The sequence below is a fragment of the Argiope bruennichi genome, chromosome 2, assembly GCF_947563725.1.
Source record: "Argiope bruennichi chromosome 2, qqArgBrue1.1, whole genome shotgun sequence".
NCBI classification, from domain to species: Eukaryota; Metazoa; Arthropoda; class Arachnida; order Araneae; family Araneidae; genus Argiope; species Argiope bruennichi.
The window spans coordinates 119,988,901-120,039,531 of NC_079152.1; the positions used below are offsets into that span (position 1 = coordinate 119,988,901).

At 27.9% G+C, this 50,631-nt stretch overlaps 1 protein-coding gene across 1 annotated transcript; it reads right to left on the reverse strand.

Moving 5' to 3' along the window:
* Window positions 1-22,132: 22,132 nt before the first annotated feature.
* On the reverse strand, window positions 22,133-42,212 carry LOC129961819 (syntaxin-16-like). The gene is made up of 9 exons (XM_056075398.1): window positions 42,066-42,212; window positions 38,162-38,250; window positions 36,741-36,759; window positions 36,558-36,591; window positions 35,977-36,083; window positions 35,193-35,355; window positions 32,287-32,396; window positions 30,086-30,235; window positions 22,133-26,517 (listed from the first exon to the last, which is right to left on the reverse strand). Exons 1-9 carry the CDS (start codon window positions 42,162-42,164, stop codon window positions 26,335-26,337), a joined length of 954 nt encoding a protein of 317 aa, XP_055931373.1. The 5' UTR covers window positions 42,165-42,212; the 3' UTR covers window positions 22,133-26,334.
* Window positions 42,213-50,631: the final 8,419 nt, after the last annotated feature.

The window sequence follows — 50,631 nt, forward strand, 5'->3', positions numbered from 1 at the left end:
GCCTTCGATCTTCAAACGTAATAAAATTTGTTTTTACATTCAAGCACGAGAAGAGAAACAGTGTTAAGAGATATACAAACTAATAAAAAATGTCATCTTAACTTTTCTCATCGTATTTATAAAGAGGATTTTTTTAAAGCATGTTCTATACATTTTCAAGGAAAATATTGTATACTTTTTAGTTACTGAGTTTTACACTTGTGTTGCCACTCCTTTTAGGGAAAATATTAAACGTATTTTTATTCTATATCAAAGTTTGTCGCTCAAGTTAAAATCATATATGTACATTACGAAAAAAAAGTGATAATATGAACACAATAATCAAAATTATATCAGTTGAAATAATTTTAAAATTTTAAAGTGGCAAAATAATTATTTTCCGGACGATTATTTCTATAGTTTATCTTCGGAAACATAATAGGCACGGAATCAAAAAATTATAAACATAAAATGTTCGGTGAAAAGTTCATTTTGAATAATTTTAGCGCACTTAATGGATGCCAAAGGGAAAAGTGTGATTTCATAATAAGAAAAAGAAATAAAAAATTAAAATTTTGATTATATATTATAAATGGAATCTATATATATGGAAAAATATAAGGAAATCAAGGATAAATTCCTCCTTTTTTTTTCGCTTGTGTGGTAGAGAAAGATAAAATTATATTAAAATTATTTAGTTTTTTTAATGAAATAAAATTCATTATTTATTATTTTAATAAACATAAAATTTTCCTATTCTTTCCACAAATCTTTTTCGCATGTATTTACAATGAGAGTTACAATTACTTAAATTAATACTAGTTAATACTTTATATATAATAATAATAATAATAGTTAACACTTAAATTATGGACTCACCGTATACATATTAAATCAAAATTTATACTTGTATATACTTTTATAACCAATGGAATCTGTCTTTCCAACCCTTTCTCGCATAGTCTGTAATAAAAGTGCGATCCGCTCCTTCCTCCTCCTCCTTATAAAATTGTAAAGCTTAGAGAATAATAGTTACGTAATACTGATCTTTGGCGTGAATTTGGCATTTTTTCTGAATCCACCATATGATCCTTGGCGATTTGTTTGGTGATTAATCCTTGGTATGCGGTTAATAGCACCCAAATCTCGAATCTATGTTTTAGCTGCGATTTTTCCTATCGGTTAAGTTACAATTATAGTCATAAAAGCACATACCAAAATTCATACATTTAAGTCATCACGTTTTTGAGTTATTAGCTTACTTGCTTATGAAAGTATGCCAACAAAAGGTCAATCTCTTATCGGATTTAGTTCAAAATTTGGTACATATCTACTCTTTCACTGTTCGAACACCCAAACAGACTTCATCTAAAAGGGTGTCTTTTAAAATTTGATCGAAATTTACAAAATTGATGGAAAGTTCACCTATCAAATTTTATCTGTCTGGCTCAAAGTGTTTTGGATTTATCTTTGTCACAGACTGACAGACATGATGCCAAAAATGTGTTTTACGAACTCAGAGAGAAAAACGTGGAAATATTTCAAAATCTTCTATCTCGAATTTTTTGACGATTCATTCGATACTTTCTCTATACTTTGTATGGGAGAAAATAAACATTGTCATTTTCAAAACTTTAACAGATAAGATTTACAACTTCCTCATTTTTCATTGTTTTTGTATTCGTATAGACTGATAAACTCCAGTGCAGGAATGCAAAAAATAATAAAAGAAAACTTTTTTGAGGGTGAAAAAAACAAAGTCTTTTTAACACATTCCATCTTACGCCTTATATATCATTGAGCAAGAAGATACATAGTGGATCTTTTTTGCGTGCCCCATTCTTACCCGTTCGCAGCTGCTCTTGTGTTTTTTGTTCGCGGCTTCCGGGTATGCTTCGCAGAATGTGAGAAAATTTTCCGGATCAGCGGATGGCGATTCGCGAAAAACTCTCCGGAGAAACACAAGAACGACTCCTGGTTTCTTTTTTTATTATGTTTTTTCCTCTTCCTTCTCACCATGGCAAAGAGTAAGAATTGGTAGTTCTGCGGTTCCCTGGATGTCATCCATTCATACACTGTAAAGCGGGGACCGAAACATACAATTTTGCTGAGTGTTTTCTCAATGTATTTGTGTACAACCGATTTCAGATGTGATGGGTTACATTTTGTCCTAAAATATTTTACAATAAATTTTCTATGCAGAACATGCGTCAGAATTTAAATATTTGCAATAAACTGTAATCGGTTTTAATAGTTGTTGTCAAAACAACATTAAACTTATTTTTGACCTAGGTATTGAAAAGCTTCTGAAAATATGAGCATTTGTGCTTATGCACTTCCAGTTGTCAGACAATAAATATTAAAATAGAATATTATGCCGCGTCATTTAATCATATAAAAACGATGTATGAAGTACAATGTAAATTGTCTCATACATGGTATTAATGTATGATCAAAATGACATTGTGATTTGTCTCAGTATTTTATGTTCCAGTAATGTTTTATTAATTGTCTTCTTTCAAATGTTCTTTTGGCTTATTCCTTTCTCAAGTTTCATGGGATTGAAGAGAGTGTGTGTGTGAAAGAAAGTGTGTTTTTCTCTCTGTGTGTGTGTGTGCCAGTGTGTGCACTATATAGCAAATACACTAATATCTTAAAAACGTTCGAAAATTTGTTACCATCCTATGAATTAAAATAGTTAAAAAATTAATTAAGTTATATTAAATTATTTGCAAGCCTTTGGTAGAAAAATAGCCCAATATAATCCATTTTAACTGTTCGAAAATTATTAGAATGATGTAATACGTATTTTTAAATAATGAAAAAAATTATAAGTAATGTAATAAACATAATATTGACAAATTATTTAATATTTATATATTGTAAAGAATGCAATTCGGTTAACAAAAAGTCACTACAATTTACAACTGTAATGTAATCGCGATCGTGTAAATTTCTTCATCTTAATCTTTTCGATAAATAATAAATTAAATGTTCCAAACTTTAAATAGATTGCCTGAAGCTACATCTACGAGTATCTCTCTATTCCTGTACTAAATTCCAAAAATTTCAAAATAAGCGAAATGTGTGCTTATATGTTATAACTGTGTTGAGTCTTCAAGGATTTATCATTTCAAATCGCAATTAAACTCCAAAGTTCCTTACATATTTATTATTACCACCTTAGAATAACAATAAGACAGGTTCTTTGAATTCTTTACTTGATCCATGTTTCATATTCCCACTTGTCTTCCATGAACTCTTAATTAAGGAATTTAATCATCCTGTGAAATTCCAGTCGTCCAATTACATCTCTTTCGCAGAAGTTTATCCCGTAGGGAAATTCCATACTGTAAGAATAAAACGTTCAAAAGCCTCCAATCAGAGGGCAACTAACTTTGTTAAGGAATAAAGTATTCCGAGTTTGGCTTATGTTTAAGGGGAATCTGGAACTTTTCCAATACATGAAGCATTCATCAATTCTCTGTAAAGAATCGTTGACCGAACAGTCTAGACTTATCGAGCGATTAAGAATTCGTTTTATGCCTTGAAGGAAGGAATTAATAGCTGGATTTTAGCAAAATTTCAATAATCTTCTTTGTATGAAGATTATACAGATCCTGAGAAATGATCCTAAATGAAGGCATGAATTTTAAAGATATCTTATGTTGAATAGAAAGTTGGGTTTAATTTGATTGTTTTCCGAAATGTATGCCCATTTAATCTTTTATCTATCTTTAACTTTTCATCAAATGTTTATATGATATTCCTTAAATTATATAAGATAATGTAGAAATACTAAGATAGGTGGAAATGGCCGCTTCAAATCAGAATTCCAACTTATATTGGGCTGCAATTTCTAGATCGTAAAATAATGACAACAGTACCAGCGAATATCAACCCAATATTTTCAAGGATCCGTTCTTTATGCGGGGTTGATTACCTTTAAATCGGCCGTTATAGAACAAACATACCCAAGCGTTTACATTATGATACTTGAAGAAAGGAATAATAACTTGAATGTCATCCATTTCATTTCGCCTTGTCTCAGAATTATGAGACACGCCCCTAAATCGCTTTCGTGTAGTTTCAAAAAGAGATGTTAATATAATTTAGCTAAAATAATCGTAAAATTCTATGAATGAGTTTTTAACATCTATGAAAATATTTAGAATTAGAAAAAATGCTTTTGATTTATAATGCAGAATATAATATATGATTTACTTCATATTTCAAGATTTCAGTATATATATATATATATAAGAAATACATTATTCCACTTATTTCTTTATAAATATAGATGAAAATGCCCTGTATGATTGTGTAAATTTGTAAATTTTAAATGCATGGCTATCAGCGTATTGTGAAAATATTTTAACATATCCCCTCAGAGATATTTGGGTAGAACTAATTATCATTTTCTGCAAAAAGAGCAGAGTAGGGAACGTACCTTATTTTTCATTACATATCAATACAACTTTGAAAAACAATAAACTACTACATTCAATGTTAGCTGAAAACATGACTGAATAGAAAGTTTTCAAATGTTCCCCAAATAAGAAAATATAATTATCTCCCATTGGTAACAAATGTTTCCCAAAAATTTATTGTTTATAAAACGGTAAGTTCCATTTTTTTAACTTAAAAAGAGGTCTGAAAAGTCTCGACTAAGGGGATGTGGGAGTTGTGTTTTTCCTTATGCACCCTTCCAAATTCAGAATAGTGTAATGCAGTTTGCCTTGATTTATTTTTCGTTGAAATGTACTCAGAATATTATAGAAGAACCAGCATTCCATAATTTTAAAAGGATTGATTGTAAAAATTTTTTTTAAAAAAATTTTAATGGTGGATCTTGAAATTTTTTTTCATTCAATAGACATTTTATTCGTGACTTAATTTCACCCCTTAAATTACTGATTTTTTTCAAAATACAATTTTTAAAAAATTTTTTTTTTTTTACTTTAGTTTTTGGAATAATGGGAATAATGCTTGATAAAAACCATATTTAATAATACTGCTGTTGCCAGATGAAGGACAACTAGCGTTTAATTTTGTGAACTATATTGTTTTATATAAAATTTGCAAAGAAAGTGTAGGAACAGGTTGTGAGTAACGCAACTTATCATCGCAAGTCATTGTGGTTCACAAGTAACTAAATATTATAAATGATTGTAAATGTTAAATATTTGTTTAGTTGTTATAAGTGTTCATGTTTGTTTTAGAAGTAATTGCTGCAAAAATATTTTAAATATTGTTTTGTGTAAAATGAAACTGTTTTTCTGCTGTTGCATCTGGCAACGAAGATTATGTTGTTATTAAAAATAGAACGAGCTAGATGCTCACTGTCACTTGGAATTCACGTAGTCTGTGTTTTGATTTTATTTCCTTAAAAACTCTTTCAGTCGTTGGTCGTAATATCCTAAAATAAGAAATATTTATTTTATGTTGTAACGGGCGTTTACAATCTGCACTTTAAAACGCAGAGTCATACGCAGATAAAAGAAACAGCTAATTGCCAATCTGCATCACTAAGCTTTTGCTCAGAAAATTTTTTAACAGTGGTAAATGTAGCTTTAAATACCGTATTTTTCAAGAAGTAATTTTTAATTGAACTTTATAGAAATAAATGTAGCATTATCAATCGTGCAAACACAATAAAATGGACTTGCAATCAAACATGAAAAACATGAAACCAAATTCTTGGTTTTCATTAGCACTCGTGTTGCCATGCACATATAGTAAATTTATTTAATATATGTGACTGCGTTCACGATATATTTTTGAAAAACGTTCAGAAACTGTTATGTTTTTAAATATTTGCATAAAAAGTGTTGAAAAACATTTATGAAATCAAAATATACCAGTTAAAAGACAAAAGTTTTTTTTTTTAATTGGAAAAAGGTCATTTTTTTGGCTAAAAAGAGGTATAAAGAAAAAATCTTCTAGTTTAGAGGTTTATCAAATGATTTGCTTAAAAGTTTACAGATAAGGAATATCTAGTTCCGTAACTAAAAAAAATAAGCTGTATTTGTATCCATTCTTTAAATATTTGCATTAGACTGATAAATAACACGAAATTTTCAATTTTTTTTTTCACATTGTTAAGCATTAAAACACCCATGAAGTATTTCTAAATGAATAGATTACTTTCTTTTGTTCAGAAACTGCAGAACATATTGAGATATTATTATACCAAATTTGAACAAAAAATATGCATTAGATTTTAATTTATGAAGTTTTTCGTAAGAAAATTTTATATATATTTTATATTTGTGAAAATAGCATCTAAAGATATAAAACAACATTAAAAAGGATGTAAATTCAAATATAAAAATCAGTGTAGCTTCTCAAAAAATAGAACAAAATTATAGCGGTTGTATAAAGAAACTTATTCAAACATTATGAATATTAAATAAAAGATTAATAGTTTCGCAAAAAAGTCGACTTTTCAACGTAGTCACCTATTTTAATAACATTTTCAGAATATGTTCTATAGGCAACAACAAATATTAGGGCATCAATCTTATTCTTGTAATATTTTAGAAAATATAACTGGATATGTCGCTGAAAGGCACCTTACGGCATGTAAGAATTGTTGGATTTCTCTGTAGAATGAAAAAAAATCTCATTTTAGAAATCCGTAATATTTATAATGATTGCTTTATTTATTTTATTTGCTTTATTAATTTCTTTTATTAAGGAATTTTCTTTATTAATTTTATTAATTACCTCAGAACACTATCTAATAATTTGGAAGAACCAAAAAAAGTTTAGAGAATTCTCACTTCCTAGGATGATGACATTCCTCATAAACAACATGTTTATCATGCATGAATTTTTTCTCTCAATAAGATGAGCATACCAATACTTGCTAAACTCATCATATCTATGGAGCAGTTTTCGCGTATTAAGATAATTAAATTCCTCATAAACATCAAGCACAGTTGGGCTGATTTTTTTTTCTCAATAAGACTAGCATCCTATCTAATTTTTTTTTATGAAAATCTTTTGTTCCTTTCGGAGCTAATTTACACGCTGCATTAATAGGTTCATAATATTTATTCTGGTCCTTAGGCGAATCATAAATTAAAAAGTCAAACTATAAATATGGAAGAGGATATTTAATAATTGAGCTGGGAGTTAAATTATATCAGTTGTTCATCTTAGGAATTTCATTTACAAAAGAATTTAAGTTTTGGTAATTATGGTTTGATTAACGCATTCAACTTTTCATTAAATTGAAGCAAATGAACAGGAGTTAACAAGCATTTGATATCATAATTTCAATTTTTTTTTTAATTGCAGTAAATGGAGACAGCATTTCTATCACTTAACCAGTTAATTGTTTTTAACGTCATGAAAAAAGTACAGCATTTTCCATTATGACGAGTTTATTAATCATGATTAATAAGTAGTGACAATTTTCAGTTTGAATTACAATTTTAGTAAAAACCCAAACATATTCTCAAATTTAAAGATGTTTAAAATATTTTGAGGCCAAGTCGAAATAAAAGGAACAAATAAAAGATTATTAATAATTATTATAAAAAATCCACATAAAATATGAATTGTTTTTCTTAAACGTATCGCTGTGTTGTATTAGTCATTCCAGAAGCAATTAGGCAATCATAAAAACCACTTATAGACTTTTCAATAAGTGTCGCGCCTGGTAATAGAAACCGCGATGAGGATCATTTTATACCATGCTTTGCTCAATATCATTCTCTATCATCAGATTAAAATAATAAATTAATTAATTATGTTTATTTTCGTTCATATGCAAAAAATGTATGTTAGTTTAAATAAATAAATGTGATTATTGAAATAAAAAATAAAAGTCATTTCATTACAAGATAATTTCCTATTACACGTACTCTGTGTTTGACGATTACACTCATCATCGCTAAATTTTTGCGACACAATTTAGATACGCATTTTCCAAAGAGGTCAAAATAGTTAACTGGTTAATAGTTTTTTAGGAACTGAATTAAAAGAATTTTAGTAATTGCTCTGTGAATCCAACTTTCAACTATACCTAGTTCCGGAATGTTCAGGAAATAAGTAAATAATCTTATTTACTTATTTTGCAAAATCTATATTAAAAGTTTTGCTAGTAATTAGAGAATTATTATGCATTCGTTCATTTTAAAGCAGCAAGGATAGTACAATTGTAATACTCTTGATAAATGATGATAAAGATACATCCAAGGCACACATTTCTCTTTTTGAGCTGCGATTACAATCGAGATGATTAAAAATAAATACATTGCATTACAACAAGAAGCAATTAAACCTTAACACTTCATTAGCACCACTGTATGGAGAATAAATTGAATGTAAACTTTAGGATTAAAACACATATAATAAAATTTCTTATTCAAATAATATAGACAGATCTCTTCTGAGACCGCGACCACGAATTGCTTTTTCGTACACGTAGTATAGAAAAAGTACAGTGATCGTCAAAAAATTTGAACTCAAGATTTTGACGAATCTCCAAGTTTTAGATCATTATGAATTCGAAATACACATTTTTTGGAAAATGTCTGACTGTCTGGGACAAATATAACACAAAACCACTCTTGACTGGACAGATGAATTTTTATCAAATTTGTAATCAAATTACTTTATCAAATTTTATCAAATTACTTTATATCAAATTTGTAAATTTCTATCCAATTCTGGGGAAAATTCCCTCGCAGGAAATTTGTCTGCCAGGCTCTTCAAATATAATTATCAAGATAACGACTAAAAGAAGAAAGCTAGATAGATAAAATTTGAAACCCAGAATTAACACGTATAGTTCAGATATCTATCAAATTTTGAACCAAATAAAACAAGAGATTGACAGTATGTTGGTCTGCACTTTTAGATATACGTATAATCGTGATAACTCAGAGACGCAATGACTTAAACATATCAAATTTGGTATGTGATTTTGTGACCACAAGTGCAGATTTTAGTCAAATTTTTGATTCAATTTGTTGAGAAAAACGTGTCTAAAACACAAATTCAATTTTTGGAGACTTTAACACATGCTAGGAATGAATCGCCAAATAACTCGCCAAGGTTGACATGATAAATTCAGTAAAAATTCTAAATCCACGCCAAAGGTTAATATTTCGTCACTATTGTATCCCAATTCCATGCACGGCGTTCTCTCAGATAATACCTTTATTAGAGGGTATGCAAGAAAGTTTAGGGTGATCACTCCCCCCTGGATTTGATTATTAATTTAAGTGAGTGCTTTGTATTTTAAGAAATTGGACAACGAATAGACAAACCATTATAAACATCTAATTAGTTTTTGGATGCCAAAGGAGTGTTAAAGGTTAGGTTTTACAGCAAGGACAAACAGAGTATCTGCATTCACTCTTAGCATAAATGTAATAAATTTGATATTTTGCGATTTTTGAAAAACTTTAAATCCTTGATTTGGACAGAAATTCAGAAGTAAATAAATAGAACAACGGATATTAATTACTGTTTGTTGGATATTAATTTGCCAGTATAGATACATCTAATGTAAATCGATTAATTAAAAAATGCGCCTTCTTAAGTCGTCTATCTAATCCTCTATTATGATAAGTTATCTAGTCCTCTATTATGAACTTTTCTTTTTAAAGTTACTAAACTTCTTAATAGTTTCGTGAAGCAATCTGTGGCATTTCAGATTTCAAAACCCAATAGCTTTCGCTCCATTCTAAAATTATTCATAAAAGCATTCGCTGATAATATTCTCGATTTCTAAATAAAGCTAAGCAATCGCACTCCCCAAGCGCTTGGGAGAGTGCAATCTGGGCTATCCATATAGCAATCAAAGTCATTATTACCCCACCGGAGTCAAAAGTCCGATCTTTTCTGATTCGAATCCGGACAGATCTCTTGCACAAATAGATTCCTCGATCTCAGCTGAGTTTATCAAGCAAACAGATTCTTCGGGGGTAGGGGGGAGGATAGAACAGTTGACACAAAGGCCGTTGCATGACAATAGCCTCGAGACAAACATACCCGAAGCTGTCCCATTAAGTTGCAACTGGACCGCCCTTGCACGGGCAGGGGTGTCGAATTTTCAGCGAGGGGTGCATCGCGTGACTCAGGAGTGGGTCGTCTAAAAAAGAGGGGGGTCGTTCTGAATCAGAGCAGCCCCCAGATTCCCCAAACCGGACACTTTTGGGTGACACAATGACTCATCTGGGAGAAATGAATAAAAAAATCAACAAAAAGTGCCGCAGTCCATTGTTAAAAATCGGGAGGTATTCGACATGGGAGGAGGAGGGTGGAAATGAAAAGGGGGTGGTAATATTTAAAAGCCGAGGGCCGGAAGGAAGCGATTCATTTGGGTCTAAGTTGAAAGTCGTTGTTAGGGGAGACCAACCCCTGGCAACTACCCCTGTCCCCAGGATCTTCACGATGGTAATGAAAGATACAACAGATTTTTTTTTCACCCTTTCGTCATCATGGTGTCCAATTAAGCAGTCCATTAGTCTGCACCGTTGCTTTATCATCTCGCCGAGGAGCTTTCTGTTGGAGAGAACGGGTGCAAAAGTAATTCGATCGGTTAAGGACTGGCAGAAACAATTGGGATTTTTTATTTAACGAGATGAAAAGGGGGCAGTTCCGTTTTTATTTAACAAAGCGCGTCATTTAGCGAAATGAGTGAAATAACTTGTAGAATAGAAATTATTCTGAGCTGTTACGTTTAATTGTATAAAATGATGGAAGTCCATAAAAATAAATCAACAATTCCCTCGCTGAATTAGACTTTTAATACAATTCCAAGAATCTATCATTGTGATTTCAGAACATTTAATCTCTGGTTACGCGATTCAGTTTCCTTACTGGGTAAACAAACCAATAACAGAAGGTAATAAATTGCAAAAATTTTCACAGCATCTGTGAGAGATATCAGTGTGCACTATTAATCACGCTGAATATGATTCCACATTATTGAAAAATAAGTAATACATTTTAATGGATTTTATTTCAATGACCTCACTCAAAATGATACCTCTAAGCTCCGCTTAAGAATTAAAGAATGTTTGATATTTAAATCTGCAGTTAAATCTGTAATTGCAACATTATTAATAATTTAAAAAAAAACCCTAGGGCACTTTTGGATATTTTTTACATTCTTAAACAGATTGGAATAATGGCAAATGACTCAAATACGATGAATCATCTGATTAGAAGTTTAAATAAATTAGTACGGACAAAGGTTAAACAATATTAATCAATATTACATTTTCCATAACTCATATTTCTGTTTATTCTACTTATAACTTCTGTTACTCCATTGCAACTCTTACTTGGTATGAAGGTGCATAGACATTGGCATGACGTCACACATTGATGGTTCAATTTTTTTCTTAGTTTTTTTACGAACTGAAAATTGAACCGTCATCATTACTTATAATAAAGCTCAATGTGTGTGTGTGTGTGTGTGTGTGTGTGTGTGTGTGTGTGTGTGTGTGTGTGTGTGTGTGTGTGTGTGTGTGTGTGTGTGTGTGTGTGTGTTGCTATCTGGCACAGAAATACCATGGGAGGTGGAGATGCAAACCTCGGAACAATTTTCTTTTTAATTTTAATTCAAATTTGTGTGAAATTGTAGAGTTTTTTCAAAATAACTTCCATAAATATTGCAGAACACACATACAATACAGAAATGATTTTTACATCATCTAAAAATTCAAAAGAATATTTTTTCTATGGCATCAATTTTTCCGTATAATTTTTTTTCTATTTTTAATCAATTTTTTAAAAATATTCTAAGCTGAATTTCCAACATCCGTATAAAATTAAAATAAATTTAATTTACTTGAGTTCATTTTACATTGAATGAATAAAATTAGCTTTTATCAACTTGTCGCCATCACTTTGATATGTTTCTCCGCGGTCAAACGCGTTGTTATTGTATTATTCAATATTTGAAGAATTCAGCACGTACTTAAGAAACTATCGTATTTTTGCACCTAAAATATTCCCCATGGTCTTTCCTGTAGAGCGCCAACACACACATTCACGTTTATTATTAGTGGAGATGCCTTTTATAACGGGTTAAAGTTTGCTATATTTCATTTATTTCTGAGACAAAATATATGTGCCAACTGCTTGGGATTCGGTTTTAAAATCCTTACATACCTGGCACAGGTGCATAAATTAAAGTTTTGAATGATAATATTATTTTAAACCGGCTTCCTGGCATAGGGGTAGCGCGTTTTCCCCATGATCTGGGCGTCCCGGTTCGAGTATGGTTGTTCTTCGTCTGTGTTCTATCTGTGAGATGTGTGAATGTACCTCCCTGTAAAAAAGGGCTGCGAAAGCGAATGTGAAGTGTGAGTAGCTAAGACATACTCTTCGCCCTAGTTGGCGCTGCAAAAACAAGAGACGCTCCTTCGGCTTAAAATCGATGACTTCACCAGCGGGTTTGTCTATGACAAGTACCATTAGAAACAACGACAATAATTTGAATGTTATCGGTGATTCTACAAGTCGTTATTCTTTTGCCAATTATTGAAACTAAATAATTTTTGTAATGTTGGATTTTTGTGTAGAAAATTTAAAAAATGCAATATTCGTTACTAATTATTGCTTTTATTTAGGAGGCTATTATTATTCGTTATAATAATAGCCTTCTATTCAAGCAATAAATGCCTCCTGATTACTGATAAAAATTTGCAAAATTTATAAAAACATAAATTTATTTTCTGCAATAAATGTCATGAAACAACGTTTCGATTAAGTTGTTGAAAATAGTAGCAGCAAGGGAGAAATAAATTTACAAGAAACGAAATCTAATAGTAACTATTCTTCCGTTCATATACTCCAAGATTATAACCGGGAACCAAAAACATACAGGGATCAAATATCAACGAGAAATGTTATTTATAACACTGTTAGAGGTCATATAATTATCATTTGAGAACGTTTTGTTAAATAACATCCGAGAGCAATTATTTTTGACGACAGGCACAAACTACATAACAATTCTTTTGAAGGATAGAGAAAGTTTAGAAGAGAATACATTTCTTTTCGTTACAATTATTAAAAAAATCCACCAATCCTTATTGTGTTTTTTAAAAAAAACGAGACTTATACACATGCGTCACAGCAAAGGCGGATATTCTCGGCCCACTAATAAGAATCGTTCCATCGTACTTTGTGAGTTGAGATAAGTCTCTTAAGTTGAGGGTTGACCAAAGAATAAGTTGTCTAAATTTTATGAATGATTAATAATAATCTTGTGTTTATGTTGTGTAAATTGATATTTTTAGAGAAAATCCGTTCGGTAAATGCGCCTTACAAAGAAACTCGATTATATATAATGATGCTTTGTACTACAAAAAAATTATGAAACATAGATGTTTAAACACAGCAGTAGTATATACAAAGATAGTATTTGCAGTAATCAATAACACACAAATAAGTAAAAACAATCTTTATCATACAACCACCACAGCATGTTATCGATCAAAGTGCGGCAAGAGAGCTCACTCTGTTATCCGCACTCCAGTTCCCTTGATACTTTGTTCCGAATTTACATTCAATCTTTTAACTGTAGGTTTTAACTTAATGTGGGAGATATATATGTCCCATGAGTAGTAAAATAGTCTCTTGGAGAGGGTATTGAATATTCTAAAAGGATGCATCTTGAGATCTAATAAGAGATATCATAATTCTTGTATTTTCTAAAACCTCCATTTTTGCTGCCAAAGTCCACAAATCCTTCGCTAAATTATCAAGGTCAGGGTCATTCACTTGACATCCATTCAGCATCCTTTAAAATATCTATAGAACTTTCTTTCTTACAGGATAGGACTAACTGCACAAAAACTAATATTACAAATTTGTAAAAATACTTTTTGGTTAGTTTAAAACAGCAAGATGTAATCATAAGAACAATTTAGTGAGAGAATTATTTTAAAAGATTCTAACATTTAAAAAAAATGCATATTATATTAATCCTTTCATATAAAATTTTTCTTATCAAGCTATAGAAAATTCTTTACGAATCGACTATACAATTAGTGTTTTTCAAACTTAACTCGGCGAATTTTTTTATTCCTTTTTTTATCCTTTCGGGTAATTTGATGGAATTTTTATTGACTTAAACTGAGTAACTCCAAACGATTCTTTCTTTCTGGAATTGATGTCCATCCTTCTTTCAGTAGTTCGTTTTCCGTTCTTTATAATTGAATAGAAATGTTTTTTATTGTGTTTTTTCGGTGCCTTATCAGTTGATTTTTCTCTCTTCTTCTTCGCTTCCAGCTTTCTTCGGAAAAAGCAGATAAAGAGAAAAGAAATATCGGAATAAAAGAACTTTATTTTTATATCGCTGAAATTGTTAAGACAAAAAAGAAGCGCTTTCAAATCAAAGGCACCAAGGGAACATCTAAAATAAGATCAACTTGCTAAGAAAATACACGGGAAAACTTTTTCTTAGATCGAGTACGGATTTTGGAAGGTTGCTATGCTTATTGGAAGTTATTGCTCGAGTTTCAATAGCGCTGGTTGAAAATAAGCCTTTCTCGCTTTGTTATGAAATTCTTGATATATGTGATAGAATCTTACTGTCCGAAATTTATCCGCTATTCGTCGCAATTTCCAAAAAACTACATCTGTTTTCCTTCGTACTTGAAGTTTAGAATTAATTCCTGACTTAATTGATTATCAGAAGCAAACAAATTTTAACTTTATACGACGTGTAGAGAAAGTAACTGAATAGTCAAAAAATTTAAACTCTAGATTTTGATGATTTGGCAAATAAATTGTTATTTAGGGACCCTATATCTACAATATTCATCATTATGTGCTTTATATATAGGGGTCCTGTATCTATAATATTCGTCAATATATGCTCTATATACAGGGACCCCATATATATATATATATATATATATATATATATATATATATATATATGGGGGGGAAGGCAACGACCAGCATTAATATGTGAAATATATTTATTAAGATCAAAGGAGAAAAGATAAAACATTACTACATAGAACATAAAAGATACATGATCGTGAGCTGCACGTCTTGCAGTCTCACTGCCCAACTCTCGTCTGCCAATAATGGCGGGAAAGCATCACGTGATTAATGACGTGACGCAACATGGCGCCATACGGGATACGAGATCTGTCAGCTCTTCCCACATCGGCCATCATGACAGGACAGGCGACCTCGCCTTATGGTATACAGTACATTGAAGTAAATACATAAAACAAACAGCAAATACAGGAAAATAATAATATGTAAAATTGAAATATTCACAAGATAAAACAAATAAAATAGTCATACCATCCGTGACAGCATAAGTATATAGCAATACAATAGCGTGCACTGGAAATATCGAATAACTAACTAAAAATGAAAATAATATTAGTGTTGAACATATAAAAATATAATAACACAAAATAAACAGAGAAAAAAATCAAAGTCTATATCGTCCAAATATACACACACAAAAAGAAGGCAAATAGTTCTCTTTTTCTTTAAGTAGTGTTCAGTGTTTTCTTTTGAAACAAAATTTAAGTGATATGTTCTATATTGCTGGACCATGGTTTCATATATTCTGCACAAGTTGAAGTTTTCGATGGTCCATCGAAGAAATCACACTTTTCAACATCGTATGTGTCGTTTGCTTTAATTTTGATCACTTTATATGGTCCGAGAAATTTTTGTTTCACTTTCAGACCAGGGCCAAATTGAGTGCGCTTGATTGCGACGAGATCATTCAATTGAAATTTTTGAGCATGTTTCCTACGCAGATTGTAGGTACGGCGATTTTCTTCTTGGATTTTGAGGATTTGTTGTTTTGCATCTTTACGGAGCTCATCACGCTGTTGGAGAAATGCAGACTGGATCTCTTCGTTGACGATTTCGACGATTTTTCTTTAAGCTTTAGGTTTACTTTAAAGGAGAATAATTTAGATAGGTTTTAAAACGCCATTTTGAAGCAATATCACAGCCATTTGGAAGTGATCTCATCCTTCTGAACAGTGATCAGGGGACGAGGACCGCATCTCAGCCAGAAAGCCCTGCAGAAACTTCCACATCACATCAACAAATAGACATCTAATACAAGGTAAATTTAATATTTATCAGAGATTAACATATAGTAATTATTTCAATGGGAACTTAAACCATGCCACAAAGTTAATAGTATTAAAGCTTGTAAAAGCACATATGATCCTTTTAAAATAAATAGAAAACCCATCAATGGCTGTAATACTGCTATTAAAATAATTATGGATTCAAAATAATTTCTTTTAGGAGAAATTCCAGTCATGGCATATATAGTTCGAGCATCTTAAAATGGCACCATATGTGGCGTAGCTTACTTTCTAGTCATCAGCATTTAATGTATCGACCTACATCCCATGATTATTGACACTAATTGCAGTGGCAACTCTTCACTTCACAAACGAACAGTGCTGAAAGGAGTATTTTACAAAAGGATGAAATTAAAATGCAGTTCTTAAAAAACAGCATTTCTTTTATAAATAGCCTCAACTGTAAAAGTGCAATTATTTGAATTGCATTTTGGAATATATCAGCATATCAATGAATGACTTCTGAGAAAAGAAAAGAAATATGTATCAAGCCTGATACGTTTCCATCGGGGCAAGATAAAAGGGAAGCTAAAACCAAATTAAAACCTGAGAGAAATTTCCTTATATTCTTTTTTTAATTTTTATTATTTTTATTTCTATTTTCTTTGTTCATCGAATTGTCAGTATGGAAATGTAACTTGATTAAAAACGAAAAAGAATATTTTGAAATAATTTTAAGGGACTGAACAACTCAGTAACCCTAAAGGACCAATCGCCAATGACTAGCTATCTAGTCCCAAAACAGGATTTCCTCTAAAACTAATCCAAAATAAATTACCAAAAATAAAATTTAAATTATAGTGTACACTTCATTACCATGCAGAATTTTATTTTATGCATTAAAATGGTCAGAACGCAATGTACAGCTTCTATCATCCTCCAATACTTTATGAAAGAATAATTAAATAAGCAAGAAATGTTAATTAAAGGAATTTTTGAGTGGTTTAATATGTGTATTTCAAAAAGAATTATTTATTTAATTAGATATTTTCTATTCCAAACATTGGCAAAATTATATTTTACTAAAAATTTCATCTTTCAAATTTATTTTTAAAAAATGCCACTATCTACTTTCTCCATATTCAAATGTTCCATTTTACACAAACGCATTTTCACTTTCTATGTTACTTGCACACTGCACATCCATGCTAAATTTCATCATAAGCACCATAAAATTCAGCGTAGAGAAATTATTTCAATAATACGCTTGCAATTTAAAAAGCGAGTAATGTTTTTCTCTCGCTTTAACTGCAGAATCATATGCAGAAAAAAGGAAGTAGATGCTTTTAGGATAATATAATTTCGTATGAATAAAAAATTAATCGACCTCGCACCGAATATTCCAGAGCGCGCCGCTTCTTTCTACATTAATATTTTAAGGCGGAGCGCTTCATAAATTAATCAGCATACGCTGAGACGCACCAAATCGAATTGTCGTGTAAACTGGATTGCTTAAGAAAACTCCGCGTGGCCCATAATAAAGTCTTTTAGCACCCTGATTGTCTTGGGCTTTGTTCCTTTTGCCCTTTTCCATTAACGCGCAGACGCCCGTTTCCATAGTTACAAATTCCTGCATTTGCCGTCTTCCAAAGAAGGTAAAAGTCATTTCTTCCATTAAATTCTCCTTTTTGTTTTCCATCATTTTTGGGGCATTTCTGGCCGGAACTCGGATTCCGAGGCCATCTCCTAGAAGATTGCGATGTTATTAGGGCGAGGAAAAACTCGGTTTAGGAGTTGCAAAATCCTTGAAAGCTTCACTTCGGCTCAAACATAAAGCAAAAAAAAAAAAAAAAGGAGAGAGAGAGAGAGAGAGAAAGATGGAAGAATAAGTCTCTGGTAGGTTGGATAGTATAATAATCAAAAAATATTTATAGGTGAATATCTTTGATTTTATCTATAAATTAATTTTTTCCAATTCATTTATTTTATTTAATTATAATAAAAATAAAAATGGTTTTAAAATGCGCGCTTTTTTTAATGAATTAATACATAGAAAATAATTTTTTAATCAAAAAAGTGAGAGTGGTCATTCTGAATCTCGAATGAAAGTGTTGCTCCCTTTCCCTTCGCATAAAATTTAGGACTTTGGATAAGGTGATGAACACCGTAATTGCTCATATTTTTATTTTCAGAGTTCCACGCATGGGAATTGTGAGCTTCTTAGAATAGAAAAAAAACTAAATATTTGTTTTAAATGCGTTTTATCGACTATTTGAAAACAAAAGTTGACGCAGAGCTTAGAATTATATATAAAGACGTTTCTGAAATGCACGCTTTTATTGGTACATAATATTAATTATACATAATTAATATTCTTTTTATCAAAACAGTGAGACTTGTCACTCTGAAACTTGAATAAATATGTTGTTCCCTCTCCCCTTGAATAAAATTATGGATTTTGGATAAAGTTATGAATGCCGCAATTGCTCATATTTTTATTTTCAGAGTCCCATGCATGAGAATTGTGAAGTTCCTAGAAAAGAAAACCAAATATGTGTTTTAAATGCGTTTTTTAGACCATTTGAAAACAAAAGTTGACGCAGAGCTTAGAGAAGGGTCACTCCAAAACTCGAATAAAAGTGCTGTCCTCTCTTCTCCACATAAAATTGCGCATCTTGTATAAGGCCATGAAAGCCACAATTGCTCATATTTTTATTTTCAGAATCCCAAACATGAGAATTGCAAATTTTCTAGAATTGTAGAGAAAAATCAAATATGTGTTTTGAATAATATTTTTTCGACCATTTGATAACAAAATTTGACTCAGAGCTTAGAATTATAATCACAAGATCACATAGCAAATTTCATTTATTTTAGTCACTACATTTCTGACTAATCGAATTTACATGCACTCTAAAGGCCGGATCGACAGATAGTTAATCCTTTTACATAGTCTGTTAAAGGTTTGTTAATAATCTACAGCATAGATGTCAAAACTGTGAACTAAATTTCATTTACTTAAATTACAGACAGACAGACGGTCACCCCCTCGACTGATTTTGTTTCAAATTGGGTACGAATCTACGTTATAGATACTAAATTTTTGAACGAAATTTTATCTATTTAATTCTTTAAACTTTGTAGTAATTGTGTTCCTTTGTACTCGAGCAACTGGATAGATAGATTTCTTCTGAATAAATTTCGTTCAAAATTCAACAGAAATCTACAAATATGGCGTCGGGGACACATAACAAGTTTTATTCATATAGATCCAACATTTTTTAGTTGTCGTGTTCGCAGACAGACTGACAGGAAAACATAATGCTAGAAATTTGTTTTTAGAATGCAGGAAAGTCTGAAACTAGGAAATTCAGAGTAGTTTCCAAGTTTCAGGTCTTCCTGCATTCGAAAAACCAAATTTCAAGCATTATGTTTTTCTGTAGTTTGAATATTTTGACGATTACGATACTTTCTATGTATCGTAATCGCATATGAGAAAGTAAAAACGGTAGATCAAAATGAATATCACAAATGCATGGTGCTCTTATAAAAGTAATCTCAATACATTGGAAAATTCAAAACTCTTAATTTTTAATGAATATACAAGAATTTCCTTCCTTTCGATCTTCATTTCGACTTAATTTCGCTATTGTAGTAGCTTAATATTTCTACATACTTTTACGATTTTGTTTTCATTTTTATATTTATCTTACTCTACAGAGTTTGAAAAAAAATTCTCAAATTCATTGCCAGATGGCGCTTTTTATGTTGGATCACCGCATAACAAAAGCAAGCGATAAATTTATTTTTAAGCTTAGAAAATATTAAAATATTATTCTACTGTGAAGAACAAACGTTTGTTCAGAATTTTTGGACACTGGCAGGAAAAAAAAAATGAGAGGAAAATGTGTTTCGAAATTCAACGTTTACAAATTAATGCATATCGAATAAAAAGAATAGACTTCTTAACTTAAACTGGAAAACTGTACCCCTAATTTACACAGTAAGAGTTTTTTTTTTTCAACTGCATTTTCGCCGATTACTATAGATGAAGATAAGGAATACAAAAAGAAAAAAAGTGGAAATAATTAATTTTTAACTTTAACGAAAATTAGAGAATTAAGAACATTAATTGCTCGATCAAAGTTTTTTTATTGAAACTTTCTAGCTATAAAAGAAAAACTAAATTACTTTAGTAATCAAGCATAAGTCATACAAAATATATTATAATTAGAAAATGGTTAATGTTAAAAATGTATAAGCATTGATTGAAAAGATAATAAGATATCGATTAATATCTAATGATTATGATAATGGAAAAAGTGAATTTCTGCAATTAAAATTTTTAATAAAACTAAAAAAAGAAAATTATTTCCCACAGTGGAAAAAAACATAATACAGCATTCGTCCAACTAAGGTCATAGTAATAGAACAGATATTGCAAGTATATAATGTTGCTAATTAACATTGTAGGGCAAGATCATGATTGGAATCTTCGAAAGTTTAACAATTCCTCTTTCAATATTTATTGTTCAAAAAATAAATAAGGAAATCATAGTGTGTTAAAATATTTGATGAAATTTTGTTAATAAACTCTTTGCATAAAATTCATTTTGAATTAATTATTAATATTTAATTTATTTTCAAAAAATTTGGCCATAGATTTTTATAAAAGAAAATAGACTCAATTAGGAATATATTTAAAACAGAATATAATAGAGAATAGTTTAATAACTGAAGTACTAATCTTGCTTCTGGTTCAACTTTGCGAAAATGTGAATGTGCGAAAACAAAATTTTGGTTGCATAGCTTCACGATCAATCAGCAATAAACGCACATATATATTCACTCCATATAGCACTCCAAATATTTAAAATTTTTATAGAGGGTAGAAATTTCATATTAATTTATATACATTAACGTCGTATTTCAAATTAAAGTTAAACCTGCATTAGAATATATTTCGTAATTTCGAACCATATTCAAAAGAGACGAGCTAGCACTCAAAATTTCTGTGCCTCTTTAGCAAGAGGACGTTGAAAAGGTATAGTTAAGCTGTAGGAAACAAATAGAAAAAACGAGGGTAAATAAAAGAGAATTTGAATCTAACCCAGGAAAGACAGGGGAAAATTTTAATTGCCTATGATTTTAGGTTGAAGCATAATGGCAGGGGGAAAAAAACCCCAGAAAACTATAATTAAATTTTTATTCATTTTGGAAGACTGACCATTTCATAGTCAATGGCGTAGGGAAGGCTATTAGAGACAGGAGCATAAAATTTATTTTTCGACCACTGTAATCTCATTCTCCGATTTCAGATTTTAATAATTTCTCTCTGTATGGGTGTGTGTTGTCACTCTATAGGTCATATCATTTGGCCTACAGCTACCAAACGTGGCACATATATATTTTGGAAGGTGGAAATGTTAACCTCGGAGTGATTTTTTTTTTTTTTAATTTAGTAAGAATTTTAAGTTATAAAATTAGCTGAAATTTTAGCGTTTTTCCCGTGATAACATTCTAAAACGCCATTGCTCTAAAGTGATTTTTACGCTGTGTCAAACATTTTTAATCTAAAGTGGTTTTTACACTGTGTCAAACATTTTTAATGTCTTTTTAATAATATCAATTTAATAGGCATGTGAATTTTATTAATATATTTTCCCCCTAACTTACAACAATATATCTTTATTTTTACTTTAAACCATTCTTTCATTAGAATATTAAAAATTGTATATTGACCAATAATGTAATTTGCCATAATCTATATCATGCAAATCGAATTAACCCTACTTTTTGAAGCAGGGTTTTACCACTAATAAGTCCGTAAAACAGAAAAAAATAACTTTACAAAACAAAACTAGCCATAAACCATTCAGAATCTTGGTAGGAAAAGTTTTTAAATATATCAGCAGATTGATTTTAATATCAGATGCATTGAGCGGAAGTGTATTTTACAAAACTATATTTTATAATTATTTACAGTTTCTTTCAGACCAGTCCATAAGATTAACATTGAAATACCCATTACCTAGGTAAAGAGATTAAAACTTTTTGCTTCTTACCAGTAAATACATTTTAAAAAAAACTCAGCCATGTAAATAAAGTATCTTTTATTTCAGTTAGAATATTTAGACATTAGAATTATATAGAACAGTTTTACAAATCACATTTTACATAAAACTTTATAATCACAGACAAAGGCAGACAATTTTAAAACAATGGATTCATTTCTTACAAAGTTGTCAATTTACACTGAACAGTGTTTTTAAATAATTTCTTGTATCAAATACATATAGTTTTAACTTGTAAATTCATCTACAGCAAATCTTCAACATTATATGGCAGGAAACAGTAATCTTTCTTTTGCAGATGCATATTTTTTCATAATTCAATAAAGAAATCAATATACATTCTTAGACTTTTTTTTTTTCAAATGTTTGTTAAAATAAAATAAGCTCTAACTCAGTGAACATTTAATTTCATAGTAAAAGTAATTATTTTTATGATACAATAAATCACTTTACATCACATATATATTTGGAAAATACATTTTCAATTTATTTCGAAATTTTAGGCATTTTTAAAAATATTTTATTACAACATGCTAAGGTATTACTAGTAAACATAATGATAAAAGCACTGCAAAAACTTAGGCAATCAATTTCATTTTATACAAACGTAATTTTATCATTCTAACGATTTTTTTTTCTTTTTTATCAAGGGATATTTGAATAAAAACAAGACAAAAAACAAAAATTTCTCTATGTGCCACAAAATGAACAAAGGGTTACTTTGATTCAAAAACTACAGATCACATCAAACATATTGAAAACTAGCAGTGGTAAACAATGCAAAAAAAAAAAAAGTTTTTTACATAACTGAATCAACTGAACAATAATTTATAAAATGATAAATGTGAAAAGTATCTGGCAGCCATTAAAATAGTCTGAAAAAGTAAAAGAAAACGCTATATCCCCATGAGCAGTAAAAACTATTTTTAGCGATCATTTTGATTTGTTGCAATTTCATAACATTTTCACATTTGTCATTTACCACCTTTAGTCTTCAATTATAAAACTAAAAGTTTTATATCAACTTAAAATGCAATGACAAAGCAATAAAATATATATAAATTTCCTCAATATTTATCAATATTAGTAGTTCATTTTACAAGTTCAATGCTTAAATCCTTTCTAAGTGAATACTGCAATCAAATAACATACTTAATTTGAAAAAAAAAATTTACATTTAATTTATTCATTTATCTCACAAATAGTGTTCATTTTCTTTAAATAGGGATCATAGAAAAGTTTAGGCTATTTTAAAATATGCTTAATTAAATTTATTAAAGTCGAAATGAAAAATATAGGAGTTCATAAAACACAGATTTGCAATGCTATGAAAATAAATTGTATTAAATGATTCAGGTCATGCTGCCTAATCGATAGTTAATACTTAAAAACCTTATGCAAAAAAAAAAAAAAAGAATTAGCTGCAAATGAAAATTTCAAAACTATAATATTCACGATCAAACATCTTTTGTGACACTATCATATTTTTGAATTATTGACATTTTAGCCACCTTTTATTCATGAAACTATGAAATTGACATTTAGGAACATGTGTATCAAACAAAATAATTTCTCTAGAATGTTGCATTACAGTTGCATATAATTATGAGATAATCACATTCTGAAACAGTTAAATAATATTGGCAGCCAGAAATAAATTTTGAAAAAATTATTTGATCCATAAGGATTTCTTAAAAACTATGAACTAAATCATCTTAATTATCCAAACATCATAATGAAAAATTGCAATGAACACTGAAGAGATTTATTGTTACATTTTCGAGCACCAATGACATTTCAATCCAGATGCACCATAAAATATTTGTTCAAAATACATTGAATATAAAACATTTTCTTTTTACTGTCCAATAAAGCAACAGAAACAAAATATTGAATTTATTCTAATACATACTTTTGCTTTATTTTTTTATGAGCATGCTATCTTTTTATGTATAAAAAAGGTAACTTAAATGGTAACACTAAATGGTCCAAATACTCTAAAGTACAACTTATTAAAAAGTGCATAACTACAAACTAAACAGATTTATATACATTTCTAATCTAGAAATCTGTTACACATTTAACTCCTGTTACTACAAAAGAAATTTTGGCACTGTTCGTTTGTTTCATTTTACTTTTTTAAAGTGAAAGTTCTTTACTGTTTTTTCATTTTACTTTTTTGCATGGTGATAGAAGAAATTTCTAAAACTATTCACTTCCTTTCTTATCTAAGTCTTAAATAATTGACATAAGTAATATGCATTTTGCAAAATTAAATAAGGAATAACAAGAATTGTACAAAATATAAATAACAAAAAAATAAAAGTTCAAATGGAATAAAAAATCCTTTGCATATTTACAAGTTCAAAAACTATTCTAAACACACTATCAATGAATTTAAATCACTTTCATTAACCTTTCTTTAAAGTGATTGAAAAATATCAAAGTTTATAATCCTCTTAATTGAAGTTTATATTTAAGTAATGTACGATAAACCAAATAGTTTTATGAAAGAATTTCTTTACATATTAAATATTAAATGCTACTCAATAAACCATGGAGTTTATTAAAAATAACAAATTAGATGAATAAAGTAAATATGTTAAAATTAGTCTATGTATAAAAGTATATAGTTAAAATGAACTTAGTACTATAACAATGTTGAATCTGTAATCAAAGGAAGTAGTTTTATAGTATTTAAAATATGAAAGAATTCAATGCTCCTTCACTGAAATAGACTTACAATATAGGAATTAAAATAGGATAAAATAAAGATAATAATTAGGAAAGCAAACAAAATCAAGACAATGATCAATATTTTAATATAAAGAATATAAGATTATAATTTTGAGAATAAAAAAAATGGAAAAAGGGAATTTTAAATATGTACAGGAAATGTGTGAACTCATTCTAATAAGAGTATGAATATCTTCCATCAACAAAGATAAATAAGAACAATTTCTAAAACCTAGACATAGTAACAAGTATTCCAATTACTTCCAAAATTGTTTGCATATATGTTTAAGAAAGTAGTAAAGAAACGATTTCCAAATTTATAAATTTAGCTGAATTCTGATTAAAACAATAAAAGTACCTATGTTATCTTTCAGTTTAATTATTTTGCTAAATAACACATTTGCAGGCTATCACAACATGAGAAGCTCAAAGAAAGGAATGCACAAATTATACTTTAAAACTATACTAAAGAAATAATTTTAATATAATAATACTAATACTCATTGAAAAACATAAGAATTTTGATTAATATTATTTTGAAAAGCATAAAGAAAAATGGGCTACTTTAAACCCTACTTAGTACCTTAAATGCCATAGATGTTAGTATAATTCTATTTACATTCTTCAAGATAATTTTATCCAGATATACCTTTTGATCCACAAGTCTTCACAAAGAGCAAATATAAGCTACATATTACACAATACTAGGAAAATAAGAGTTTAAAAGTTTATACAAAATAAAAATATTCACTACAAGATTTTAATGTTAAATAATTATTACTTTATCAAATTAACATTTATAGTTAATTTTACAATTAAGTTAATACAATAGTTAATTTTACAATTAACTGTAAATTTATTCATTACTAACACAAAGAGATTACAATTTAATCATTATTTAAGACTTTTTTTAAAAATTAAGTTTTTCTACTGACATTCTCTTTTTATTATGTTTTAAACGGAAAACATTAGTTAAATGATTTTAAAAAAAGAAAAGCTAGCTTTCATTTTTAGTTTACAAGCATATAAAGCTTCTTACAGAAAATTCTTTTTTCTTTTACTTAATAAAGTAATGTTTTTCATAGAGAATCAAATTAATATAAAGCTAATTAATAGCTCCAGTAAATACTAGAAACCTCAAAAAATGGGAGACATGGTTTGAAAGACAACAAAAGATAAAAATTAGCACACTCTCAAAGAATTTAAATTAAAAAAAAAAAAATCTATTACACCATTAGCTTCTTATATCAAGAAAATAAAATTGTAAAAGTATATTAATTTATAAAATATCTTCAACCATAAGATGGGCAAAAAATGCTTTATATTAAATAGTTAAAAATCATCAATAAATAAAAAGTTTTTGTACAACCTGCCCAAAGTGCAGAAGAAAAGAACCTTAAATGAACCAGCAGCTTGTCGTCAAACAAGCTGGTATTTATAACACATTATGTACAAAATCATATTTCCCAGAGAAACATTAAATATATAAATCACAGTTTAAATATTACAAGCATAATTATTAATACAACAGCACAAGCAGCCAAAAACAGAATCCAAACTATTTTCCTATTCTTTTTATGGTATGTTTGAGCTTTTTGTAGTTGCTGTAAACCTGAAGATACTTGAGTTTGAACTTGCTCTAAATTATAGTCAATTCTATCAAGAACAGTTCCCTATTAAAAAAAAAGTTTTAGAAATTTAATGAAAAAATTGAATTTGCATAATCACAGTTCAATTATTATAATAATTTCAATTTCAGGATTATACAAGGAGTACAATAAATATTTTATATGTAAGTACAGAATCCTCACAATGAAAAATTATTAACAAGAACATAGATCTTTTCATAGAAACATAATTTGATGGTAGCAGATTGAAAAATAAACAGACTATTAAAAAAACAGTGTAAATAACTAAATTGTAAAAAATATTGACTAGAATTTAAGTAATACTTACAAACACAAAAGAAAAAAATTCTTAACTATTTTCCAAAATTGCAATGAATTACTCTTTTTTTTTTTTTTTTTTTTTTGAAAGGAGCAATAACTTACTATCTTTATATTCAATTCAAAATATTCATGAAATATTCAAGTTGACACTCATAGCATAATATAATAGATATTTGAATATATGAAGAAGAAAAAAAATCATACATAAAAAAAATATCTAAACAAATGTTCAAATGTAAATTAAATCAAATCTCATAATTGAATCTAAATTGATACCATAGTTTTTCAATTCCCATATATTCTACTAAAATATTCCAATTAAAGCATTCTAGACCACAAAAATAACACAGTACAATAATTTCTCCTATAGAATCCAATCAACAAATTTTTAAAAAAATAATAAAGAAACAACTTCTTTCACTTAAAGGCTTAAAATCAAAAAGGTCTTACACATCACATGGTGTTGAAACACATAATTTATATAGAAGATTTCACATGAGTTAAAAAGATATATCCTGCAATGAATTTTCAACTCACGGTGTAAAAATACTGCCATAGAACAAAGTTATTAATGGTTACACACCTGGTTCCCTTTACGATTTTTTTAAATGAATCGTTTATTTTTAGGTTATAAAAATTTTAATAAATCAATTTTCAATAATTTATATGTACAGATAAATAAAATATATGAGTAGACAATAAGCACAAAAAAAAAGAAAGAAAGAAAGAAAGAAAAAGTATTTTAAATATTCCTTTAATAATTAATAATAATTTTAATAATTATGTTAAATAAAATAATTATAATAAATCATAATAATTATTTTAATAATAATGTTAAAACATAAATAAGAAAAATTTTTCTTTAAAACAGACCGACACCAAACAGATTCCATTAAAAAAGAAAACAGAAATTGACAAAACAATTTGTTATAAAGACAGCATATAAAATATCAGCGTTTTTTTGGGCTCAGGGAGGTCTAAAGAATGAAAATTCCTTAAAACCTCAAGGTCAAATTTCTTGACAATTACAATTTTGCCTCTTTGTATATGAGAAAATAAAAATGATCAATAGAATAATAGTTTGCGCATTTTTTTAAAAATATGAATTTAAAATATTTTAATGTATCTCAATGTGTTAATTAAATAAAAAGTCCCAAAGCCACTTAAAATTCCTTTCCTATCACAATGAATGCAACAATGTGAATAATAAGACTTTCAGGTTTTTCTAGATATTTATTCTAAAGAATTCAATAGAACTGCTTAAAAATTAAATGTTATCAAAATAATCCAGTGAGGAGTTCCTAATGAGGAATTCAGAACAATTTGATTCTGATATTCTGATTAATTAATGATAATTCAAAATTATACATGCATATACAGTATCTTGTACATTATAAATGGAATACTCTACAGGTTTAATTGTATTTTATGAATTAAATAAACATAGTGGAATTTATAACTATAGAGGAACTGACAATTACAATAATCCACAACTACATACATGGAAATAGGATACATTTAAAACAATAGGATTAGATTAAAAATTCAATTTATTTAAGTTTTGGATTAAAATAAATAGATCTATAAATGGGTGCAGCAAAAAAAGAAAATGCTAATATTTAAAATAAAAATAACAGAATTTCATTTGTATAGTTGATAGTTTTAATAAATGATATATAATTAATAAATAAACAGCAAGTGATATTAATAAATAAAGTGATAATTAAAAAACTTTTATTAAAGCGTTTGAACATTTTTTTTTAATTAGACATCTTTATTGTTTTTTTCATAGAATGCAATAAAACCAATAAAGTTTTAATAAAATTATCAAATGAATTCATGGCCTTAAAAAATTAATTCACTTGAATCACTGAGGATAGAAGTATTGATGTATCTAACCAATAAAAGCAATTAAAAAATAATGTTGTGTAATATTTTAAGTATCAAAGTACTCTTGTAATTGAATACAACGTTTCACAACAGAAAGTATTGAAATCATCAAAACAAACTGAACTTGAGATCTTGGTGAATCTTCATGCTTTAGACCAAAGACCTTAAGACCAAAAAATATTTTTGGAATTATATTTTTTTTTTTTTTTTTTGTCTGTGAGTATAACTAAGAATGCCTGAGCTACAGGTACAGAATTTGATAACTAATTCTAGTACATAATGTACATTTCTATCAAATTCTAGATAAAATACATCTCAAGGAACCCTGTCTTTTTATGGGTATGTTAATAAAAAAATACAATGACCTATATTAATGATATTATATGCGACCAAATATTGTAAATCTGCATTAAAATTCAGATCCAATCATGCAAATAAAGATGTCTCAAAATTTATACAACTTTCTTCCATCACCACGAAGCACAAAATACAATAAAATGCATCACTCCACATGGAGGTTAAGGACACTCTTACTGCAGACTTTACCAAGACTTATGAGTTTACACTTATGTTGTTTTCATCCCCATCTACATGACATTCAAGAGGTGCAGACTCTTATCTGGAGACCAAAAAGAAGATTTTATATTGCCTAGATATATGAAAAAGTTGTGAGTATCATACTCCCACTGTTCAGTTTTGATTTCGATTTAGTTGAAATTTTAATATTTTATTAGAAAATTATTGATAAATTCTATTATATTGCCCTTTTTTCTTTAGAATCAGACCTTAAGCTTGATCAATAAGAATAATCTGACTATATGAGTGTACATAAGAACTAAAACTATGCATATAACATATTTTCTCTCAAGGAAAATTTGTATCCCATTCTCTAAATATAAACTAAAATTGGAGACAGCGTGAGAAAATAACAATTTTATAGTTATAAAAGGAATTGAACATTGTAAATTTTGCAATTAAAAATCTTCATTGCACTTATTTTTAAAACAAACATTTTTTTATTATTATTGTTCGCTCGTTTTTATCCATATTTTTTTTACAGAAACAGAAGTAAATTTTTGTATTTTTCCCAAGTGTTCAATAAAGGCAAGTAATTTGCTCACACTTTGTCTTAAACTTCACTCCTAGTGTCTGTAACTATTTCAAATGTGTGTAATAAATGTATAAAAGACTTTCACTCCTAGTGTCTGTAACTATTTCAAATGTGTGTAATAAATGTATAAAAGACTTACTAAATGTACGTATTCAAATACATGTAAACAAAACATGTACATTACACATAAAACAAAATTTCAAACATTTAGTTTCTTAGCATCTTGAACTTGTATATTTCTTCTGCAATCAATATTACAGATACTAAATAAATATTTTTATCACAAATTACCTGATCTGCAACCATACAAGCTAAGTCTTTGAAAATATCATTCAACTCAGCTATAGACTTCACTATCTGCTTAATTTCTCGTTCTCTTTGTTCAACCATTGAGGTGTTACTTTCAATCATTAATTGTTGATCGCCAGCACTCAAAAAACTCTGGAAGAAAAATAGTCTTCCATGAGTAAAATCAATTAAATGAAATAGAAATTGACACAAAAGAAAAAAAAACTATATAAATAAATTACCATTTCCAGAATTCATAGAAACATTAATCATAAAAATAGTCTGGAATGAATGCACTACTAATTCTGAAAAATGGGAAAGTGCTTATCATTCTTTCGCAAATGTATTAATGTAATTTACTGAAGAAAAAGATTTAATTTACATAAATGAGGAATAATGTAGAACTTTCATTCTTGCCAACAGGATTTAATACTTTCTAATTTTTATGTATTATGATAATAAACAAAATATAATATAAACATACAAAAATAGAAGTTACACTAATAAAAAAAGGGACAGAATAATGTTACATTAAAATTATTCAATTTACTAAAATTATACAATGAATAAAATTTCAAATAAATCATAACAAAAAAAAAAACAAAAAAAATACTATTTTTACAATACTATTTTTATACAATACCATTTTTTTACAGTACTATTTTTTTACAATACTATTTTTACAATATATTTTTTATAATATTATACAAAATTTTTTTTAATTTTTTCCATTCATAGATTCTTTATAGGCAGAGAAAAAATTCTATCCCCTCTCTCCATTCACATCAAACATTTTTTATTAAGGCTCAAAGTTGAAAAATAAATAATAATATACAGAAACAATTATTCATAATAAAATGCAATGCAATTTTCAATATTAAATTACAAAATTTTTATGAAACTCATTTTATTATTACTTTTGCTAATAAATTTTGAAGAATCCAAAAGATAAACACTAAATTTCAGAAATTCCACGATTTAATGTATTTCTGCACACTAGTGATAATATCTTATAGTTTAAGAAATCCTGATATGCAAAATTATGAATTTTAGATTAAAAGAGTTACTGGCATGAAACATATAACTGAATTTTTAACTATCAAAATACAAATAAAATTTTTTATTTATTTTCACCAGCATGTTTCACATTTATACAATACTACATCAAAATATCTAATATATTTTTTTTAGGTCATATAATAAATGCAAGGATAATTGTTTCTTTTAGTTCCAGTACATTTATTATCCATTCTGATAACCACATTTTAGTATACTTCAAAATAATTAACTAAAAAGTAGATCAATGCATAAGCAAATTATAAAGTTTATTTCATTTTTTAATTAGTCATTAATGTCTCATGACTAAACTAAAAACTGACATTCAAAATAGTATAATAAATTCTTTATAGTATTTGTACCCACAGTTTTCACCATATTTTATCAATTATGTATCAGGATTTTAAAGGCATTACATTCAAGTTCATAAATAAAAAGAAAATTTTGCTTCCATTCAAATTTGTTCTATAGTTAAATTTCTGAATGCTTTATAATGCATATTAAATAATATTAAAAATTTTTAAATCATACATTTATATGAGATTTCATAAAAGAACAGAGTAAAAATTCCTTTAAAGCATTATACATGTTTTATCTTTTTAAATATCTTTCCAAATCAAATTTTCATTGCACAAGAAAAAAAAAATCAAAATTTTTAATAATGCCCATAAAAGCAGTTAACTGACACATAAAATAAAGAAAAAATTTGGCTACATGCTTAAATATAGTTTATAAATCATCATGCCGTGAACTAGAATCAAGCTACTCCTGCCATGCAAATCTGCATTCAAGGTAATCTGAAGATAAGCAGGCACAATGGCATACACAAAATGGTCCCCATTATGGTGAAGCCCATATGTCCCCATCCACAAAGGGGATATTACTTGACATCGAGCTCCACATCATTTCAGTGCCGAATGGAGAATAAAAAAAAAATGCTTATTAAATGGCAATTTCTCCTCTCCATATCTGTGGAGCCCCCCAGTAAATACATCATGTCATGAAATCAAATTTGATTAAGTCATAAATCTTTACTGAATTTAAAATACTCTATACTAAAAATAATATATTAAGGTATAAAAATGACACACAATGCAAATTTAATATCTGAAAACAAAATTATTATTTTACAGAGAAACTTTATATACTTGAGTAAAGGTGTCATCTTGCAATGAATCAAACATTGAACTGTCATTGTTTTTTGATACATAAGTGGTGTTGAAGAATTGTTGAGATTTCTCCTCCCTAGATCTCAGTTCTAAAACAAACAAAATATTAATAAGTTACATCTAAATGAAACAATATTCTAAAATAATTATTATCATCACTAAGCAATGATTTGTTTCCCAGTTTTTATTAACAGAAACAAAAAGAAACTGAAAATTTCTGCAACCTCAATATTGATATATATGATATCAGAAAAGTCTTATTTGCATTCAATGATAGCAGGTGAAGTGCTTCAGTAAGCAGTTTATTTTCTGAGATGCAGTTTAGTTGTATGTGCTCCAATTACTTTTCTCTAGAAAACTTTCAGAGATCTGATTGAATTTATATTTCTATAGATGTGTGACCAAACAGGCTTTGTATAGAACCATACTTAATTTCAGAACTTTTGGCTTTCCAGAAGAAAAAAATATGCATTATTATTGATTACTTATATGTATTATTAAATATGTATTTAATTTAAACAGCTATTTGCATTTCATCTCAGCAATCAGTAATTACTCTATTGGTTTTCTGTGTTCTTACTCATCAAATAACAGTCTTTCTTGTTCACATAGGACACATGACTTTATATACCAAACAGAAATGGATTTCATCTGACCGTGAAGCACTATGTAAAAAATGCCTGTTTCATTTTGTCACATCACTGTAGATTCCAGTGAGTTCATGCACTCATTGTGTTATTTTTTCTCACACACAGATTGATTTTAGGAGCATGTAAATTTATGTACAAAAAAGGAATAAGCTGAAACCTTTTAAGACTGATTATTCCTTTACAAGCAAAGTTGTATCTTGTCACAATCAGTAAAATGTTTAATTGTAAATGAGGGATGTTTGGCAATTTACCAATTTTACCACTAATTTATCTTTTAATATTCTTGTGTTCCTCTGTTTTGACCTAGGGCTAATGAATTATCATACACTTATGAAGGTATTTGAATAATACCATGCAGAGTACTAAAAATTCAGAAGTTTAGGCAAGTTTTAGAGTTTATGCATGCAACCATTACTTTAGAAACACTGATTTGGAATAAAACATGGACAATTTGGGGCAGTGCAGTTTCTTAAAGAATATTAATAATTATTTTCATGTTTTAAAACATCTCATAACACATTTAAACACATATACTAAAACATTTTTCTCTCTCTCTCTCTCTGGCAAGTCCTAGGATAACATCAAAAAATGAAGTGTTGTGACATCAGGTAATGTCGTGTGAAAACTAGCAGACAAATACAAATGACACCTCATTAGTTTATGCAAATTTTTATTTGTTTTGTAATATTTTTATTTTATTTCAATTATTTATTCAATTAATATTTTATTATTTATATCATGAAAATTATGATTTTAACCAGTTATCTATCTATTTTATAGAAATAAAAGTTATAACTAGAAGCAACAAAAGTTCTATTAGCAACAAACAAAAGAATTTTGATAAGACAAACGGAAGATATAGTTTCAAAAAGTAAAATATTTTTGGAGAAACACAATAAATGAGAAAAGTTACATGCACTTATGATGATGGTAATGTATATAACTTTTTCACTAGTCACATAAAAAAAAGGGAAAAGTTTGCCTCTTTTTTAACTTAGGAACAAAAAAAGAAAATTTAATTTAATCTTAAATAATTTTGATAACGCTACACAACATTTAACAATGTTTATCCTTTATTTTAAATATACTTTTTTTTTTTTTTTTTTTTTGGAAATACAAAAACAGTTTCCGTACATATGCATTTCTTTCATTCCTACATAGCTGGACTTCGATATTCCACGATTAAACTTACATAATTTTTTTCTGAATAAAGGTATAGAAAAAAAGAAAAACTAAGCAAACAATTCATTTTGAAATTAAACATTCAATTATTAAATTTTAAAACTTACATTCTTCAATTATAAAACCTAATTAGTAAATTATTTTCTAATAATTAAGTCATTCAAGTTAGACACACACAAAAAAAGGAAATAGTGTATAGATCCATTGCTACACATAGTATGATTAGAAAAGTTACAGCTATAGAATCTATTAGAGTGTTAACAAATAAATTTCAGTAGAAAAATTTCACATTTTTTAATCAGCTTTAAAATTTTAAATTATTAAATTAAAATTGAATTTAATTTACTATAAATTAGAAATAAAAATAAAAATTTTATATTTTACAAACAAAATATCAAATTATTCAAGTACACTGAAAAATGCTTTCATTTCTCTAAGACACATTGTAAAATGCATCATAAAATTATAAATCCCAACTGATACATAGTACTTTATGCATTCATTAGTTTAAATAAAAAGATCTAACATGCAAAAAGGTCATTTAACATTTTTAAGGAATCAGGCACTTAGTTCAATATCGTTATATCTTCACTTAATGTAAGGTATGGGCACTGTAAATTTCTGTTTCTATTAATTTAAGGTTTTTAAATGCATTTATTTTTTCCATAAAGTCATAAATACTATATCTTATCTGAATTCAATTACATTTTTTCTATGAGGGAAAAAAAAAATTCTCTTCAGATTGTAATTTTTAACTTTTACATAATTTTTGCACCTAAAAATTATTTTTCTTTTACAAAAATTCATGCCAGTAGATAGTTTATACAGTTATGCAATTATATTACAACAGAGTTTATAGTTCATTAATGAAAAGAAATGTTCAATTGAAATATTTCTTTATTTAAGACATATGTATAATGTATAATGGACTACAATGTATAATGTATATTAAGACTGATGTACAATGGCCATATATAATGTTTTATCATTACTGCAGTAATCCAAATTTGGTACTAAAATAATTATGCAGAGGAAAGCTGATTTTCAACTTACGACGTAAGTGTTCTGACTGTGCTGCATGAAACTTAGAAGACAATTCTTGTAATGAGCTAACTAATGAAGAAACTACATTCTGGCTGACTTGATATTCTTGGGAAGTTGTTCCATGACTTCTTTCACGAATTTGATGAATTATTTTTTGGCAATGATGGAACATCTATAAAAAAAATTAATAATACATTCATTCTGAATACTATTAATATTATAATGAAATTTTTTATACTATACTAATTTTATAGTTTCCCATAAATAATGATACATTTCGAGATTGACAAGAATTGTGTTCACATAAATAATGATAATCCACAAATCTAGCTGATTTGACCTACAGTATACCTACTAAATATTGTGACAAGTTTTTAAATTTGTAGATAGGTTATCAGTCTTAAAATTTGTAGATAGATTATACAAAATTTTAAATTTTACTTTTTTTTTTTTTTTTTTTTGATAGGCTCTTAAGTGGAAGTGGTTTAGGCTGATCTTTAGTTATTAGTATCCAACAATCAATTTAATTGATTGCCTAAAGTAGTAGAAAACCTATAAAGAGTTCTTTAACGTTATTCCTTAGGCTTCCATCTTTAAAATAGTTCTAATTTTTATCTTATGCATCTACATTAAAAAAACAGCTGATACTTCTTATTTTCTGAAGTTATACAATGCTTAATAGTAATTGTATTCCAAATAATTTAAAATTTAGTAAGATATATATTTATCTCACTGTCTAAAATACTTTTTGACTATAATAATTTGCAAAATAAACATAAAGAAGAATACTCACTCTAGTAATTTCTTGAGATACATTTTCAATTTCTTTTTCTTCATGGACAGAATCATCCAGGGATGGTCGAGTAACATTTTTTTCATGTAGGGCTTTGAGTTCTTTCACTAACAAAAAAGTAAAAATATTACTAAACTGACAAATCAAGCCACAAAATTGAAAGTATTGTAAAGCAACAATCATGTAATAAATTTATAACTATTTGATTTTTTGAGAATTAACACTACATTTGTTGAGATTTATTATTATTACTATAATCATATAATCAATAAAGCCTTTTAATTTCTTGCATCATTTTTAATTTTTTATTATGCCATAATATATATTTTTATTACATATTGCTTTCTGCGATAGATTTACCTCTTCCTTCTAAGTATTATTCAAATTTTCTTTTCATCATATATATATATATATATATGCACATTGTAAATAAATGTAAAATTATTTACTATCACCAATGTTCAGAGCATGTATATATCATAATGAAAAAAATAAGAATGTTTCTAATGCAAATCAAACAAATTCAAATTTAATGATTACAAAAGGACATTTACATATGTAAAGATTAGATGATAACTTACATTTATTTCTTATTCTATTCATTTCATACTGAACCTGAAGGTATTAAAAAATAATATTATTAAATAACATAATGACAATTTTAATTCATAATTATATAAAATAAATTAATATATTTTATTAGCACTATGATAAGAAGAAAAAAAATAAAATAAACATTCCAAAGAAAAAGTGTCAAAACTTACATCTTCGATTCCTTCCACCCTGAAAAAAAAATTGTAATCAATAAAATTGTTTTATATATGTAAATTAAAAATAAATTAGAATGTAAATAAATTTTAAAGAGTATATTCAAGGAATTATGAGTAAAAGGGCATTTTATATTTGACTGAAAAAAAATTTCAAAATTAAAATCAATAAAATTAATCAAATATAATCCATTAATGCTTTTCCATGAACATTATAGTGACAGCAATCAAAATGTATAACAAACATAGAAAGTATAGAAATTTTATACAATAGGAAAAAAAAATATATTTTAGGATGTCAGACAGCTACATTTAAAAAATTTGAACATATTTTGGGTACTACCACAGAGAAATTATATTTTATTTCAGGGAAGTAAAATACTGAGAAGTGAAGGAAAAAATATCAGCTAATTTATAACTAATTAATGCTCATTAATAGGAGTCTTTTTTAATTAATTAAGAAAATTGAAGTCAAATTCTTTACAGATTAAGAAATGTAATAAATATAATTACAAAACTACCCTAAAAGAAATAAATAATCCACTTTACAGCCTTTAACAAATGGCCTTTACAAATTAGTTAAATGCTCTCTCTCGTATGCATAAATAAATATGGTACTATTCTACTAAAAAGACTCTAGTCGACATCAAGCTACTGCACCAACAAAGAAATTGAATACTGGCACAAAGATTTTTTTTTAAAAAATCTCTAAAAATTTGGCAACTAATGGAATAATACAATTAATTGTATAGCATTCATCTATGCATTTATCTTCAAAATCATGTTGCAACAAAGAATCAAAATTGTGAGTTATATTAAATATACATGCAGTATATTCAAGATGTGAATGTCAATAAACTTTTTCTATATCGCTTTAAGCCAGTCAATGAAACTTTCCTTCAATCCGACAATATAAAAAAATCATATCTTTATTATTATGACTTGAAATTAGGCAATATAGATCCTTTTTAATTGACTTCCTGCCTTACAATTGATACTCCAATAGTGGTATTACTATTATTTTACATTAATATTTTAATTTCTGTTTCAAATAATATCTTTTTAATTCTAGATTTATCAAATTAATTGTTAAACATGCTTATACTATTTATATAGTGAAGACATTTCAGAAGGTAATTTTAAGCCATAATCGCAGGTTATTCCAGACAAGATTTTTGTCAATAAAATACAGAACAAAGGAAAATCTTCTGCCTAATGATTTTTAATTGCTTTAAAAATACTTAAATAAAATTAAGAATACTAAGAAAAGCAAAAAACATGACAAAATGATACAGCTTTCTTAAAATAAAGATCAGATTAAGAAAAAAAAACACATCTTGGAATAATTCAATGGATTGCTAATACATGAAAATCACAAAATATTTCATATTTATTCTAATATCAGAATTCAGTCATACCAAACAGGTGGTAGATCAATGCATCTAGAAAAGGAATGGCCATTATCGAGTTCTCTTGATGAAACTAATGCAACTTTGTCGTCTAATATCTAAAAATAAATATTAAGTATATAAAAACAAAATATACATTCACAACCAATCATTACTATGAGATATATGAATCCTTAATATTTCATCATATATAATAAGTTTAAAAAAACCAGTGTATGTGTGTTGTTTAGAGTACTAAAGAACAAATATTTCACTTTGAATTATTGATTTGTCATAAATGTTCTAAGAATGGGGGACGAACAATTTTTCTAAAACATTTAAAAGATTTTTTTTTTAGTTCAAAACATTAAAATTAACACTTTAAGATGTAATACAAAAAAAAAATTATTATTAATTTTTTTCCTATTATAAAATTATCTTTCTGATATTAAAGGTTTCGTTGCTACTTTTCAAACTAGAATTAACAGCATGTATAAAATTTCATTACATAAAATATCAAATATTATCAAACAAATTACATTTTATTTTTAGATATAATCATATAATAAAAATGTTTCCAAATGCAGCAAAAATCGAACCATTTCATTATTTCACCGACTCGTTTATTCATTTATAAACTCGTTTATTCATTTTATAAAACACACTTTTAAGATTTGCATTAGAAGTAAATATCCTCATTTTTATTATGAACATTTGCAAAATGTTTCTTGTAGTATTTGTATATACTTGAAAGATCCAAATTAATTAAATGCTAAAACAGCAATTCTCTACCATAATGTAGTTAAATACTAAACAATGTGGTAAAAATTTATGACTTCAATGCCTTTTTTTTTTTTAATCTAAGCAGTGACAGCATTCTGTATATAATCATATACAGCATTCTGTATATAATCATTCTCTATTTAAAAAATTATATTTTACTTTGAATGTAACAGAATAGTAAAAATAGGATAAATTTCTTAGTAATTAAAAATGTGTTTCAATTAATAACGAATATATCTTGTTACCTTTTCACATTCAATACTATTTAGGAAATGTCAGTTTAAATAAATTTCAAAATTAATGTTTTAAAATTAAAAACAAGAAAGAACAACATAACAGCTGTCTAAAGATTTGATGTAGTAAAAAAATTAATTTATTGTATAAAGGAAACTAAAAATTGTTTGCTTTATTCCACTTTAAAATTCCATTATTATTAGGTTATGTAATGAATTAAAATTTATAACAAGATTTACATAAAATTTATTCAGTAATTAATAATCTGATCAATATATATATATATATATATTTTAAATTAAGGCTCAAACATTTTACCTGTGGTGTCTTTTTTGCCTGTAACATGAAAAGAATATTTTAATATATGAATTTTCTTCTTTTTTTCATAACAGACAAAATAAGTACGATTCCAAGAATAGATGAAATAAATAATACAAATGGAGCATAGAAAGAAAATATGATAATAACAAGTCATTAATATTTCAGGCAAATGCTAGAGTAACAATTTGTTTCATTTAATAAGGAAATAATTGAATACAAAAGATAATAAGTGTATAAAAAAAGAAATAACCAAACATATGAATTTTTCATTAGTGTTTCGAAAATATATATTATGTACAAATAACGTCTTTTCCAACCCCCCTTTTCTTTTTTTTGAATAACATGTCTGACATTTCCCTTAACTCTTTATCCAAAATTTTACGTTATATAAAACTGCATATATATATATATATATATATATATATATATATATATATATATATATATATATATATATATATATATTAGATCATCTCTATGAGCTTAAGATCACAGAAATAATTTAAGACTAGTAATCTCTGATGATCTGCTGGTTCGCCGAGAATACTGATTAAATTTAATATCAGTTAACTCATTCAGATATAACTTCATTCCCATAATTCAGACTAACTGAGAGACATTAAAGCCATGTTATTTTAATTGTCATATATATTCTGTTTATTGAATAAATGAGATAATTTTTTGATGGCCTCCTTAACGTGAATCTTTTTATTACTAGTTTCATTGCATTATATTACAATTAAAAAGTTAAATATCCAGTTCCTCTACCTTATAACTTTTGCAGTAATGTAACTTCACTTTTCAATTTGTCTTGTAAACTACACAGATATTAAACAAAATCTTTATTCTGTAATTTGCAACAATGGAAGAAAACCATGCGATTAGATATTCAATGAAGAAATGAAAATGATTCAAATTTCAGGGAAACAATGTAGTTTATTCTTGAAAATTAAGTAAAATATCTTTAAAGACTGCCAAAGTACAGAAAAATTCACATGACTAATTAATTAGAATTATTAAAAGGACAAATTCTGAAACAGTATAAATTTCATTTTTGTGCAATAATATTTTTGGCATTTATCGAAAAAAAATATCAAAATTCAGCGAAATTTTTAAAATTTTAAAAAATTCATTCCGAGGTTCATATTTCTACCTGCAAGGTACATATGTGCAAAATTTTCAGCTATAAGTCTTGGTAATTGGTCTGGCTCAGCATCAAAAGCACAGCTAGGCATACATTATTATTAGAACAGATAGGGCAATAATGAAAAAACTAATTCAAAATGCTAAATTTGAAGGTCAGTAACAAAATTTCATGCATATCAGATTTTGGCAGAAATCTTCATTACATATGGTAAGAAAAATGCCATCAGAAAAGTTAGAAACTATATATATATTTATATATATAATAATAATAAAACCAAGTTAATAGGAAAAAAAGTATCAAAATTAAATTTATTTGGTTTAATTTTGATACTTTTTTTCCTAGCAACTTGGTTTTTATAATTATTGTCTTGATTCATCTGTGTTGTAGTAGTAGCTGCATGTGCGCTCTCTAGATAAAAAGGTGCTTTTTTCTGTTCTTTTTTTAGTTTTTAGTTTGAATCACAAATAATTTTTAGTTGATTCCGAAATAATTTAGTTTCATTTCCAAAATATTTTTAATTTGAGATTGTTTTAATAATAGGTTTTAATTACCTAATGCTAATATTTTTTATTAGTTACATATATGTATATATATAATTAAATGACAACATATAGCAAGTTTTAAAAATTATATTTTACTTTTACACACAGTATACAATCTAACTGAATATGCATGTGTGCAGGCAGAATATGAGTCAATTTAAACTCTTATTAATAAAATAACAAAAAGATTATTTGGGAATGGTATCAAAATTATCCACCATAACATGATGTAAACACTTGTGCCAGGATTCTATTCCAACCTTCCATTAACATCCATTTAAGAATGTTTGTTACCCAAGACATATATTCGCTACACAGACTTCTTGTACATGTATGTGTGGTTTTGTTTTTTAGGGAAATCAAATCTCAAATTTGCATATTAAGAAATGTTTTCTAAATAAAAGTGATTAAAATATATTTTTCACTAAACAACGAAGCACAATATTTTAAATAATTGAAGTTCTGTTTCAGGAACAAAAAAATTATAAACCTGAAAAGGAATGCATAGCCATAACATGTAATAAAAAGCATCAACTAATATTTCTAAAAGTGTTGATGCATATTTCTTCTAGAAGTTTATGGACTGTAAACATTACAACCCATTAACTTCTTCTTTAATCAAAATATTGCACAAACAACTGAGATGACATTTTGATTAAAAATATTACGTAAAGAATCGACTACTAGAAATGATGCTACAATTTCACAATTAAGTATTAAACCTGAAATTTATATAAAGCTTAAGTTCTAAGGTTTCACGACAACAAAGGACTTCATTTATATATTTTCATGCATTCGAAATAATTGAAAAATTTAAGAATAAAATAAACGCGCATTACACCCAGTCGAAAATTACACATTTAAAACAACATATCACTTTCTCAATCAATAATTTTTATATCTTTACCTGATCAGAAAAAATATTTTTATTTTGTAAGGAATTGTTTCTCATTAAAATGAAAACATCTGTCAAATTCCTGCAAGTGACATTTATTGTCGCAGCCATTCCGAAAGTGCATGAACAATCACAACGAAATGTAAACACTACAGCAGACGTGATTTTTTCATCATTTTCGTGGTTACAGTTATTTTTAACTGCAAAGGACAGTATACCAAAAAAATTACAAAACTTCGCTAAACTTGAAATTGAATCTTATTAGAAATTATATACCAAATTACATTTATTTGGAAATTTATTTCAAACAAATCGAATTGTTCGCATTTTCTGGGAAAGTTTTCTCATTTGCTGCAGGCACCAACTCGAAAGTGTTGTGAAAGCTAAATGGATTTGTCCATAATTTACTATTTTAAACCCCAACGAAATTTGCTCTAATTCTTCTATGAAAATGTTAATTTTTATTACCTTCTACAGTCGTTTAAAAAATAAACGTGGACTGGCGTTATTTCTCCCGTTTCCAACAAAATCTCTTGAGGCATCAATCCCTTCAACTTTTTTTTGGCCCCTCGGAAGGCTTTGATGACCTTTGTCTCTTAATGCGTATTAATTGCTATGAAATCTCTGCGTGTCATCTGACAGTGGATCAAAATTGCGAACTCCGTCCTAAAATAGAGTCGCGGATGAATGGTGGTAAGGTTTGGTCTTCAGAACCGAAGATTCAGGCTCGAGACCCGATTCCAACGAAGGACCGTCGTGTAAATGGGAATGATGCACATTAAATCCATCGGAGCTAAACTTCTTTCTGCTGGTGTGTTGCAGAAGCTTGGAAAGCGAGGTGCCAGCTCATATGTTGTCCTTGTCTTCTGACTGCCGTTCAAAATTATAAAGTTCATCGCAATAAACGTTGCCTTAAAATGGAACGTTAAAATAACAAAACTAAACTTGAAAGTTTCGCGAACCCATCCAAAGTCTCTTTTAGACGTTTAAATCGCGTTAAAAATTAGGGTTTAAATTTTTTTACGAGACTGTAGTGATGAAATTTCAAAATTTTAAATTTGTTTATTCCTCCTCTTTTATATATACTAGTATATCCAGTTAAAAGACTAAAGTTTTATTCGTTTGGATCGCGTTCCAGATAAATATTCACCATTCATTCATTCGGTGTTTTTTTTTGTTGTTGTTGTTGTTGTTGTTTTTCAAATGTATAATTTGTTTTACATCGAACTAAAAATGGAATTTTAATACTTTTTCAATTTAAAAAGATATTTTAAATTTTTTAATTGTTGTTTTTCTCCCTACAAGTACGAAACCAATTCTTCATTGTCATCCTTATCTCGGTCACTCCTTAATATCCCAACCAATACGTAGACTTTGACAATATGAGGTCAAAGGAGTCAAATTAATTTAATGTTCCTCCAAAGTAAACTCTACTGTTGACAAGAGAGTATAATGCATTATACTTTTTGGGGTTTTTATCTTTTCTATATTGATATTTAATGTCTATAGCTCTTCCCTTTTCTCATTTATTCAAAGAATATAATATACGCATTTTATATACGTGTCATTTTTTTAAATGGCTCTACACCATTAATTCTTGTATTTCATATTTATATGTGTGTTTATGTATGTAAGTACGCCCATGTATCCGCTTTGAATTGGTCGTATTTCTTTTTCTTGATTACATATATACATTTACGTATATATGTATAAAAGTAATTTTAATAAATATATAATTTTTGTTTTTCTTTTATTTTAGTTAAAAATAAAACATATTCAATTAAACCAGGGGTAATGCTCACACCAGAACTTTTACACATACTCTTTAATGAAACTGTTATTTTCTCCCTCCCCAGATTAATTCGTGGATCTTGGAATCGAATGTAACCCCCATGAGACTCAAATTTTTATTTTCACAGGCCCGTACATGAGAGCTTTGTGCTTCGTAATTCAGTAGGTGGGGGCAAATGTGTATTTCGGATGCATTTTGTATAACCAATTAAAACTAAGATTTGACACAAAACTATAATTTTAGTTATCCAAATCAAATGTCAAATTTCATTTATCCAAATTGTTGCGTTTTTGAACTATCACGTTTGCATGCATATAGACAGATTAGCGGTCAAGCCCAGGACGACTCTAAATTTAATACAGATCTCCTCTTTAGATGTTCATTTTGTGTGCCAGATTTTATCCATATAGCTCGTTACATTTTGTGTTTATCGAATTCACTTGTAGTGGAATAGGTGAACATACTACTTGTGGATGGATTTTGTTCAAAATTTGATTGAAATCTATGATATAAGTACTATGGAATAGCGAAGATAAATGGTGACCGAATGTATATTTAATTTTTTCGCCCATATCATCATCATTGGTTTAGCAAAGATAAATAACGCTCAACCCATGGTAAAGTTCAGCAACGGATTGTAAAACCTTTCGCGTTTTTGCGCATGCATTAGGATAGGTTTAATTCTTCAAAATAGGGGTGAAAGGAAAGATGAAAGGTGAAGATGTTTACATTTACTTGTATGTAATAGGGAAAATCCAAGGTCAAAGGCAATACCGGAAATGCACTCATCATTCCGCGTCTCACCCCTTAATGAGATGGAATCGTCGAAATGTGGTCGTCTCAGAATCCGTTGACGAACTATATTGTATTTTAGCTTCTTGTCGTTTTGAATGTTAGGAACCGGCAAAATCGCACGGATGTTTTGCCACTAAGACGCTTATTTCATACCTACCCCTTTGCTCTCCGATTTGCTACCCTCTAATTGGCTGCTATCGAATTTTATTGGTCTATCTTAAGACGTTTTGAGTAATCGTTTTCACAGAAACTACTAGGCCTAGGCGATGATCCAAATTCAGCATCGCATTATATCGTCCAACATATATCGTTATTCATTATGGATTTATTAATATTTTTAATTATAAATAGCGTCTCTTAACATACTGACTAATCAGAACGACTCCAAGTTCTTGTTTCTTCAATAAAAATAATTTGAAAATAATTGTGTTAAAACCCTTCAGTTAAGTGTATCAATGCCAAAAAAATGTCTGACTTTTACAATTTATCATATTCCGTTTTTTTCAAAAATTCGATAGTTTTATAAACTTTTATCTTTTTTTACTGTTGATTTCGGAAACGTCGATTTCTTAAATTCTCCATTTAAAAAAAAATGACATAATGCTTTTAAGGAGTAAATTTAAGTAGTTTTAATAAAACTCGAATTCGAAATCTGAAATCTAATATTTTGAAAAATTCATTCTATTTACGAATCACATGAATTTTTATTCTTATTTTAAAAGTATTATTGGCAGATTTAATTTAAGTACGCACTAGAATTTTAATAATAGGTAGATTAGATTAATTGAATTTTAAAAATAATTTTTTTTAGTTTTTTTATACAATTTAATATTTTAAATATCAAAAAGAGACGAAATGTAATATGGTGTGTAACAACAAATAACAAATATTATGTTTTGTAAGTTTATTTACGGAAATATATGCAATACATCAAAAATTTTAGAAAAAAAAATCTTCCGATTTCAGTTCAATAACTAAGCAACATAGTCAAATAAAATTACGGCATTTTATATCATCATTGATATAAACACAACGAAAAAATAACCAACTCTCGAATAAAACACTATGTTTCTGATAACTATTATTACTCTATATCTAGTTATCTATTTATTATTACTATCTACATTTTGGCATATTATGAAATTCGAAATGAAATAAAGCAATTGAAAATGAAAATAAAGCACGAAAAATTAAAATGAAATAAAAAATTGTTACGTAAATGCAATTGAAGATTAAAAAAATAACACTAAAATAATTTTTATATTAAAAATAAAACAAAACAAAACAATAATGTAACAAAAAATTTCTTAATTAATTCACTTTAATGCAAGTTTTTTTTAATCAGTTTAGAATGCTGTATATTTGATGATTAAAAAAATTACATAAATTAAAAAGACAAAAAAAATCCATTTTTTTAAATTTCGTGAAATTTTGAAAGAAATGCAACGTATATTTATTCTAATAACTAAAATAATAAGAAACTAAAATAAATCAGAATAATAAACATTTGACTATTAAAAAACTAAACTAAAAGAACTCTGAATAATAAACATTTAATCATTAAAAATAATCCTTATCTCAAATAAAAAATAAAACATTTTAATAAGAACAATAATATATTATGAAATTGGAAAATAACATTTTTTTAGGTATAAAACAAGAAAAATTAAACATTATTGGAAATATAAAAGTGCGTATTATAAAAAAATATCCGGATTAAAAAGAAAAGAAAGAAAAAACACATACCTTCTACTGATATACAAAACAATGGCTTGAAACCCAGTCATAAAATACTGCCAAGACTAATTCTTAATAATCATGAAAATTCGATAAATATCGGAAGTTCGATCAAATCCGATCAGCATGTAACAATCGATCAAGTTCGATGAGCTGCAAAATTGACATAGCTACGAAATGAAGGTGAACCGTTTTACCATTAAAAATTTCTTAAACTTAAGTATAAAGTAAAATGTTCCAAAAATATGCAGGGATAGCAAGAAATAAATTATCCACTTCAGAGGGCTCTAAAATGCGCTCTGTTGGTCCAAATAAAATAAAATAACTACAGATTATTCAGATGATGCACTTTGCATTTATTAATTTAAAAATATTTAATACAAAAATTCACCAATAGATGGCGCTGTAACACAAATGGCATTTATTTGTATATATCTGTTACCGTATTGTATTAAAGTATATAATGCAGTTATTTTATAGAATACCTAGTTATTCCATGAAATAACTGATCGTGTCCGTTAAAGTGTGTAATATGTTATTAATTTGACACTTTAACTAGTTATTCTATGAAATAACTAGGTATTCTATAAATTAACTAATGAGTGACAGTTAAAGTGCAAAATAAACAATTTATCTAAAATGAAATTAAACTAATGATAGGCAATTAAAATGAAAAAGAAGCAATTTATCTAATTTATGCAGCGTATAAATGGTATTTATGGAAACGTACCATAAAATCATTTGTTACAACAAGGATTACTAAAATGACACTTGGAATTACAAAGAACATTATTTCTAAAACAAAAACATTTTTTATTTCTAAAACAAACAAAAACATAAATGCAGTAGGGGTGGAAAGTAAATGTATTTGTTGTGCGAGACATATGATATAGATTATTTTACACTTTAACGGGCTGCAGATCGTTATTCTATGAAATAACTAGTTAAACCATGAAATACAAGTGAGTTTTACACTTTAACGGACACGATCAGTTATTTCATGGAATAACTAGGTATTCTATAAAATAACGGATTTCATACTTTAACGGTAACATATCGACAATGTGAAATATAATTTGCGCTACAGCGCATGTCTATTGCCATTTTTTTTTTATTGATAAAAAGAAGGCGGATTCTGCACGAACATTAGTTTCTTCTCTGTTCATCATGCCTACGTTGCAAAAAAAAAAAAAAAAAGCGCTACTGGTGAGATTGTTCTACCAGAACCAACAAAACTCCGTTGCAGCTCTAAAGAAATTTCATCGTATGTCTCCAGGTGTCCTATCAAGATGATGCAGAAATTTGTAAGAAAAAAAAAATAAAACCTGGGCAACTTGTCATTCTTCCAAGTTGAGGACGAAAAAATATCCTGTGTTCCAGCGTCGAAAATGTTGCGCCTGCGCTCGTTGAAGCCAGCAGTCAGTCGCCGCATAATTGTGTGAGTTAGCCAGTTGTTTCCCGTGTTCTGGATATGCCGGATTCAACTGTACAAAAAATAGTACGGCACATTTTGCATTTTTATCCATACAAAATCAAATATGTGCACCTATTGCAAGACGGGGACTTAGAGGTCCGTAAAACTTTTGAACTTCAGTTCCTTGCGCGAATGGTGGTTGATACAACTTGGCCATGGAACATTCTGTGGAGTGGTGAGGTCGACTTTTGCCTCAATGGGTAAGTTAATACCCACAAATGTCGAATTTGGGCAGAGGAAAAGCCTCATGTTATCGAGGAACAACACTTGCATCCTGAAAAAGTGACAGTATGGTGTGGATTTACAGCTACCTTTTTCATGGGACCGTATTTCTTCGAAGAGATAACTTCAAATGGAATCCAAACTTGTTCCGTCACAAGATAACAGTACCATGATATGCTGAGGAATTTTTTAATCTCAACTCTTCTACAGCATGGATGCCTTCCAGACATCATTTTCATGCAGGATGGTGCACCACCTCATATTGATCGTCTTGTAAAGTGGTTGTTAATACAGCATTTCACAGAAGCACGAGTTATCAGCCGTCATTTCCCAATAGTATGGTCTCCTTGCTCGCCGGACATTACCCCTTGGTACTTTTGGTTGTGGGGTTATTTGAAGGACAATATCTACCGTCAAAGGCCATCGTCTCTACCAGATCTGAAGGACACCATTGGGCGTCATATTCTTAATATACAGGCAGATTCATTCCGGTCAACTATAGAAAAAATGGTTCTCCAATCAGAGCATATTTTTGAAAATGAAGGAGGACATATTGAGTAATTTTAATTTTACTTTATTTAACAATTATAAACTATATTAAATGGTTTTATGTGTATTACAACGCCATCTAAAGGTGAAATTTTGTATTATTTTTTTTTATTTAATAAATGTAAAGCGCATCATTTCAATAATCTGTAGTTCAAATTTTATCTCATTTGGATCAATAGAACATATTTTAGAGCCCTCTGAAGTGGATAACTTATTTCTTGCTAACTCTGTACTATGAAATTGAAAAAGAGCTATTTTTCAACATATGAAATTAGAAAAATTATACATTTTTGAAACTATAAAAGCGTATACTACAGAAAAACAAAATACTAACGTACTTGCACTACTGAAAATTTCAGTTTTGCTCTGCTACTTTTATATTTGTTTATTTCTGAAATAAAGCATTTGAAAGTTGTTATACTAATTTTGAGCAAAGTACATTCAAATTTTGGCTATGTTTAACTGTTAATGGGGTATTATCTTGCAGTAAGATATAATATGTATATTCCTTACTGAAAGAAGTTGCATTTTAATTTCAAGTTTATTTAATAAATATATTTAAATATTGGGTCGCGGCTTCAATGCTTTTGGCTGCCTAGAGTAACATTGCAAAGATTTTAAAAAATACCATTTTGACAGTAAAATATTAAACATTTTATTAGAGTAAATTGAGATTTTTCAGTGTTTCAAAAAAAGATTAGATCCTTTTTTTTAAAAAAAAAAACAGAACTTTTGTTTAAACCGAGTTTTACAAAAATAATTGTAGTTTTTTGCTTTAAAATGTATACAAGTAAATGAATTTTTGAAATGCTTTATGAAATTTAGATTTATAAAAACTGGTATAGAAAGAAACAAACAATAAGAAAAATATTTGGAAAATGATGACAACATTAAAATTAAACATCTCTGTTCTGAATTTCAAATTTAAATTAATGTTTTTAATGACAATAATAGTTAATATCTTATTTAATATCTTAATTAGACAGTAATATCTTAATTAATTAATCAAATGAATGCTATAAAATGCATTTAAAATTAAATAAAATTTAGCATTTGTTTCCGAATAGATATATTTAAAGTTCATGTTATTTGGCAAATTTTTAAACTTAATCTACTAAAAATTATTACACAACTACTTTTGCATTAATTTTAGAAGATATTTCGGATGTTTAAAATAAATTAAGCATAAAAAAAAGTTGCTTGAATTTTAAATATGTTTGAAAATAAAAGATGCACATTCTTTTAATATGTTAAAGTAGAAATTTTCTGGTGTTATATTTCAGTTTAGGTAACAGAAAGAGTAATAGTAATATAGTTGCAATGTGAGATGGAGGAGCGAGGTATCGATTCCTGTACCTCTGGCATGCTACGCAAACGATCTACCATCTGATCTACGTCCTCTTCGAGCATTCACTTTCTTTCATAACTGAACACTGAACTACTTATCAAATAACTCGATTTGTGATTGATAAATAGATCAAATATAAATGTTCATCAGATAGAAGACAGGCGATTTAGACACCGAAATCAATCGTTCCTAAATGGACCGTATATTTCATTTCCTCGCAAAGGATTATGCGCTTAAGAACTTTAAACTTAATACACTTTAATTATAAGAGCTTTAAAGGATGGCCTCCCTTCATAATCTTTAATTATTACAACATAAGATATTGTCTATTCTGTAAAGATTCATCTTTGAAAAGGTAATCATTCGTGGAAAAAGAGCAAAAAAGCCTTCCTGCTTTGCTTTCGTTCTAATAAACTAGTTCTCCTCCATAGCAATCCTATGAATGTGAGAGTTGATCTCCAGTAATCTGAAAAATTGTGCTTTTTAATCATTTCGCATTGAAGCGAATTTCTTCTAAAGATCGCATTCAGTCCACTAATTTTCTAAAAGACATTCATTATAGAGGAAATGATTTGAGTCCCAGCTATAGAAGTGCCAGCAGCTGAATCCAAAGACATCTCATTAAGTGTTCGGTATCATCAAAAGCAAAAATAATATTTTT

Bases quoted from the DNA above. Each gene is read 5' to 3' on its own strand.
- LOC129961819 (XM_056075398.1), bottom strand. From the start codon at position 42,164: ATGGCTGCGACAATAAATGTCACTTGCAGGAATTTGACAGATGTTTTC. The intron at 38,251-42,065 runs GTAAAGATATAA...ATTTATTTTTAG, and splicing joins AAAATATTTTTTCTGATCAG to ATATTAGACGACAAAGTTGC. The intron at 36,084-36,557 runs GTAAGTTATCAT...CTTTTTTGTTAG, and splicing joins GAATAGAATAAGAAATAAAT to TGAAAGAACTCAAAGCCCTA.